The 60948-nt window shown below is 42.8% G+C and overlaps 1 protein-coding gene across 1 annotated transcript; it reads right to left on the bottom strand.

Annotated features, from left to right (window-relative positions):
• Window positions 1–935: 935 nt before the first annotated feature.
• Window positions 936–57806, bottom strand: Prkci (protein kinase C iota). Its single transcript, XM_038348083.1, has 18 exons — window positions 57528–57806; window positions 37836–37957; window positions 31124–31213; window positions 30025–30075; window positions 25714–25799; window positions 23957–24097; window positions 22807–22861; window positions 21552–21610; window positions 16681–16857; window positions 16179–16276; window positions 15622–15708; window positions 15222–15357; window positions 12742–12829; window positions 11256–11381; window positions 10253–10332; window positions 8107–8196; window positions 7531–7646; window positions 936–3774 (listed from the first exon to the last, which is right to left on the bottom strand). The coding sequence occupies exons 1-18, from the start codon at window positions 57626–57628 to the stop codon at window positions 3687–3689; spliced, it is 1791 nt and encodes a 596-aa protein (XP_038204011.1). The 5' UTR covers window positions 57629–57806; the 3' UTR covers window positions 936–3686.
• Window positions 57807–60948: the final 3142 nt, after the last annotated feature.

Raw genomic sequence — 60948 nt, 5'->3', positions numbered from 1 at the left:
CCCAGTGGCTCAATGTCTTATGCAAAATTCCCCTAAAACCCTAAGGTCCTCGCTGGACTGCCTGGAAATGTAGGCAGCACCGGGTGTTAGTGACGCCAGCTGACAATGTGACGCAGGGAACTAGTAAGTGTCTGATGATACTAAAAATATCATCACTAGTTACTTCACTAGTAACAAAGGTTACAATCAGGAAGAACACAAGGGAAGGGCTTCAATATACAGTTCCCTGCTTTCTGTTGATGAAGGCACTGAAGATGTAATTACCATGGAGAAAGGAGCGTTATAGTGAAGACTGTGTCCATGGGACACCAGCTATTATCCAGAGAGTGAAGTTCCAGCCGTCTGGAACACAGCAGGTCGGCTTGAAGCCTAACAGAGGAATGACCTGCTATTAATGTCTGGATGAGCTTTTACTCCGTGTTCAGCTGAACCCTTACTTTTCACACGGGAAGACCTACTGAGGAACAGGTGTAAAATGTACTAGAATCCTTTAATCACAATTACTAGAATGTTGTCTGAATTACAGAAATTCTGCAACAAATGTTGATAGTCTAGTTCTAAAACTTTTTTGTTTTAAAGATTTACTTATTTATTATGCATACAGTGTTCTGTCTGCATGCACCAGATCTCATTACAGATGGTTGTGAGCCACCAGTGGTTGCTGGGAATTGAACTCAGGATCTCTGGAAGTGCAGCCAGTGCTCTTAAGTGCTGAACCATCTCTCCAGGCCTGTTTTTGTTTTGTTTTGTTTGTTGGTATTGAGACAGGGTTTCTCTGTGTAACAGTCCTGACTGTCCTGGAACTCGCTCTGTAGACCAGCCTGGCCTCCAAGTCACAGAGATCCACCTGCCTCTGCCTCCCAAGAGCTAGGATTTAAGGGGGTGCCCACCATTTTTTTCCAATGTGGTACTTGTTAAAAATGGTCCACTCCTCATAGGTATTAAACATTTTATTTAAAGATTTTAATGTAAAAAAATTATACAAATACAGATTACATTAATAGTGAACAAGACAATATTCTACATGACAAAAATAAAAACAAATTTCTAAACTAAATGTACCGGCACTGAGGACACATGGAACTAGACATCCAATCCAGCTGCATGTGATAAAACGATCCGACCACAGTTCATGCAAAATAAATGATTTCTAAGATACCAAATGCCAATCACTCCACCCATTCACACCAAGTGGCCCCTGATGAGTATTTTGCGAGAACTTTTACATAATGTATAAAGAGTTGGCATGGCACTTAAGGACTGAAAACTAGAACTAAAAACATTTACAATAATTCTGTATAAAACACACACAGTAAATCTTATTAGTTAAAAAAAGATTTAAAAACAAAGACCACCATTAACAAGAGACCTCATGATAGAAAAATGCTTGCTCATCATTTGCACAGCATTGGCAGAAAACAGGTGAGTTTTACTGGGGATGAGGGCAGGGAAGGTATGTAACTTGGACTAGTTCACTTAATTTGTAGACAAATTTGGCGATAATTCACTGATTACCTTTCTTGAGCTGTTTCACCACAGGAAGTAGACTCATGCCCCATAAGAAATATTGTCACACACATAAAAAGAATACCTTGAAGAAAATGTTTTTCAAAATGAAACACGAAGTCCCCAAAGAGACCAAAGGTCCCAGTGATGTGCATTTCCAGACAAACTCTCAGTGACTGCTGTATATTCCCTGGTGCACAAGGGAGGGCACCCTTCAATGGTCATAAGTGTGCTGACACTCCAGAATTCTCTACCAGTTTATGATGCAATGCTGCCTCGCGACTTAAAATAAACCTAAGTATTGGGGAAGCACACTTCTCAAACACGAGACAAACATGGACATGCAGATAAACAGCTGCTTCCTGATGTGCATTCTACTGCATGTATTTGGCTGCCCCCCCATTTATTTATTGCAGGGGAGGGTGTGCATGTGCCATGGTGTACCAGCTTGTGGGAGTTTGTTCTTTCCTTTCACCATGTGGCATCACAGCCAGGCCATCAGGCTGGGCAGCAAGTCCTTTACCCGCTGAGTCATCTCACTGTCCCTTATTTGGCTCAATCAATGGAGGTTTCCAGTGCTCTCAGCCTGAAGTTATTTGAAGAAAAGAAAATGCATGACACAGACTTGGGAAAACTGACACTTCTAATGAAACATAGCATCCCCCAAAAGGATAATTTTTAAATACCTACATGTTTTAAATCATTATAAGCTCAACACTAGATAGCATCCCTAAAATTAAATTTTACTGATTTGACAATTGTACTTTATCTAGATTATTTTAAAGTTCTTTATATAAAAATATTTAAAATAAACAGCAGAATGATGTTAAATGGTACTTCTTTAAATAAAATGTTGCTAAATACTAATATTAATAAAAATATTGTGGAGAACTGAAGAACTCTGCCTCTGAAATGCATTCTATTATGCATTGTTTGTTACCTAAGACATAAACTCAGTAGGAATTAGAGCTGTGGTGTGTGAACACGCATGTTATAGTTACTCATGAAGACATAAACGCAGTAGGAATTAGAACTGTGGTGTGTGAACACGCATGTTATAGTTACTCATGTCACACAAAAACTACTGTTCTGGAATTTCATTGTAGACGCCATTAACTGGTCCTAAAAGTACAAACAATGTACTTTGGGGAAGGAATCAAAAGTAGTTAAGACATTCTACTTAGAAGATAAATTATTTTCCTGCACACTAAGTAATAAAATATATATGTATATATACACATTCTGCCTCCCCTGAACGAATGGAATGCTTTTCTAAGTTTGGGAAGAAGTGAGTACCTCCTCATTATTTAAACCAAATCTCAAAAGCTGACACTCCAGAATTCATTCCCAGTAAGAAATAAAACATTTCTATTATTCTGCTTTTTCCTTTGTATGTACTGAGCAACTGTCCATATGCTCTCTGGGTCCTTGAACTGCATGTGCTAGTTCTCTCTGAGAAGGCAAGCTCAAGAAAAAAAAATTAAACACAAAATAAGTGGGTGGTAGTGGGGCACACCTTTAATCCCAGCACTCGGGAAGCAAAGGCAGGTAGATCTCTGTGAGTTTGAGGCCAGCCTGGTCTACAGAGTGAGTTTTAGGACAGCCAAGGCTATACAGAGAAACCCTGTCTCAAAAGAACAAAAACAAAAAACAAACAACCCACAAAATAAATCATTGAGCCAATTTTTCACACAAAGCTAACTTATAATCCAATTCTTAATAAAACACGTCAATTGTGTATCAATTTGATAACCGTTCCTTTAAATATCAATAATTATCCAAACTAATGAGAAAATTTATAGGAGGATTCTTCAAGGAACTCTGAAACTAATAATACGAGATGTGCTGTGAGCTGCCCTCCACTACACAACAAGGCCTTCAATTGACTTCCCACAAATGACAACAACTGTGGGAGACTGATGATGTAATCCCACCCTGTGTCCCAACGCAACAGAGGCTCTGCTTGAGAAGCTGTGGTATTTCCTTGCTCATTATTCCGGAGAACAAGCGTAACTGAAGTCTGACACGACTGTCAGAAAGCTAGCTCTATGAATCCTATCATGTATAAGAGGATACTGAGAGATTCTGCAGGTAACAACATAAAATGCTAACGATGGCCAGGCTAACAGGCTGATCCATGCACTAGATGGCGGTAAGCAAAGGAACAGCTGAAAAGCAGGTCAGACACATTCTTCTGCAGACATCAGAAGAGGGTTGATATACTCAAAACCTTCAAATTCAGACTGATCAATCTTCCTCACGATGTCACTGTTGAAAGAAAAGTGAATTTATTTTCATCATAATTAAGATTTTTTAGCCTTTAAACAGTGAAATACAACTACAAAGAAAAAAACAGAGCTAAATGATTTTAATTGTGGAAAAAAACCAAATTCTTAGATTAATCACAAAGTGAGTTCTAGAACAATTAGGAAGAAAAGAAAGCCCACGAGGAAAACTAATAGCCCCACAAGCAGCAGCCTGAGAGCCAAGAGGGTTCAGAATCAGGCTGAGGACTTTTAAAACACAGAAATTATCACAATCCCAGTTATTTTAACTTTTACTCTGAACAGAACTCTTTTTAAAAAAATATTTATTTATTATGTATACAATATTCTGTCTGTGTGTATGCCTGCAGGCCAGAAGAGGGCACCAGATCCCATTACAGATGGTTGTGAGCCACCATGTGGTTGCTGGGAATTGAACTCAGGACCTTTGGAAGAGCAGGCAATGCTCTTAACCTCTGAGCCATCTCTCCAGCCCTGAATAGAACTCTTGATTAAGGTAAATAGGCAGGTCTAATTTAACATCCAGTTCAGCAATCACTTAGCCAGGCAGATGGTGAAGAGAAGGAAGTTAGCTAAAGGAAACGGCAAAAGAAACAAGTGCACCAAGAGACCTGGAGCAAAGGGAGAGGCTGCCGCTGTGTCACACTGGACACCTAGCTTAGTGCACAGCGAGAGCAAAACTATCCAACACTCCAGTACCTAAAGGGATGTGCCACACTGCCAAGCACAAAGGAGAGCCCCTCCTTGACGGAACAGCATACACTGCAAAGCTCTAAGAGAAAGCAGTATCTTCTCATTTTTTTGCGAGCACGCATGTGCACATACACGCAAGCACCCATGTTCTTGTGGCTGACAGCAGGTGGCTTCCCCAGTCACCCACCTTACTTTCTGAGCAGGCTCTCACTGGACCTGGAGCTCACTGATCTGGAAGGACGGTGAACCAGCTCCAGGTCCCCAGCATATCTGTATCCCGAGTACTAGGATCACAGATATGTGTCGACACACTTGCTGGAGATTTGAACTCAGGTTCACATGCTTGCATGGCAAGCACTTTCCCACTGAGCCATCTCCCAACCCCACTGTCTGCAATATTTCCCACAGTGTAAGCCGAGTCTTCTCTAACCACACGTGGAAAGGGAGGGCAATACCGAGCTGGAGAAATCGGCATTCACTACACTGCATGCAGAACTGGAAAGGAGGGCAAGTGTGCAGAAACGAAGAACGCACCAGAGCTGGAGCTGGGGACTAGAAGGGCACTAGGGGGAGGCGGCGCTGCATTTATGACTAACGAGGTTCCATGAAGGGATTTCACCTCCACTAGAGGAAGATTTCAACTGGTGAAAATGACAGAGGAAGAGAGACATGAGTCAGGAGAGAGAGAGACAGAGAGAGACAGAGAGAGAGAGAGAGAGAGAGAGAGAGAGAGAGAGAGAGAGAGAGAGAGAGAGAGAGAGAGAGAGAGAGAGAGAATGACACCCACTAGCAGGCAGTGGTGAATGACAGATTGCCCCAAACATCTTTTGTGTTTTAGTGCTAGGGCTAAAAAGTAAAGCAGGGACAGAGGTGGGGTGGGGGTGTGGACAGTTGTCACTTGAGAGGTTTCTGACTAGTCCATGAAGCACATTGGATAGGAAACACAGTAAAGGAGGAGGAATCAATGATCTGGGGGTACCACACTCTTGGTATAATGTGTGAGACTGGATCTTGGGTTACAGCAACAGGGTAAGAAAAGAAAGCTCAGATCCAAGTGCTACAGGAAGACACACAAAGCTGCCCCGGGTAGTACAGAATCTGCCGGCTGAAGGACATCAACAAGCACAACTGAATCTGGTCGACAGGAAGAGGTGGTGGTGCAAGAGGCACAGCACAGAAAGTGAGTTATCTGCGTTGTTTATCGGTCAGTCAGTGAGAAGTCAAACAGACGGACAGGCGCAGGAGCACCACAGAGCGGCAGCAAGACGCTCTGCAACCATCCTCGCTTCTTCTTCATAGGAACCTTATCAAGTGGACATGACCGTGGACGGCAGCGAGAAGCTCAGAAATCACCCTCACTATTCTTCACAGGATCGTTGTGAGGCAGACACCATGAGAAGGGACAGGATCCAAGAAGTCATGCAGTCCTACAGAAGGCTGCACGGCAGATGAGAGTAACAGGGACTTGAGCACCTCTCTTCTGGCTAACTCCCCTGTTCCTTCTAACACACAGTTCTGTCAGGAACATCCACCATTCAGGGCCAGCTGGAGTCTCCAAGGCACGAACTGAACACAGCAACAGAAGGTTGCCATGTACAGAGCCAGAGAACCCTGGTCTCCCTCGGGGAGGGGAGAAAGATGACAGACAACTATTCACAGAGACAAGCTGAACTAGGACGGCACTGCTCTGAGTGCCACACCTTCCCAGACACGGGGGAGTGGAGGACTAACCAAACGGAGCTCTGAACCTAGAAACTAAGATGTCACCTTGACCTGCCGAAGGCTAAGCCACAAGCTCATCTGCAAATGTCTACCAGTGCTGACCACCCTGACAGTCTGGTAGATACTGCTTATTCCTTACTAAGAGCAGCAACAAGCATCTCTTTAAATGTCTGAAGAGGAAAGAATGAAGCGACAAAATCGTGCTGTCTCATAGAAGGGCTCAGGTTGTGTATAAAGCAAAACTAGTGTCTTTAGGTAGGAGGGAAACTAAGGTGCTCAAGTAGTAAGAGCAGGGAATGGAGAGGGCAGACCAGATGGAGGGCGGCCTTCCAGGAGTGAGGTCTTTCCCAGCAGGAGGCAGAATAAGGGCCCAGAGGAGTGAGGCCCAGACCTGTGACACAGTCATCTGAGGTCACAGTCCTGAGACACAGTTGCCTGAGGTCACAGTCTTGAGACACAGTCGCCCAAAGAGGTCACAGTCCTGAGACACAGATGTCTGAGGTCACAGTCCTGAGACACAGTCGCCCAGAGAGGTCACAGTCCTGAGACACAGTCGCCCAGAGAGGTCACAGTCCTGAGACACAGTCGCCCAGAGAGGTCACAGTCCTGAGACACAGCAGCCAAGTCACCTCCACCAGCGGTGGAGACAGGTAAATTCTCACGGACAGAGTCAGGAAAAGTAGTCCCTGAGAGAAGGCTCTAACGAACAGCTGCTAAAAGTGTGCGGACCGAGATATAAGTGAAGTGAACACCAAGAGCAAAGGCCCCTTAGATTAGAAAATCTTTGGGGGGGGGGGAGGAGAGAGAGAGAGAGAGAGAGAGAGAGAGAGAGAGAGAGAGAGAGAGAGAGAGAGGAGAGAGAATCAAAACAATCTCTAATCACTTGAAGTCGTGTTTTGAAAGGAAGTGACAAACAAGTACTCTGACCCCTGCTGGCCACACGAGAGACTTGTATCATTTTTAAAAGGAATACCCAGAAACTCAGAAATGCTCATATCAGAATGGGGCAGTGCAGCCCACTGGTAAGTTCAGGCCTTGGCCAGTCAACCCCAGGTGCGATTCCCGACACCTGCGCACCTCTCCTCAACCTCTCTGAGCCTCGGTTTCTCATCTGTAACGATGACAATGCCCACTTCACAAGGCTGTTGTGAGAACTGGGATAATGCACACAGAGTAAGTAGCTATAACCACTGCTAGAGTTTTAAACAGCCCAGCAATTAAATTAAATTAAATATAAATTAGAGAGTATTTTCAACAATTAAATAGCTTTAAGATTTAGATTTCAAAAGAAGTTTAAAACATTTTAGTGTGTGGAATTACTTACTCATCATCTGGAGTGAGCTGGACTGGTTCATTTGTAAACTGGGAATCAAAGTTATCCAAGCCAAATTCTCCAGAAATGTTTGGTTTAAAGGGCGGCACCACCTGCTTCTGCTCCATCTGAAAGACAACCCCATGAAAGCTCAGGCCGCACCCAGAAGCACTGTGCCCCTGCAGTTCACTCTGCTCTCCCACGGCCACATCTTATTAATCTCATCATCGGTATGGGCCTTAATAATACTACAAACTGCCCCTGTACATTAATATTCTGTTCTGTTTCTAAAGCTTCTTGTTCAAACTTTTTTCAAGACAGGGCACTTCTCTGTGCAGCTCTGGAGCCTGTCCTAGAACTCACTCTGTAGGCCAGGCTGACTTTTGCCTCGCGAGTGCTGAGATTAAAGGCATGCGCCACCAAGTCCGGCTCTCTAAAGCTTTTTATAAGTACTATAGAGTAGTTTTAAGTTATTTAAACTACAACATCTTAGCTTTTCAATAACTCATTAGCATAATAAAAGTTGGCCCTTGGTTATAGTAAAACCCAAGCAACAACAACAACAACAACAACAAAAAAGGTACATACCATGTCCCAGTCCACATTTCGGAAGAACGGGTGTCCTTGGATGTCAGCAAATCCAGTTTGAGGGTGGCAGCCCAGTCGTTCCTTTGGGTCCTATGGCAGAAGCAGTGTTTCGAGGGCTAGATAAGTGAAATTCCTGTTTATGATGCCTTCGTTTGGAAATGTCTAACTAGTTCTAGAAAGCCCACTACCAAGTGAGCCATCTAGAGCGCAACAGGTAAGGGTTCTTCCTGGCTCTTCACCAACTTATCATGGCAGTGAGTGGGGAACTTGACAGCAGACATGGCGGTGAACACCTATAACCCCACTGAAGTATTTTCTTTAAATCGACCAGACACAAAAGAATTGGAATTCAGTACATTGTGAATGTAATCTTCACTTGATAATTGTTCTTGTTGTATACAGGCTTACTATGTTATGAAAAAAAGCAGGTGTTGGGGAATATTATTTTAAGGTGTGTTGCTTTTGTTTTATGCTGCATTTGTTTAACTCTGTGAAGCTGTGATTCTTTGCCTGTCTAAAACACTGATGGTCTAATAAAGAGCTGAACAGCCAATAGCGAGGCAGGAGCAAGGATAGGCGGGGTTGGCAGGCAGAGAGGATAAATAGGAGGAGAAACAGGAAGAGGAAGAGCAACGAGAAGAGAACAAGAGGAGGACATCAGGGGTCAGCCACTCAGCCAGCCTCTGAGTAAGAGAGAAAGTAAGATATTCACAAGTAGGAAAAAGGAAAAGCCCAGGGGCAAAAAGTAGCTGGGATAATTTAAGAAAATCTGGTAAGAAACAAGCCAAGCTAAGGCTGGGCATCCATAACTGAGAGTAAGTCTCCGTGTGTGATTTATTTGGGAGTTGGGTGGTGGGCGCCCCCAAAGCCTAAAGAGAGAGGTGGAGGCAAAAACGTCAGGAGTCCTAGGCCATCCTGCTGCACAGAACGCAGGTCAGCCTGGGCTAGCGAGACCGTGTTTCTAAGATGGTAGAGTACGACCATCACTCGCTAAGGAAGGAGTGTGAGGAAAACTAAGGGCAGCATTGCTAGCTCGTTCTCATGGGCCAGAGTTCAGTCATCACTGAGAACCCTCTGAATGTTATCACACTTAAATGTTTGGATCAGTGTTACAGCCCTATGCTCCACTACAGCAACAAACCCTAATGTCTATGACAATGACAGCAATTACCTGATCACTGGACTGAGATGGAGCTGGACCTCATAAAGCCTTGGCTTTTACTCTTACTGTGAATTGGAATGTTTTCTTTTTCATAAAAGGCATTTTATTTTATAGATTAGCATCTCTCAACTTTATTTCTCATTGTATGAAACATAAGCTTTCCAGTTTAAATCTTCCCTCAAAAAAAAAAAAAAAAAAAAAAAAACCCAGTTGTTAAGGAGTTCAGTGGTTAAGAGCACACTAGCTGCTCTTCCAGAGGATTTGGGTTGGATTCCCAGCACCCACACAAGCAGCTCACAATCAACTCTAACTCCAGTTCCAGGAGATGTAAATATATATGCAGGCAAAAATCACCAACACACACACACACACACACACACACACACACGCACGCACACACACACACACACGCACACACACACAGAGACAAATAGCCCTCTAAAATAAGTGCCATTTTCCAATTTTATTAAACTTTGTCATTATCTGCTCAAGGTGGCAAATATAACCCATTTTCTACCTTATTTATGTGAAATAAAATTTATGAATCCCAAATTCATAATCTTAGACCCTAAACTCCCACAAGTGATTGATGCTTACATTTTTAAGATGCCATTTCATTTCCTCTGAATTCTATCTAGATATTGGGTTCTTAATATGAAATGGGTAGAAAATACTACTGACCACACGCTCAAAAACTACATGGTGATAAATGGTGTTATGGATAGTGACACATAAAAACAGAACTGAAATGCAGCTATAGCTATTCCTACAGCCCCGTTTTTCCTCCACCAATATGATATTTATGTATCACTTACACTAAAAGCATCAAATCTAGAATCTGGCTGGGGGTAAATTATATTGGCCATGCAGCAAGGATGATCAGGTCAGGATTTGGAATAAACTCCACCCTAACTGCACTGCCTGTGCTTCCACTTACCAGGCTGACTCACACAGCAGGGAATGGAGGTCACACACGGTTCTTACCTTGTTGAGAAAACTCTTCAGCACACTTGCTGCTTTTACAGACAGAGAACGTGGTATGCGAATTTGCTTTTCCAAAATGACTAGGAAGATAAGAGTGACAGTAATTTTCAGCTTTTATGTGACTGGAACATTTACGTGTTTTCTTTAGACGCCAAGATATTTAAGGCATTTCAGCAGAAAACACATTATCTACATAACTGAAATTCTTCATATAGTTTCCTAATCCCTTAGCCCTCCTTCTCAGAGCTGGGGCCTCACCTGAACACTGCATTTACTATTTACAAGCATGTTTTATTTTTTATATCCTTGCTGTGCCTCAGTTTCTTCCTCTGTAAACAGGAATAGAAGCAACAACTGCTTCACAGGGTTCTTACAAGGTATAAAGTTAGTAAGGGAAAGTACTTGCATATGCAGCACAGAATTATTCCAGGAAATGTAAAATTATGCTCCACCCCCACCAGTGGTCCTGACGAGTTCCCGCTGCTCTACAGTTCCGAGCACTAAGCACTTCTCATCAGACTAAAGTCTCTGTCAAATGCACAGGCATGAAGCTGTAGCTCACTAACACTCAGTGTGTATTCTAACCACCAGTAAGGCCGGGGGCTTTGCATATTAACCACTTTGTGGTATGGAAGCCTGGGCTTGGCCCCCTGCTCCTGTTCAGCTTTCAGCCCTCCTCACTGTGGGCACTCCAGCCTTAACACCTCTGGGCTCTCTGATATCCTTACACCCTGCTTCTCTTGAGCTGGGGCACTAAGCCGGGGTTCACGTGCGGAAATTAGACTCTCCAGGCACAGACCCGCTTCAGTCTCTGCGGCGGACAAGCCAAGCGGCTGTGTTGGGAGTGCGGGAGGGAGCACTGCACACAGAACTACAGACTAGAGTGGGAATAGGAAGTCAGACGTGTATGTCCAATTATTCCCTTTCTTACTCAGAATAGTAATTTGAAAGCCTTAATTTTGCTCTACATTATTGAGACTCTTAACAAAATACTGTAAATTACCTTGGAATAGATAGTCCTCTGTATTTTGATCAGGATTATCGGAGCTCCCAACAATATCAAATGGAGACCTTCCAGCCATCATCTCAAACATGAGCACTCCAAGAGCCCACCAGTCAACACTGAAGCCTTTGGAAAGAAAATTCAAATAAATCTTCTCTGTATTCATGAAAAGCCAGCAATCAGAAATCTACTTTATCATGAAATGAAATGTAAATTCTAATTAGATTATAAATAGCCTGGTAGGCACTAAGAACTACAGAAAAACTGGTCCAACCTTAAAAGGAACATCTATATACGAATCCCTCTTCCCAAGCAGAGGGATGGTTATGGAATATGGGAAAGACTATAAATGCAGGAGGTGCTGGACCAATACAAGGAAACAACAGCTTCCAGACACATCAGCAGCTGCACACAGGAACTCACAGCAACTGGGATAGCATGCACAAGCCCTGTGCAAACTCTAGCCAGACCAAAGGCCAGCGTGGGAAGGGAGGAGCTGCAAGTGATAGCTGCTGGGGAGGGAGTCTCCTCTAAGAGAGTTGCTCCTTGTAAGTTGACCATGCTCCTGTGGGCAGTACACACTGGACATGAGCGAAAAAGGACACAAAGGTGGGTGGGAGGGGGTGGATTTGGGAGGAACAGGACAGGGTAGATACGATCAAAACGTATTGTATGAAATTCTCAAAGAACTAATAAAAATGATAAGTACAAATGTAAAATAAATAATGGAAGTTGGATGTGGTGGTGCACATTTTAATCCCAGCACTTGGCAGAGGCAGTCAGATTTCTATGAGTTCAAGGCTAGTCTGGTCTACATAGCAAGTTCCAGAAAAGCCAGGGTTATGGAGCCAGACCCTGACTCAGAAAAGGGGCGGGGTGGGAGTGGGGCAATGTATTGTCTGATCCTTGACTGCCCGACCTAGCCTTTAGCATCTTTTAGACTCCTAGGGGAAATATCCCAAGGGATCTTAACAATCTAAAAGTTCACAACACTGGCTTCACACAGTGGGCCATTCCTGGCTACTGTGATCTGGGTGTATTATTATTTAGACTGTTCTATGCACCAGTTCCCTCATTCCTGGCTACTGTGATCTAGGTATATTATTATTCAGACTGTTCTGTGCACCAGTTCCCTCATTCCTGGCTACTGTGATCTGGGTATATTATTTAAACCGTTCTGTGCATCAGTTCCCTCATTTATAAAATGAATCAATTATGCTAACCTCAGATTTCAAGGGAGCTTAGAGTTAATTATTTATAACAGTTCTTGCCACTGCTCAGTGTTTGTCACTAGTAAAATGTTATTTACAAACTCTTTTTGGCTCTGGTTTCAGAACCTGAGAGTCTTCATGTAGGTTAACAGAACCAAGAAACATTCATATTAATAGGATGAGTATTAAAATGCTATAATATATTATGTTGTAGTTTGTACCACATTAAACTACCAATATAGCAATAGCTAAAATACCACCTATTTATTTATTACCATAGTCTTCTCCTCTTAAAATTTCAGGAGCAATGTAATTGGGAGTTCCACAGAAAGTGCTGGTTGTATCTCCAGGCCGTAATCCTTCCTTTCATAGGGGAAAAAAGGAGAGAAAAAAAAAAAGAAAGATAAGATACTATTTTAAATTTACCTCTCTTGTACTTCATCTACTGTCTAAACTCACCATGTATATGCAATATATTAAACCTAAAAAATATCATTAAGAATAGTTATCTTAACATGAAAATCGGGACTGCTATTAAATAGAGTAAAAAAAACACACACCAGATGTTGCTAAAGTCAATTCAGCAAGAGGCAGGTGGGTCTCTGTGACTTCGAGGCCACCATGGTCAACAGAGTGAGTTCCAGGACAGCCAAGGTTACACAGAGAAACCCTGTTTCAAATAAAACAAAATAAAAACAACTTTTTAAAATAATATTTACTGGTCTGGAGAGATGGCTCAGAGGTTAAGAGCACTGGGTGCCCTTTCAGAGGTCCTGAGTTCAATTCCTAGCAACTACTCGATGGCTCACAACCATCTGTAATGAGATCTGGTGCTGCCTTCTGGTGTAAACGAACCACCCAACATGACTGCTGACATTACAGTGCTTGCTTCTGGTCACTGTTCCTGTGGAGCATGTCTTCTGCTTTGGTGAATAGTAAGGCACAATGCACAAACAAGCTAAGTAGAGAAAACACTCTTAGCTAAATGGAACAACTATGAAGAACTATAACAAATATAAATTTCTGTTTACCTACTAACATATTTTTTAAAAAAAGAATAAAAATGAACAAGTTAGGAAAATTTCATTGTCTTCAATCATAAGAGTCTAACATTCCTATATCACAAAATACAGGCTACATACCAATAACTAATAAACAGAGAAAAATTTAGATTAAAAACTAAAACTAAAAAGAAAAAACAAGCATGGTGGCAGGCGTTATCCCCGCACTTGGAAGACTGAAGCAGGAGAACTATTAATTCAGGGACAACCTCAGCTACATAAGTTTTGAGACCTTGTCTCAAAAGAACAAAGCAGAAGCAAATCCACAAAACAAAACCCACCCAAACAAATAAACAGAAAATAAAAACCAATAACCATATATGTTACATATACCCATATACGCAGTATAAATATGGTCAAATCAAATATGTTTGAGGGCAAAGGGAAGGACAGTCTTTGCAGGGCTGAGGAGATGGGGGTAAAATCTTGTGAGACAGTCCAGGTCTGCCTTGAACACATGACCATCCTGCTTCAGCCCTGCAGAGGTGAGTCATGCCTTGGTCTCCGTGTGCTATATTCAAACAGTGACTCCAAAAAAAAAAAAAAAAAGAAGAAGAAAGAAACCACTGTTCTAATTTGCCCATGTTTTCATCTGCTCCTGAAACTCACAAGAATCCACTATTATTGTGGTTATTTATCCATTTATTTTGGTTTTTTGAGACAAGGTTTCTCTGTGTAGCCCTGATGCCCTGGAACTTACTCTGTAGACCATACTGGGCCTTGAACTCAGAGATCAGTCTGCCTCTGTCTCTCCAGTGCTGGGATTAAAGGTGTGCCACCATCGCCTGGTGTGATTTAAAAACCAAAACAAAACAAAACAGAGAGAAACCACTCTAGGAGAAAAATGGCAGAGCAAAGGGTCTCCTAAACAGAGGTGAAGGATGCACAGGAGAGCACTGACTAAACCTTCTCACTGTCTACAAATGAACATTTACATAACAGAATCAATGAAGGTGTGCCATAGGAAAGTGTCTTGAGTTGTACACATTGTGTGAAGGCCTTATTTTCTAATATAAGATGTACAGATGTAACATTAAATCCTCAATACCACTCGAGTGTTTTACTACTGTGAGAACATGGAATTCTGCTCTGGTGGCACCTCCTCCAGGCGGATAAACACAGTGCATACACTCACACACCAGAGATGCTTTGTTGGAGGAGCATTAATAAGTAGAACAGTTCTCTAGACATTTTGTGGCAAAAGACCAGATTTGTAAATGAAACGCTGTTGCCAAAAGAATAAACCACCAATAAATAGACATAATCTGAGACAAAGGAAAATGCTTATTTGATTTTGTTCTTACTTTATATCAGAGATTTGAAATTTAAATATAAAAATAGACTCCTAAGGAAAATTTGCAAGTAGGTTCAGGGTCTACTAAATGATAAACAATTGGAAGATGAGATGCAAATACTGGGTTAACATGAGGATTGCAGGTAATTTTTATTTCCAAAGTTTCTTTAAAAGTGTATCAGCTTTCAAGACAAAAAAGTTATAATCAATTAAAAATATTTAACCCTGTATATAACACACATATCACAAAAGACATGGAATTCTGAGAATGGCCAAATGGTCAGGGAGTACACTCATCTTCAGCTAGAATTCCAAAACATCCTAAACAAGGCAGTGATCACTTCCCATCTGAACACGGTTCCTCAGCTGACAGTCACGAGCTGCCCAAGGGTTCTCTCACCTTACACATGCCATAGTCAGTCAGTTTAATGTGTCCTTCAGAGTCCAGCAGCACATTGTCCAGCTTCAGATCTCTATAGATTATTCCTCGCTCATGAAGATAATTCAGTGCTAGACTGATTTCTGCAGAGTAAAACCTTAAATTGAAGAGAACATACACATATGATTTTCCTACGACTGGTCACTGCTTGAAAAAGCCTAAAAATACAGTGAACACAAACAGATTTTAATATGTGACAGGTATACTATAATTTGTTATGTAAACTAACCTAGTTCAGCCTCCTCATGACTTACACAGAATGAACTAGCAACAAGATAACTTGTTTATATATTGTTTTCAACTAGTAGACACAAGGTCAGGCAGTCCTGAGGCACAAATCCAACTCAAACAAAAAACTTACCTGGCATGTTCTTCAGGAAGCTTTCTTTGTCGCTGCATATGAAACATTAGATCCCCTCCATTTACATACTCTATAACAAAAAACAACCTGAAACAGAGGCAGAACCACAGCCAAATGAGTCGTACAGTTGTGGCATTTCCAATAGAACAGCAATCACACAGCATAAGGGACTGATTGAGTCCTCGCTAAGAACTTAGTGAGAACAAGAGGCACGGACACAAGAAAGAGCCCAGCAAGGCACAACTACACGGACTCCACTCTAGAGTGTCTGCTTGGAGTAAGGAGCTACTGACTAGGTGAGTTATGTCTACATGTCACGTGAGGTAAAGGAGACATCACGTCCTAAGCTGTGAATGTGCAGGGCACTAGAGGGCTGGCTGTCTACTATCTACCACTGTGTCTTAAGAGCCCCTTCTCTCCCTGTTTCTTTTCTGTTTTTCTATTAGTGACTGGTGTTAGACTGGTATTGCTGATTGTCGCAGGTAGTTCTCAGTGCTCCTACGGGAATTATAGGAAACAGATGAAGCCCAGGAACATTCTGTCCACTTTAAGCTCACCTGCTTTCTGTCTGGAAGCAAGAATGCAGTCCAACAAGAAAAGGGTGATTGGACGCCTGCTCAAAAACATGCTTCTCCGTCTGCACCCAGTCAATGTCCTGTTTAAAACACCAAAGAAATCTGTCAAATGAAATGACCAAAACTATGATAAATTTGTTCTTAGCAAGCCAATCATCACAAATGTTAACTAATTCGACTAAATATCAAAATTACTCACTGTCATGAAACAAAAGTTATACAAAGAGAAAATACAGTAACAAAACGTCCAGTATTATGAAATAGTCTTGAACACTCAGAAAGCTCAAGTACTTCCCGTGATAATACGCCTTGACGTTATTTTTACCCAAGGCATGTTCTTAGAGAAGCAGACCATAATAGCGACGCACAATGCTGAAGTAGTGTGCTTTTGTTATGTCTGTGTGGTACTCTGGATTAAACCAGGGCTTCGTGCATGCTAGGGTTTGTCTAGAAGCAGAAAAAACAGAAACATCACCATGCTTACCTCATCATCATTGACGAGCTCCTTTTTCACGACTTTCATTGCATAAATGCGATCTGTTTTTTTTAATCGAACCAACAGTACTTTGGCATAACTTCCTCTCCCTATAACGCGAAGCAAATCAAAATCCTGGAGACCTAAACTTGATGATGCTTTACCACTTTCCCTGGTGTTCGTCGCCTGTTGAGAACATTTATACAACAAAGTTTTACCTGGAAATATTTTGCTCAATACTTTCTACTTCTAACAAACTGTTCTAACTATAATGATTTTAAAGTATTTTCTTAACATTAAATATTTACGTTCTTAACTCTTTTCTTATATATTCTAAAACATTTGATCTTTGAGAGGCAGGATGAGCTCGTGAGTGAAGAAGTGCTGAGAACAGAGCTGATCTGAGGAACACTAAAGGATGTCTTGAGAAGGAAGGACCTGACAAGTTCTAAGCACAGTGTCATGGAGACACATGAATTAAACATGACACGGAGAAGAGATGACAAGGAGGATAACACATGTGGACAGGATAACACTGGCAGCTGTGTGTATTGTTTGGTTTTCTAAACAGAATTTAAGTTAAAATAGAACATCAAGATATGAGTCAGCCGGGCGGTGGTGGCGCACGCCTTTAATCCCAGCACTCAGGAGGTAGATGCAGGTGGATCTCCATGAGTTCAAGGCTAGCCTGGTCTATAAGAGCTAGTTCCAGGATAGGCTCCAAAGCTACAGAGAAACCCTGTCTTGAAAAACCAAAAAGACAGAAGAGTCTGTAAGGGAATGGTAGACACTAGTAAATGTAGCCTGGGCTGTGAGAGGGCACTCCAAGGTGTAGGAGACGCTACAGGCAGGAAAGGAACATGAAGCAGTACACATAGCAGCAGATTTGATATTAAAGGGATGGCAAAGTAACCCTTTCAATTCATTTAAAACTAGAAATTTAAACATCCATCAATTTATGCAGATCATCAAAGATAATTTTTAACACGATACCTGCATAACCAAAAGAACACCTTAGGGACCATGCCCCATAAGAATAAAGCGGGAGCCAGGGGTTGGGGCACACAACTTTAATCCCAGCACTTGGGAGGCAGTCAGATCTCTTTGAGTTCAAGGTCAGCCTAGTCTATAGAAGGAGTTCCAGGACAGGCTCCAAAGCTACAAGAGAGAAACCCTATCTCAAAAAAACAAAAACCACCACAAAAACTAAAAAAACAAAAAAAAGATAAAGCAGGAATCCTATGGTAAAAAATATCAAGAAAAGAAAAGGCAGATAGGAGAAGGAAAGGAGGGAGGGAGAGGAGAAAGAAATGAAAGCTCCAGATCAGCATCCTCCGGGCTCTGCACTGAGTGCACACACCCACACATACATGTAATTAAAAACAATAAAAACAACAGTTTAAAAAGAATGGTCATGAGGATGGAGAAGAGGATCACTGTTCTTCCAGAGGATCCTGGTTCCATTCCCAGCACCCACATGGAAGCCCACAGCTGTCTGCAACTCCAGCGCCAGGGCATCGGATGCCGTCTTCTGAACTCCACAGGCACCAGGCACACATGTGGTACAGACATATATGAAAGCAAAATATTGATACACATAAAATAAACATATCTAAAAAATATTTTTTAAAAGTTCACATTTAAAAACTAGAAATAATAATAATAATTAGACTTTGTAATACTAGATTCTCCATTATTGAAAATACCAATTTAGTTCTTTTTTTTTTTTGTTTTTTTTTGTTTTTTTTTGTTTTTCGAGACAGGGTTTCTCTGCAGCTTTTTTAGAGCCTGTCCTGGAACTAGCTCTTGTAGACCAGGCTGGTCTCAAACTCACAGAGATCCGCCTGCCTCTGCCTCCCGAGTGCTGGGATTAAAGGCGTGCGCCACCACCGCCCGGCTACCAATTTAGTTCTTTAAGAAGAAAAAATATCAGGTAGAAAAGGCCAGACACTAGAAATAGAAAACAAAGTGGGTAAATGTGGGGAAATCTAAATAAAGAATGCTGCTTTAAAACCCCCCACACACATCAAAAAAAATGAAAATATGGCAAAAATATCACTGAAGACAGGAAGAGAGAAGACTGAACTTCAAGTACTAAGTTTACTTTAGAGGGCATCTTTAAAGTATCAACAGCTTGTGTTGAATCTTAAGGCTACAGGATAGCTATATAAACCAGCAATAGGATGAAAGCTTAAAACAGGTTTACAAACCATCCATCGCCACGGTCTCCATCATCTCCACCCTCTCCACCATCCATCTCCCTCATCTCCACCGTCCATCTCCCTCATCTCCACCATCCATCTCCACCATCTCCACCTCCCTCCACCGTCCATCTCCACCATCTCCACCGTCTCCACCGTCTCCATCATCTCCACCCTCTCCACCATCCATCTCCCTCATCTCCACCGTCCATCTCCCTCATCTCCACCATCCATCTCCACCATCTCCACCATCTCCACCCTCTCCACCTCCCTCCACCGTCCATCTCCACCGTCTCCACCATCTCCACCGTCCATCTCCACCATCTCCACCATCTCCACCCTCTCCACTCAAAGGACTGGCTTACTAGAGACTGACCAGACACAGTGTGGACAAGAACGAGCGGCAACCATAACTCTCACACTGGAAGCCTGTGGCCACCACCTCTTTCCCTGGCTTGTACATAGTCTTCAGCACGTCTACTACTTATGCACCAAAGTTGTTGTTTACTTACATAATTAATTATTTACCAAGTACTGGGGAGTGAAATTTTTGTTTTATGTAGTACTAAGGACTGAACCCAGGACCTCATGTATGCTAGGTAAATGTTCGACCTCTCAAACTTCTCCAACCCTTTTTTCAGTTTTTATTTGAAACAGGTCTTCATGGCTTTCACCAGCTGGGTCAGTGGCCAAAGCCCCTTATTGTTTCAACCTAACGTCACACTTCCAGCTGAGAGGGAAAATTGAAGTGGGACAGATAAATGGAAATGATAAAAATAACTGAAGTACTGCTCCGTGAAACATACATCTGTGTTACACGGAAGAAGTCAAAGATACATGCATTTTGTAGGAGTCTGTTTCTAGAGCTGGAACAAGAGCAAACAAAGGGGTACAGACAATGGCTATTTTTAGGGGAGGGGGGAGGAGGAGACAGAATTGCCCTGATCAGAAGCTGCAAGACAGGCCTCTGGAGTGGTGGTGCATCTTTCTTCCGAGAGGTCATCCTATAGTGCTCACTGTGTCAAAAACTCATCTAGCTACATCTCATCGTCTGAGCGTTAGCTACACGTATTGAAAAGGTGTAACCACCAAAGCAGTAAGAATAATGATGATAATGATAAAATGCTAACACATTTCTAAAAACAAAAAAAAGGAGTAAAGACCACCAAAGAGCAGATTAAAGAAATCTGAGCAATACACGGGCCCGGAAGAGCAGAGGACACACTCTTTAGTGTTAGGGTTTTCTTCCTCAATCAGCCTACAACAAAACAAGGAAGACCTGGTCACAGTGGCAGAGTTGGTTACAAATGTTAACAACCGTGGCAATGGAGAAGCAAACATGCAGCCTTACAAACAAAGCTGAAACAAAGACTAGTGCAGAGAATACAGAGTGGAGACGGGGTGCAGCGGGCAGGGCAGGAGCACCAGTGATCCCCATCTGCCAGGGGTTCTAGGACAGCCTGGGCAACAGGAGAACTTGACTCAAAAGAACAAAAGAAAACAAGCAAAAGGTAATTGACTAAATCAGAAAGAGTCTAAGATGCCGTACTAAAAATACGGGATCAACAGATTTACTTCAACATTCTGCTGGAGTAAAGCAAGTGAGCAGACAAAACCACCCACTGTGTGTTCACAACAACTGAACTGAGTAGTGCATATGGGAGGGGCTTTGCTACAATGTTCTGTCTGCTACTTCTCTATCAAATTTCCATAGTAAGAAGTTGGACGATAACAGTCATCAAGCACTAAAAAGTGAAAAGAAGAAAATGTAAGGACTAATTTTCCCTGACCAGACGCACATTTCAAAACCAGAGATTTAGACACTATTCACACAACTAAAGGGCTGCTTCCAAGACAACAGACTGGGAACAGGTAACACGTGACATTCTTTTTCACCAAAAGCTTTTCTAAACCTGGACTTGAGAAACAGCTCAGCAGTTAAGGGCACTTGCTGCTCTTGCAGCAGGTCCAAGTTCAGCACCCACATCAGGCAGCTCCCAGCAGCCTGTAACTACTGCTCCAATCAACCTGACACACCCTTGGGCATCCATGACCACCTGCACATATGTGGCATTTTCTTACACAAATACATACAAAAATAAATATTAAAACCCAATAAACTGTCTAATAGAGAGAGAAAAAAAGAAAACACTAGCCAGATGGCTTAGCAGGTGAAATAGAAAGTGTTTGCTACCCAGGCCTAGCAACCTAAGTGGGGTTCCCAGAAGCCATATGCAGGTATTAAGAGTATCAGCTCTACTTCTACATGCATACGGCAGCATGCCCATCCCATTCCTACACATCACACACACAATAATAACAATAATATTTTTAAATAGCAATTAAGACATTTAATCATGTACACTTTAAGCAGTTAGTCCAGAAAACAGAAGAGTCTGCAGTATGTTTCAAATAATATTATCAAGTACTAAATGCTATTCCTATGTATATTGTACTTTTTGCATATGCTATATTAAAGTGAAAATAAATTTTCAAGTTATTTCATAGTTAAAGTTACTTAAAGATTTAAATAAAAACAGAACTCTAAAATCATTAAACATCGCCCTTGGCTGACTGTTCCTGTCTAGCGTGTAAGCACCTCCACGGGTTACATTTCTAAGAGATCACGTCTTTCTAAGAAGCCAATGATGCTGTATACAGTAGTACAAATGATCTTACCTCCTTTTCTTCACCAACTTGGTCCAAACTTTCATGACTTGAAGGATTATATGGAATTACTAAAAATTCAAAACCAAATATTGAAAAAGAAGAAAAATAATCAATTATGAATTTGACTTAAAATTTTTCTTGATGGTTTTTCTTAGTTTTTACATATGACTAAGTAATTAGTGAAAACTTAATATTTGTTAAGAGTAGTGAAGGGGCTGGAGAGACGGCTCAGCGGCCAAGAGCACTGGCCAGAGGTCCTGAGTCTGATTCCCAGCACCCACATGGTGGCTCACAACCATCTACAGTGGGATCTGATGTCCTCTTGTGGTATAAAGTCATACATGCAAATAGAGCACTCATACACATAAAACAAATAAATCTTTAAAAATAAGGTAAAGAAAGATCATTTAAAAAGAAAGAGTAGCGAAGGCAGAGAGGAAGCACCAGTTGGCAGTCAAGCCCTGCTTTTTCTCTTCTTTATGAGTCATTTGTTCTCTACAGAGGACTATAAATCCCACTGAAATGCTCTACACCTGCAAACAGAGATGGCAGGCCTATAACCTTCATCTTAGAAAGGCTGGACTCTCACAGAGATGAAGACCTGACACGGCCGGGCTTCTGCTCCTCACACTGCTGGGGGTTGGAGAAGCAACAGCCTCAGCTCAGGCTGTTCAAGCTTCTTTCTTTTAGCTTCAGCATTTCCCGGATATGCACTTAACTAGCCCCACAGTCAGTTTGCTATGCTCTGCCTCTATATTTCCAGAGGAAGGATTTGAAGAAAACCAAGTTGCTTCAACAGTCAACATGGCTCCAAACTCAGCTTTGTATTTTCTCACTATGAAAACAAACTAGGCTTACTGAATTTAAAGGATTCTCTAAAGAAATTATTTGAACTAAGAAAGTCATTTGTTAGCTTACACAGTTGTTTTTTCAAATGCTAAATATGTACATTAAAATACTGTGACAAATTTTACAACCACAAAATACGCTTATGTGGTTTTACTGTGTTTTTAAACTTAGGCTTTAAAAAGCTGCCACATGACTGTGGCCAGGGGGCTCCTGGGGGCAGAAGGCTGGAGGTGGGCAATGTAGGAGAAAACAGGGAAGGAGAAGCAACAGAAGGTTTATTTGAAAATGCTATCATGAAATCTAATACACTGTATGCTAACTCAGAAAAAAAAAAAAAAACACATTATGTCTAATGTGAGAAATTAGACTTAAAAAAGCCCCCCCCAGAGCAGTCTCTAGCCACTACTGCCCTTACCTGTCTGTGCGTGGTCTGGGTGCATGGATGACTGGTCCATTGGCATCATTGGTTCCTACAAACATTTCCAAAGACACAGTAACATAGAAGATTCTTTTCAAACCCCCAAACCTCTATAAACCTAGAAATGACAGTATCTCAATGGGATGTATCATACTAAAACTTACATTATTAAATACTTTAAATGACTAAAAACTAATTGTTTCTCCTGCAATAAAATTCAGGAGAAATTTATATTTCTAGGAAAATACAGGTGGAAGGAAGGAGGAACCAGGGAATTTAAAAAGTATGGAAGAAACATCAATCAAGAACAGTTCGAGGGGGCTGGAGAGATGGCTCAGAGGTTAAGAGCATTGCCTGCTCTTCCAAAGGTCCTGAGTTCAATTCCCGGCAACCACATGGTGGCTCACAACCATCTGTAATGGGTTATGGTCCCCTCTTCTGGCCTGCAGGCATATATTGTATACAGAATAAATAAATAAATATTTTTAAAAAAGAAAGGATCCTTTTAAACAAAAGAACAGTTTGAATCTTAATTCAGAATGAAAAATTATAACTTTCATGAGACAACCAAAAATGTGACTACTTGATGGAGGAGTGTCTATGTGCTACTTTCATTGGTTAATAAAGAAACTGCCTTGGCCCTTTAATAGGACAGAAAATTAGGTAGGCGGAGTAGACAGAACAGAATTCTGGGAGAAGGCAGACGCTTCAGGCAGTCGCCGTAGTCAGTCGCCATGTCTCTCCTGAGTTGGATGCAGGTTATGATCTCTCCTGGTAAGCGACCACCTCGTGGTGCTACACAGATTACTAAATATGGGTTAAAGCAAAATATGAGAATTAGCCAAGAAGAGGCTGAAACTAATGGGCCAGGCAGTGTTTAAATGAATACAGTTTCCATGTAACTATTTCAGGTGTAAAGCTAGCCGGGTGGCGGGACGCAGCCCCGCCGCTCCCATCACTACAACTACTGCCTAGACGGCATTTGATAACGGTTCCTCTAAGACTTGCAAAGTTTACAGATCGTAAGTGGAATGTAAAGGACTCCTGCACACTGTGTCTTCTGAGATGCAGTTCTGTGACACCTTCCTGCTTTAACCTGTTAAATGAAGCACGGTACACACATAACAAACAATTCTCTAAGCCTTACCGGTGGCAAGGAATGCCGCCCACACTCAATTGTGACAAGCTTGTGGCACTTCTTATGAACCAACAGTTTGCAATTGATGCACTTATATCCTTGTCGTCCAAGTCCCCAGATTCTGTCTGTGCAGATGGCACAGTGAGCACGCTGCAAAGAGTAAGTTCAAGAATATTTGATCACAGTCAGTGGTGGTGCACACCTTTAATTCCAGCACTCAGCATGCAGAAGCAAGTGGATCACAAGAAGTTACAGGCCTGCCTGGCCTATGTAGAGAGTTCTAGGACAGTCAGAGCTACAAAACCTATCTCAAACAAAACAAAACAACCCCAAAAGAACAAAACCATACCATAGCTATTTCCCAACAGCTTGTTCATTACACCTTCAATCCCAGAATTCATGAGGCAGAGGCATACTGATCTGTAAGTTCAAAGCCAGCTTGGTCTACATAGTGTGTGCCAGCCAAGGCTACATACTAAGACTCTGTCTCAAAAAAAGCCAAACAAACAAACAACCCCAAGATATTTAAAAACCGCTGGTTTTCCTTCTAACTGAATTCCCTCATCATGCATCAGTTGTCAGCCTACAGCAAAATCAGATGAAACAAAATTTTTTCACATAATTTTTTTTCAAAGGCTACTGAAGATCAGTGAAAAATAAAGAGAAGACAGTCAGTCATGAATAGACCACCATGTTGCTTTCTGATATCAAATTCAAGAAATTTTCATCTTCACAAAAATTTCACAGTAATGAACACAGGGAAAGTGGCTAATAAGCCCACAGTCTTCCTAATTATGCAGAGGGCAAACCCAGCTTTCCTAGAGAACTTGGGCCTTGGTGACGCCAGGGCCACTGGCAAGAAGAGTTTGGGGATCTCAGGAATTCATCTCTATTGACATTGATGAATTGAGGACATGATGTTAATTGTAGAAATGAAATCCATAAATGTATAGTCATCAAAAGAAGTTAAACCAGGCACTCCCACACTTAGGCAGACAGAAGGGATTGCCAGGGTTCTTGGTTAACTTCAGCTATACCGAGTACCAGGCCAACTATAGCAACACAGTTAGAACCTGTGTCAAAAAAGGGGTGGGGGTGTTTCTAAACATAGGCTTATGCCAACAGACTGCTTGCTCTCAAACCCCAGCCTTGTACTTACTGGCTAAAAAGCTGAGATAAGACTTAACTTCATTTTTCTCATCTATAAAATGGAAATACAGTACCTATTTCACAGGGCTGAGTAAGGATTTAGTGAGTCAGCACAAGGAGAGCACTCGGGAAATTGCCTCATATATGTGAAAGCTAGCCAAGGCCTTGCTACTACTACTGTTTGCTAAACAGTGAATTAAAGTGCTTATACAATAAACTTTGATAATTTCTGCCTGCTTTGAATTATATTTAAACATAATTTTCTTACAACTTTAAAAACCCATGTTTTTTTTCAGACTCATTTGGAAATAAGATGCAAACATTAGAAGTTTAACCTAAGACGAATGGCATTCATTCATCTAATCAGGACCTTCTGAAAGAGCCGGAACCATTCTCAGAGCGGCAGGCTGTGAGTGAAGCAGAGAAGCGGGCAGTGAAGGAAGTGCTATTCTAGCCAGAGGCACAGCCCTGCGGTAGAGGGCGGCAGATCTTGCTGCTTACTTCTTTTAAAAGGACTAACAAGATTTAATAACAAACTATCTTTCTCTCATAGGGAGAAAAATAAATAAATAAAAATACATGTCTCAAAGTATTAGAATCCAACAAAACAAGTTTACCCTGTTGAAACGTTTGGCTTGAAAAGTGTGGCCATTTGCACAATAAAGCTTTCTCCACCGGCGGGCCCCTCTGCGGTAGATGGATTCTGAAGAGAGAGTGAAAGTTTAAAGAGCAAGTTTGAATAAAAGCCACTTAATTAAATTCGTGATACTTACCACAGTAACACAAACTAGAACTGAAATGTAGAATGGGCTAGCTACAGAGCTGGCTGCAAACACACAGAGGCCCGACACTGGAATAATTAGTACTATTTTCTTTTCAAGAGATTCCCACCTAACATCTGAGAGAAACTGAGCCTCTGGACAAGTAAAGGAGTAAATGTTTGCATCCTTTACCTGATTCACAAGGTACTACTTACTCTTTTGTTATATCTAATGTCTTCTCGACAAATACAAACAAAGACAGAGAGTCTTTCTGTCCCCTCAGAATGATTCGGAAAATGCAGCGTCTGAAACTAACACATTCACTCTACTTATCCATAACACAATGTAACCACTGCATCTTAGAGAATGAGCTCAGTAGAAAGTGCAGATACAAACTTTCTTTCTTAACTGTTCCAAAACTGTCTTTCAAAGCTGTCATGTCCTACTCAGGAACAAATCACGATTCAGGCATTGCATTTGGTTTCTTTGGTTTGGCTGGTTGGTTGGTTTCCATCTAACAATACTCGAAACCATGCACTCTGCTTTACTCTTCACGTCTTAGGCAGTATTTTTGTGTTCCACACCCTAGGTTGCAGAGTCTGCCTTTCCGCGATCAGAGTTAGTGCTAATACTTTGAGCAAATGCAAGGCGGTGGTGGCACACAACCTTTAGTTCCAGCACTGGAGACAGAGGCAGGCGGATCTCTATGAGTTCAAGGCAGCCTGGTCTACAAGAACTAGTTCCATGACAGCCAGGACTGTTACACAGAAAAACCCTGTCTTGAAAAACCAAAATAAACCTTTGGGCAAAAATCCTCTAGAGATGCCTTTAAAGAGAAGAGGGGCCAGAGGAACGTCTCTGCCGTTGAGCGGACCTCACTGCTCTGACAGGACTAGAGTTCAGTTCCCAACACCTCGTCAAAGCAGCTCACAACTGCCTGTAACCCCAATATGGCAGCGTGAGCACACAGGGCTGGGGATCAGATGCTTTCTGCTTCTCAGGCATCTGCACTGGTATGTGCACACACACAATTAAAATAAAATAATAAGAGTGTTGATCTTTTCTTATAGCATGCCATCAGAGGCACACAAACATCAGATACCTTCACCAAGAGTGACTCCCCATCTCTTCTACACTGGAAAGTTACATCCTCTTCATGAAAGTTAATCTGTAAGTGATACTTTTATATAACTCCATCTACAACTAACTTTTATCCTTTTTGGTCTGTTTTTGGTACAATACTGGGTGTTGAACCCAGGACCTCACATGTGTTACATAAACATTCTACCACAGTCACGGGTCTGGCCCACTCCAAAGGTTTTATATAATTGCTATTATCCTTTTTTAATTTTTAAAAACATTTGTCAGTGTTTGGCTTGCATGTATGTATGTGTATGTATGTATACCATGTGCTTGCCTAGTATTCTGGAGGTGAGATGGGGGTTGGATTCTCTGGAGCCGGAGTTACAGATATTTGTGAGCTACCACACGGGTACCAGGAACTGAACCCAGGTCCTCTCAAAGAGCCATGTCTCCAGCTCACACAAACACCTTTTTTTCTTTTGGTTTTTTTCGAAACAAGGTTCTCTATGTAATAGCCCTGACAATCCTGGAAACTCCTCAGACCAGGTTGGCCTCAAACTCACAAAGGTCCTCCTGCCTCTGCCTCCTGAGTGCTGGGACTGAAGGTATGTGCCACCACTATTGCTAAAACACATAGGGAGACAGATTAATCTAATCCATTTGTAATTTTGGCAATCCCTCACTATGACATGCACTGTCTAGTAGTCACTGTAGTCCATTAGACATTGTACTGTCTACTGGTGGTATTTATCAGTGCTAGTTAACAGGAAGAAACATTTCTAAACTACTTTAAAGCAGATGTAGCACTGAATTCACTATTTCAAGTTAAAGTAGAAAGCACCCGCTATAATGTTCTTAGAAGTCTCTTTCTCTGCTTGCAGAGCCAGGGATGCAGCCAGGGCCTTGCACACTAGTGGAGCCTTGCAGCATGACACCTGACACTAAACACACGTGTTTTTGTTTGTACCTACATTATCTAGTGAGGACCAGCACATGTTAAACTTACCAGACACTCTTAGGAATTAGATTATATACTCTAAATTTAAATATTTTACTGCTGTCTAAGAACTTAAAGGGCCAAGAGACTAGTCATGGTTATCACTTTTCCCCTGTAGTTTAACATTTATTTGACTGGGGAAAGGTGGCGCCAGACCTCCACCACTACTTTGAAAAGGTCAATGAGTGTGCAGTGTAACGGGAAGCCTAGAAACTGCATTTTACCCAGAAAGCATGCCATATACCTACAGTATTTCCATAGGCACAGAGCCCTGCACAGGGTGTGCCGGTGTCAACTATGTTAACAGTGGCTCTAGGATCTCTCCAGAGCTCTGCAAAAACAGTCAACATGGCTTTAACTCTCCCTCCACTAGAACCCCAGCAAGAAGTGAGCTGAAATCAAACCTGGGTTTTCACCGCCACCTGGGTGTTCTGCCCATTCCTTCTATTTTCCCATCTTCCTATGTAACACATTACACCTACTTAATCTTATAGCTCTTTGTTTTCCCTGTTCACTGAAGAGCACTAAATCATAAAATCAGAAGCTTAGACTTAGAAATTTCACATAATTCTGATATTTTATTCATGTTTTAGTACATAAAGCTTGCCTAAAGACCAGAAGGGCAAAGCTAAGCCACTAGATGTCAGGCAGTGGTGGCACAGACCTTTAATCCCAAGAATTGGGAGACAGAGGCAGATGGATCTCTGTGAATTCAAGGCCACCCTGGGCTACACAAGTCAATGCAGAAACAAACCCAGGTGGTGTCGCCTCACATCTTTAATCCCAGTACTAGGGAGGTGTACTATATTTTAATCCTAGCACTAGAGGGAACATAAAATGGGAGGAGAGAGAGAGGCTAATTCTGCTTAGTCTGCGGTCGCCTAGCACTGGTACAGGTAAGACTTCTCTAGTGGCTTGGCTGCTTTGCTTTTCTGGTTTTTGGATTGAACCCCAATATCTATCTCTGGGTTTTATCACTTGTGTTGCATAATTCAAAGCAAAACATTCATTACTTTTCTTTCTGAAGTCATGTTTATGTGCAGAAACCATAAAAGAAAATGAGATTCTATAACAATTCCTAACAATGTGACATCTACAGAGGTATCTAGAAGTGAAATGCCAAGTCGCTTATTCTCACATTATACAGCAAGCCTAAGCAAACAAACGTAACGGTGGGTCACTGGACTCGAAAGTCGCCTATGTGTGCGCACAAACAAGTACAGTGGCAAACAGACTATGTTAAACACCGTCAAATCTGAACAAGTGATTTGTAGGTATCCTTTTTTCCAAGATGTTTTGAAATTTCCAGATTTGAAAATATTCAAAATTAAAAAAACACGAAGCCACATGACTTAATTTGTGTTTTTATATGCACAACAGCCAATTATGTAAGATGTAGCTAGATGAAGTCCATTTGGCAAAGGCACAGCTTAGGCAGTTGCTAATATATTCTAAATTAGACTGAAGAAACAGAGTAAGTCAAACAAATTAAAAGTTCTATTTCTTAAGGCAGGCATGGTGGCACACATCTTTAATCCTAGCACTTAGGAGGCATGGGCAGGTGAACCTCTCAGTAAAGGCCTGGTGTAGGAGGTCCTTCTGTCTGTGTGTTGCTTTCACTGGTTAATAAAGAAGCTGCCTTGGCCTGTTGATAAGGCAGAATTTAGGTAGGTGGGGAAGACGGAACTGAATTCTGGGAGGAAGAAAGTAGAGTCAGGGAGACACCATGGATCCGCAGCCGGAGATAGACGTGCTGAATCTTTGCCGGTAAGCCACTGTCACGTCATGATATACAGATTAATAGAAATGGGTTAAATCAAGATATGAGAGTTAGCCAATAAGAGGCTAGATCTAATGGGCCAAGCAGTGATTTAATTAATACAATTTCTGTGTGGTTATTTCAGGGCTAAGCTAGCCGGGTGACAGGGACAAATAAGCTGCCTTCCGGTTTCAGAGGCCAGCCTGGTCTACAAAGCAAGTTCCAAGACAGTCAGAAACCTTGTCCAGAAAAACAAAACAGAAAGTTCTGTTCCTTTTTACTGTGAATTATTCAAATTTCAAGTGTACAGAGTAATAAAAACACTCACTGTCTTCTCCTGGGCAAGGCATTCCAGGACGTTCTGGTACACAAGGAAATACTGAAAGAAAATTAAAATTAGTTAACAGCATATTTACAAAATACAAACTATACAGAATTAAAATTAATCCAAAATTCAAAGTGACTTGAGTTACCCAAGGTAGAATTCCAACACATGGCCAAAATTAGTCTACTGAAGGCGCTCACTTTTACCAAGCCTATCCATAAACCAACTGTCTGTGAAAACAAGTCTGTCTGTAAGTGACACAGTGGAAGCTCGATGTGCTAACTCCTGACCCTTGTGAAGAATCACTTTTTCTTCTTTTGGGCCTTAAAGAAGCTAACTACTACTTTTTAACATCCTTTTTGTAGAAAACTTTGTTTCAACAAAGAATTAAATGACAAAAATCAAAGTTTTTAAAAGATGTGTACTCAATTTAGGAATGAATTAATATCAGAAATAGTATCAAAATCCCCCAAATATTAGCTTATATTCCAGACTATATATTTACAAATATACCATATAAAGCATACAATTCTCATTATAATGAGAAACATCTTTTTAACTAACTGTACTCTGGTGAATTACGGCCATAATTAAGTTAAGAGCACCCAGAATAGGAAACTGTGCTAGAGGCAAGTACTCTACAACTGAGTTAACTCTCACTGTGTATCCCGGGCTGCCCTGGACCACAAGATCCTCCTGCCTCTACCTACCTGGATAACTGACTGTTTCTCTAACATTTTAAACTAAAAAAGGGTAGTCCCTGCCCGGCACACACATGTGCACGCACACACACGTGCACACACACACACACTCACACAGAGACTTCTAAAGCCAGACAGGAACTGTTGTAAGTTGTAAAACAATGGGAGATCACATTTTAATATCCTGGAAGACTATATCCAGATAATACATTTCTCCTACACTCTAGGAAGCAGGCTCATTTTACTTGCTCTAGCACAGGAAAAAGAAGCTGGAGGACAATTACATAGGGAAGAGGCCACACATAATAAATGATACCTAGATTGTCTTTAAAGAGTCAATAAAAAAAAAACAGTTATGTTTAAGTTACAGCTTTGGGAGAGTCAGAAGATGGCTCTCTTACCATGGATCAATAGCTCAGAGTCCTTGTTCAGCTCATAGAGCCTGAAAGCTTCTTCTAATTCCAGCTGAGAAGACACTGTGCACGGATCTCCTAAAACGCAAAGGAAAACTCAATCTTCACCCCCTGAGTTGGATAACGGCAAGCAAATTCTATAAACAGTAATGGAAGGAGCGTTGACGAGGACAGATGTTTAGACACTTCCTTAAACCTCCATTCTCTGACATAGATGACATCACATCCAGTTCCAGCTGCAGAGAATCAAACACAGGGCCCAGACACCACATTTCCTACATATAAAAACCACTCTGAGCGAGGCGGTGGTGGCACATGCCTTTAATCCCAGCACTCGGGAGGCAGAGGCAGGCGGATCTCTGTGGTTCAAGGCCAGCCTGGTCTACAAGAGCAGTTCCAGGAAAGGCTACAAAAATACAGAAAAGCCTGTCTTAAAAAACCACTCTGTTCTGTATGAATGTGCATGTGTGTCACGTGCACGCACACAAATATACATACACAGTAGCAAATCTACTCTGACTACCTTCAGGCTGGCATGGCTCACTTAGAGGGGTACGTTTAGGAGACAGTCTGTTGCCTCTTCCTTCTCCTGAGTAGTGTGGACGGAGCCCAGGACCAGGCCTGGCAAGTACTCTAACACAGAGGTATAGGGCCAGCCCCACCTCTGTTTTGTTCTGTTTGGGGATAGGGTCTCAATAAATTACTCAGGCTGGCCTCAAACACATAATCCTCCTGCCTCAGTCTCTCAAGTGCTGGGATTACAGGTCTATACCACCAGGTCTGATACTAGTTTCCTTAGAAGAGGAGTAAAAGCAGCTCCACGGCCATACTGTGGCTGGTTGGGATCTTTCTCTAAGGAGTGACTTTGTCAAAGATTTTCTTTCACATTACAACATTGCTCAATTAAGTCACAGGAAAGAAAACACTAAAGCACTCTGGACTAAGATAGTCCAGTTTGAGCCATTTTAAAAAAAACTTTTTTAGATTGATTTATTTGATTAAGCATTTTGCTTGCATAATGTATGCGCACCACCATAATGTATGTAATGCTTGTGGCATTCAGAAGGCATCAGATTTCCTGGAACTGGAGTTCCAACAGTTGTAAGACACCTGTGGGTGCTGCGAACTGAACCTGGGTCCTTCGCAAGAGCAGCAAGGGCTCTGAGCTGCTGAACCATTTCAGCAGCCCCCACTTTTGCACACATATAAACAATGCATCCAGATAGTGTTCACTACACTGCACTTTCCAAGGGGTCCCCAACTCTTCCTCCATTCTTTCCAGGTACCCCAACAGATCCCTATTCCCTTTTATGTCTTCTTTTTTAGTTAGTACCTTATGAGCATTGCCTGCTGGAATGATGACTGATCTCACTGACTAACTCTTGTGTACATAATCGTAGCTTTAGTGAGCCTAAAGACAGCACTCCACAGCACCCCTCCCCATCCTGTGTCTCTCACATTCTTCGCACCCCTATTCTGAGATGCCCCTCCTCTGCCACGTTCCCTGAACCTTTGGTGAGAAGGATGTCACAGATGTCCTACTTAGGGATGGACACCCGCTTGAGTTACTCTTAAATGTTCAGAGCTGAATTTTAGTAACACGGACAAAGAGGAAGAAACACCTCTCCTGACTAACCAAAGTGCTGAGTCACTCCTGGAGTCAAGAGGTGACGTACATACACCGTGTAGACATTCCTCAATGAACAAGTCACTTAGAGCAAAGCTGGGGCCGGAACTGGATCCGCCCCCTGCTGTGGTTAAAAGAAACATTCCCCGTGCTAGATGCCATTGATTCTGCCTAATCTTCAATCACTCAGTTTACAATGAGAGCAAAGTGAAGTCATTTCCTTTCCACACTATCTCAAAGAAAACAGTGTCTCTATTCTTTTCTTCAACTCAGCTGCTGAAGCCTTAATCCCTTTATCTTTTCTGGGCATTTATAACATTAGCCCTGATAACTCACAGAGCCATGAAAATTAAGTTTTCAACCCACCAACTTGTAAGGCAGTGTTACACAGAAATAGTTAACCAAACCAGAAACTGGTACAAAAGGAACAGAATTTCATGGCATTTTCCCTCTAATGATAGGCAGAAGCGGGCAGTCATGGCTGTTTGTGGCGCCCGAGAACAGAGAAAACAGTGTGGAAGGTGAACAAGCTGAGTGAACAACGTGTGGCATCGCTGTCACTGAAGGCAACATAGAAAATATTCCTAAAAACGGTGGCTGAAATAAATCATAATAACTACATAGAGGGTTCAAAGTATCAAAAGGCTTCTTTCTTTTTTTCTAAAGTATTCATTTTTATTTTATGTGCGTAGGTGTTCTGCCTGCGTGTGCATCTGTGTGAGAGTGTCAGATGCGCTGGAACTGGAGTCACAGACAGACGTGAGCTGCCATGTGGGTGCTGGGAACTGAACCTGGGTCCTCTGGAAGAGCACCCAGTGCCCTCAACTACTAAGCCATCCCCCAAAATGGTTTCTTTCAACCGCCTACGTAGATATGGATACAGAGAAATGTCAAGAACGGAATAATTTTTGATGAAACTTGGATTTCAAAAGTATCTAAAAGAAAAACCTTTCCCTGCCAAGTCTTGCTCAGTTTGAAAACTGCCCCTCTCCTCCATTTCAATCTATAAGTCATAAAAATAAGAAACACACTAACAGCAAAGATCAGATGCATGGGGCTTTTAGTGAACACCAAGACTTTGTAGAAAATGATGTGTATGGGGCCGGGTAAGTGCGTTTGTAGGGCAGTTGATGGCAGAGGCTGCTGGATCCCTGAGGGGCTGCAGTTACGGGCCGTCATGAACGCCCCCATGGGTGCTGCACTTGGTCCTCTGTGGAAGCAGTTTTTACTCGTAACTGCTTAGCCATCTCTACACCAGGATCTTAGCTAAGCATAAGAGCCTCTCAAACCTCAGAAGCATGTAGATGGGCTCTTGTCTAAAAGAGATTTATGTGGGTATGGCTGTTACCTAATGGGGCAGTTTTAACTTTATCATAGAAGGTCTACAATGCTCAAATGAACATGTGATTTCAACTCTGCAGGAGAAAGTCTAAGCAAGTTACTGAACTACAAATGCCATGGCCTAGGAAAAGAGAAGGAGGACTCAGAGCAATGTCAGTCCTGAAGACCAACCACTTCCAGAAAACAGCGACGAGTTTCCCTATGGAACGGTCGTATATGCTGTTCTAACTCAGAGTCTCCCTTCTTTGTGACAGGAGTAGGTACTGGACTTCTCTTGTCTCTAGTTTATTATTCAGCCAATAGTCCACAGGTCTTCAGAACTAGCAGAGAGGCAATCAAGGAACCTAAACCACGGGTGGACAAGACAAAGAATGAGAAGAGCATGTTTGGACTATGAACCTTTTAATCATAATGGATTAGGCTCTGGGTGGTTTGGAGAGTGTATTAGCACTTCTGTAAAACCATAAGGAAGCAGGAAAGTAAGTCATCACGGATAATACATTCAGTCTCTTTTGTTTGTCTTGAACTGAGTGTGCCTGGGTGTCACATGTGACCTTTTTCTGACCATGTTTGATAGTAAAGCATTCTATATAAGTCATTATGAAACAAAGATGACCAGGAAAGCTACTTTTCAGAGCTAACTCTATCACCAAATCTAAATTTATAGAATAAACACAAATACATGCTTAGTATTTGCTTACTGCAGTTGACTTTGAGAGAATTAAGAGATTAATAAAACCTACATATTAATCGTTATGTTGTTCTTGTTTTCAATACACCTACTTTTTTTCACCTACAAAAATAAACAAATAATCATTAGGCTCTAAAAACAGTTGTTAGATATGAAATACCCAACTATTTATAAAATAATCTGACAAGACGCAGAACACAAAACAGGTCACATATTCATTATATTTAAATCCATATTCCACTTTCTGACTCCCATTGGCTCATGGCCATATCATAATGCAAAATACATTTAGTCCAACTTCAAAACTCCCATAATCTAACATGGTCAACACTGTTTAAAGTCCAAAGTTCAAAGTCTCTTTTGAGACTCAAGGCAATCTCTTAACTATAACTCTCTGGGAAACAAATTATTCCAACATGTGATATATATTACCATTCAAAAAGGGAAGAATCAGGACACAGGAAATACTGAAAACTATAAATCTTTAGTGACTCTGTCCTTCCAGCTTTGTTGCCTGCAAGATACACATCTCTCTTGGGCTGGTTCCACTCCCTGTGATCTCCTTGGGAGAGAACCCATGGCTCCAGTACTTATAACATCATGGGGTCTCCAATACAATCCAGGCTTCCCTTTCAGAACTTCACACAATGGCATCTCAGGGTTTCCATGCCACACTCCCCTTGCCACACGCCAGGCCTCAGTGGCTCTCCTTCACCGTGGAGGAAGGTTCTGTACACCTTTCCTCACGTATTTCTCATGACTCTATTTGGAAGCCTGGTCCTTGCCTTGAATCACCTTTGCAGAAACTTTCCTTGTAGCCTCTTAAGAGCAGAAAATTCAGCCGGGCAGTAGTGGTGCATGCCTTTGATCCCAGCACATAGGAGACAGGCAGGCAGATCTCTGTGAATTCGAAGCCAGCCTGGTCCACAGAGTGAGTTCCTGGACAGCCAGGGCTACACAAAGAAACCCTGTCTAGAAAAGTAAAAGCAAAAAAAGGGCAGAAAATTCCTCAGGCCCTTTCTTTTCACAAGTAGGAAGCTTAGCTGGGTAGGGTCTTGCCCTGGTCCCCTTGGCCTGTGCGGACCAGGCCTCTCCTTAATCCCCTTATCTCTCAGCACAAGCCTCAACTCCAACATTCAATTTCCTCCCTCTCTTTTTTCTCTTCATACTGTAGTTTTGTATTTCTTTTTGTCCCACTTGCTATTTTTCACTGTAGACCTGCATAAGAGTGATTACTAATAATGACATGACAGTTAATATCATGTCCTGAAATCTCCTCCAAGAAATTTTCTTTGCAATTTAACCTCAGGCAAAGTCTTAGGACTACAGTGTGAAATATTCCTTTACACTGTGGACATATGTCCCTGTGACTTGTCTAATAAAGAAACCAACTGGCCCACAGCAGGACAAGATAAGGTTAGGGGGAGAGTCAAACAGAATACTGGGAAGAAGGGCGGAGTCAGGAGCTGTGAGAGGTGCAGAGGAAGCAGGAGATAAACATGCTGTGTTGAAAGAAGGCACCACCACATAACAGAGGGTAGATAAGAAATACGAGCTAATTTAAGAGTCAGCTAGCAACAAGCCTGAGCTACTAGCCAAGCATTTATAATTAATATTAAGTCTCTGTGTAGATTATTTGGGAACTGGTGGGCAGGAAAGAAACTTCCCACTACACCACAGCAGAAGCCACATTCTTTTGCCAAAATATCACAAGAATGGTCTCTAGCCTAGTTTTTAATATTGTTTCTCTGAATGCTGGGCCTATATAATCCATATCGCTCTCAGCAATACTGTTTGCAAGATCCTACCAGGAGGCCTATTTAACCCAGCCTACAACATGCAAATGTAGCTTTTCTAGACCAAAATCCCAGTCTTTTAAAAACAGGTCAGGCCTGTCACAGCCACAGTACCATTCCTAGAGGACCGGGCTTCTATTCCCAGTAACCACACGCTGGCCAACAGCACTCTGTAATTCCAGGTCCAGGGGACCCAAGGCCCTCTTCTGGCCTGTTCAGACACTGGACACACATGATGCAGAGAGACACATGTAAGCAAAACACCTACTCACAATGAACACACACACAAAGGAAAGGCATAATACTGCATCTCATAATCATATATTCCGTCAGTTAAAAATAAAAAATGTAAAACTATGCAGAGAACTAAAACAAAACAAAGTAAAATAAAAATCCTATCTACCATTCCCTGTTCTATGTAAGAACATATGGCAGTAATGGTTACACAATTACTAGTCACCTAAAATGTTTTACTACTAAAGGTGATAGCTCACATAAGAAGACCAAAGAAGGGGGTCACTGCAAGTTCCATATCAGCCAGGGTCACATAACAAGACCTGCCTTTATTTAAAAAAGAAAGAAAAAGTCAGTTTAGGGGCTGGAGAGGTGGCTCAACAGTTAAAAGCACTTGTTGCTTGTTGTTCCTGTAGAAGTTTAGTTCCCGGCACCACAACCTCCTGCAGCCAGTTCCCCCAGGGGGATCAGATGCCCTCTTCTGGTCTCCTTAGGCACCAGGCACACATGTAGGCAGTGGAAGGTGAGAAGCCTGAATTCAATCAATGTCTTCGAACGGAGGCAGCTGCCCATTCTATCATTCTATCAGCCCTGGTCCTAACAGAACCCTGCCTAACACTGCAATGAGCCTCCTGAGTGTGAGGACAAGCAAAGTCTATCGGGTACAAGTCACTAACATTGCCCCGAAGTAAAATGTTCACAGTCACTATGACTGCTCCGACATTTTCTTTACGGTACATTCAGTTAAGAACAGGTAAACTCTTATATTAAAATATAAGACATTTATATTCAAAATTAAGTTAAAATGTCACACCAATAAAACATTTGCCTTACTTCATTTTGGAGAGGGAAAGGCAAAAGACTGTGTACTTTGATTTAAATCTTCTATCTTAATCTAAGTACTCAAGCGTGGCATGAAATTTCTACTTATCTTTCCCTCTTGACTTTCTTGGGACTCTATCTAAAAGCAAATGCGCACACAGGTGCCCCCCACCCCGCCCCGTCACTCACCTTCCTCGTCTATCCACTTCATGGTGAACGGCTGTTCACTGTCAAAAGAACACATATCTCGAACCTCACTGCAGAGTCCCTCGAAGGAGATGGAGGGCTCAAAGTGTGTTATCATAATGTCCCTGAAAAAGAGAAAGTTTCATGTTTAAAGCCATACTGGTCTACATGTGACTGAATACCTGATGACAGACTAGTTATTCTGTGTGTACATGAAAAATTAAAACATTAATGAAATAAAATTGCAATATAAAAAACAATGGATTTATAGGAGACCTTAACTCAGTGTCCTGTCACAGAAAGCTGCGCTCACTGCTCCGCCACTTCCACGAGGCCGTGCACTCCACAACCACGCTCCACAGGCATTTGCCTTGTGCTCATCTAAACTCTACTTCAAACCCCATCCCCAGATTTCCCTACCCCCAAAAGTCTACCATTCATTTAGAGACTGTCCTTCAGTTACCCTGGCTCCCTTAGCCTTGACTTACACAAATAACCCACCATAAACCTGTCAATCATTCTTTGTACAGTATGAGTTCTACATTTCTTATCTCATTTTCAGCTTTTCCCCAAAAAACCTGTTTTCCAAAAATAGCTTTAAGCTAACTTCCTTTAATATAGGCAATCTTCCTCCCCAATTACAGGAATACACTTTTAATAAAAGTATTAATAAATATATAAAAATAGTAAACAATACCTATTATTGCATTACTATATTAGCACTAGATGAACCATTTAAATCCAATAAGCAGCTAATCACTTAACTTTACAGTTGTTGAGTGTTTTCTAGTAGAGGCCTGGTGTTCCCCCTCTAGGCAGCCTCTCCACAGCGGCTACTTCACACAGCACTCTGTGCTGGACTAGCTTTAAGGTTTTTATAAAATAAACACACTTCATGACTTCCTGCTGCAAATCCAGTGCGTCTACTATGCAGAGTCAGAGTTAATGTCCCTAGGTAGACGGGATGGTTAGCTTGGCTGTGGATGTGGGCAGAGAGGACTGAGGACCAGTCTAGCTTAGGCTGGTCTGTGCCTGGAGGGATTTCCTTGGCTGAACTAACTGAGGAGGTGGGACAGATTGTGAAGCAGAGGGCTGGAAGGAGCCCTTTCTCCCCTGGGTTGCTCTATCAGGGTATTGTATCATAGCAGCAGGGCTGCCCATGGCGAGATAAGCATGTGCTTCTAGTCTACCCTATGTCCCAATCAGAGTACAATTAAACCAACCTGGTGAAAGCGAATGCAGAGACATTTCTTCATGATATCCCTGAGGGCAATACAGGACAGGATGAAAACCTGTCAAAACTTAGCTCTGACTTCAACATAGGGAAGGATAGATAATTCTAGAGCCAAATATCAGTGCCATGACCACGAAACACAGACTGAAGTTACCCCAAATCCCATGTTCAACATGGTAACATTTTCATGAAGTTAAATCAAATCCACACTTCAAACACACTGGTGGGTCATCAGAGAGCTGACTCCCAGCAAAGCCAGACATCTCTGCTATCAGCCTAGATGCTCGCTGATGACACTCTTACTTAGCTTTCGGCATGAATGTCAGCGGCCAGTCAATACCTCTCAAAACGTTTCTTTCGTTAAGACACCAGGATGTTAGGTCAGACAGAGATGGGCAAGGAGTGGTTATTTAGGGAGCTAAAAGCAGCCCAAGATAAGCTCTTCTAGGGTTTGGACCTGCAACATGACAACCTCTCCAGTCACCCAAGCCCTCACCAGGGGATCAGGCTTGTAGAAGGTTTGGGGGAAGGTACTGTTCTTTCCAGGAACTTTAACTCCAACAGTAGAGAAAAGGAAATGACAACAAAGAAGAGCTGTGACTAGACTGGGTAGCAGAAATACAGAACACAAAGGATCTTTTTAAATTATTAACACAGCAGCCACTAGCTATCTGCCAAAAGAAGTGACAGCTACAGTTAGCTAGAGAAGGAAGCAGAGAGCAAGGCAGACCCAGAAATCGAGCGGCCTCTCAGGCCTGCCAGCATCAGAGAAGCTTCCTCCTGGGGCAGATGGGAACAAATACAGAGACCCACAGCCAGACACTAGGCAGAGAGTGGCAGACCTTGGAACACTAATTCATAAAGGGGATGTCTCCATCAAATCCCTCCCCTTAGGACTCAGGGAACTAAGGACATGGAGGCAAAGAGTGTAAGAGAAAGAGGGGAAGGAAGGCATCAAGAAACTAAGGCCTTCTAGACACAACAGGGCCGGCACACATACAAACTCAGAGAGTGTGGCAGCACACAGGGCCTGCACAGGTCTGCACCAGATGGGGTCCTAGAGCTGAAAGAAGTGGACACACTGCCCCCACCCTAACCTAGAAGCAAGCTCTGATTGCCACTTGCAAACCAAAAATTAGTTTTCTCCAGGGGAGTCTCACTGGGCAACTACTCTTAGGGTAGACCCCACACTAATAGATAGTGAGCACAAAACTAACAAGTCAGAGAGTTTTTGTTTTTTAGCTTACAGGTCCTTTGTGTACATATTATGGCTTCTGGTTTGGGGTTTTATGGGATCCTTGTGTCTTCCAACATGTGTGTCTCTGTATCTATGCATTTCTTCAGCATTTTCTTTGGCTCTTTTTCATATTTGTTTTACCATATTTGATTTGTTTTTTATTTATCTTACTATATTTTATTATTATCTACTTTTTAGATGTCTGTCTTCTTCTCTTTTTCTTTCTTTTTCTTTTTTGGTTTTTCAAGACAGAGTCTCTCTGTGTAGTTTTGGAGCCTGTTCTGGAACTTGCTCTGTAGATCAGAACTGGCCTCGAACTCAGCGATTCACCTGCCTCTGCCTCGTAAGTGCTGGGATTAAAAGTGTGTGCCACAACCACCTGGCTAGGTGTTTATTTTCTAAAGAGAGACAGAAAGGGTGTGGATCTGGATGGGAACTAGGGAGGAACTGGGAGGAGTGGAAACCATAATCAAACTATACTGTATGAAAGAAAATCTATTTTCAAGCAAAGAAAAATAGATGATTTTTTCATATACATTTTAGTAACTCCTCTCCCCCAACACCTCCCACATCCTCCCCACCTAACTTCACATTTTTTCTTTCCAAAACAATAAAAAAACCCAAAAATCAAATCAAAACAAAACAAAATAAAAAAAACTATTAAGATGAAATATCAAAACAAAAAGAGTCCATCTCATTTGGCCAGCTACTCCGGGGCACGGGGCCTGCCCTGGAGTGTGGCTGACAGACCCCATGGTGATGCTCCATTGGAGAAAACTAATTTTCCCTTTCCCAAAAGTTATCAGCTGTAAATAGCTTCTTCATTGGGGTGGAACTTTGCATCCACTTCCCCTCCTCAGTGCTAAGATTTTGTGTACTCTGTCAGTCCTGCTATGTCTGGAAGACACAATTTCCTTGGATTCACCCTCTTTGTCTGGTCCTTGAAGGGAGGAATTTGATAAAGACATCCCATTTTGGAACTGAGTGTTCCAAAGTCTCTTGCTCTCTGCATTTTGACATAAGACATTCTCGGTGATATTCATCTGGCCTCTTCCTCCTCCCTTCCTCCCACACCACCTCTGAAACTTAGTTCACGCTCTATGCTTTGCTCATTATCTCTATACACATATCTTCTGTGTTACAACTGTCACATTTAAGACTCTAGACCTTGCTCTAACTTCTTTTTTCAACTTGATCATACTGTTCCAATACACATAACTACAACAGACACTAGTTTACTCAGAATCCTACATTATAGTCTAATCCTGACAGCTGATAAGAAGCATTATCAACATCACAAATATGTCAACCACACAATGTCTTATAAGTCTAAATCTGTCTTACATTCTTTTTACTTAACTCATATTTTGATAAAATATCTACAACTAAGTAAAAAAACAATTAAAAGCTAAACTTCTTGGATGCATATTCATATTGGCTCTTTGTTTGTTTTTAGAGACAGGGTTTCTCTGTGTAACAGTCCTAGCTGTCCTGGCACTCACTCTGTAGACCAGACCAGCCTCAAACTCACAGAGTTCAAGCCTGTCTCTGCTTCCGAGTGCTGGGTTTAAAGGTGTGTGCCACCACCACCTGGCTTCATACTCCTAAACTCAAGTATCTTGAATGTACTGTAGTAATGTAGGAAATGATAAAAGTTTCTATAAAAAATCATTTTCTATCAAATACACTTTTGACAATGGAATATATTTTTTTATTATAAACATTCACAAAACACCTTGTCTTGTTTCTTTATGATGGGGTCTCACAAAGTGGCCCTGGCTGTCCTGGAACTTGCTCCATAAAATACTCTGCTTCCTGAGTGCTAGGATTAAAGATGTGGGCCACCATATCCAACAATACGCACATATGTTTAAGCAACCACATCTTTTTTTTTTGTTTTTTTTGTTTTTTGTTTTCGAGACAGGGTTTCTCTGTGGCTTTCGAGCCTGTCCTGGAACTAGCTCTTGTAGACCAGGCTGGCCTCGAACTCAGAGATCCACCTGCCTCTGCCTCCCGAGTGCTGGGATTAAAGGCGTGCGCCACCACCGCCCAGCTAAGCAACCACATCTTATTCAAACTTTGTAATTATCAATCTAAATATTAAGGCCCACCTGACAGATTTTGAAAGACAAAAAAAAACACAGGATCACGACAGTATATGGCAGTAGCAAAAGAACTCATCTTCAAATCTTAATCTAAAAAATCCTGTAGTTGATGCTGTGCTCTGAGCTGCTCTCCTCAGCATCCAGCACCACCACCACCACCCCCACTCAGTACTGGAGAAGATGATTTTTGCTGCCACCATTAGACCATCCGTTATTAGCCCCTTCAAAAATCTGACTCCTTGCCTGCAGACACAGACGCACCCCATTTTCCAACAACCGTAGGGAATATAAAGGCCTTAGATGCGCCAGCTTATCCTGTAAGGGTCTGGAATGCCGACATTTCAGTTCCAACTTCAGGGCAGCCTGACTGTTTTTCTACCTAAGCCTGTGCTCTGGCTTGACTGTGTCCCTCTAAGACTCTTGGTGTAACTTGATCTCTATTTATTAGTCACTGTGGTGGCAGGAGGAAGAGGGGCCATGCTGGGCATGGTGGTGCCTGCTTTTAATCTCACTAAGTAGAGGCAGGTGGAATTTCTTTGAGTTCAAGGCCAGTAATAATAAATATATAATAAATTTATATATTTTATATTATATATAATAAATTTATGTTTATTATTATATAATTTATATAATAAATTCTAAGCAAGCCAGAGCTACATAGTGAGACCTTATCTTGTCAAAAATAAAAGATAAAAAAAGAAGAAAGAAAAAAAAAGAAAAACGAATGAACAGAAAAAAAGAGAAGTGGGCCTCCAGTAACAGTGATTAAGTTATGTAGGGTTTTGTGGCCCCTTTCTACGTTCTGGCCCTTCCACCAATGTTGAGGGTCGTTGCCTTCGTTGGAGAACAGAGTGAAACGGAGCCATGCTGACTAAAGAAATCAGACCTTTAACTAGACACCAAATCTGTTTGTAGACTATGCTATCTATAATTCACAGAGCCTCCTCCCTTCTCTTCCGTAACTGTTACTTCTGAATAAACCTCACCCATTCTCATACTCTGAACTGTGGCTTCCCACAGCAGAAGCCAGACAATGTATATCTTGGTTCTTTCAGTCTGATTTAATAAATTCTACACATGAGATAGCTCACACACAAGAGGAATGAATTTATGTCCATCTGTCCATCCTGGAGACAGAAGTCCAAGATGAAGGTACCGTTGGTTTACTGCCTGCTCGGCCCCAATTTCTGTTCCAAAGATTTGAAACTTCTAGTTGTGCCCTTAGAAAGGGCTAGTCTAGGGTCACTTCACAAAAGTACTAATCCCATTCACCAGAGGCAATGTAACTCCCAGCAGACCCCCACATTTTATCTTTTGAGTCAATTTCAACATATGAATCGGGGGGGGGGGCACAAATATTCAGACCATAGCAGCATATTACCCTTAAATCTCCACCAATAACTTTTACAGCTGATAAGCAGGATACAAAACTAACACATATAAATCAGTAGCTTCCTATATACAAATGACAAACTGACTAAGAAAGAAATCTAGGAAGCAACACCTTCCACGACAGCCTCAAAACACACCTGCACTCCTGTATTCACAGCGGCATTGTTCATGACAACCAAGAGGTGGGAGGAACACAAGCATCCATCCAGATGAATGGATAAGTGTTATATAACATACAATGGCTATTCTTCAGACAAAAAGCTATCCATATTAGACACCACAATCACTGAAAACATCATCAAATGAAAAATAAACAAGTCAAGCACACACACAGTTCTAGAGATTTCTGAAACTTTACTTTTCATGAGTGAAAAAAAAAGCAGAACCTTAAAACTAAAACTTATTTTTTTGGCTTTGAAAAGTCTCCCTATATAACCCAGGCTGGCTTTGAATTCTTTAATCTCCTGCCTTAGCCTCCCAAGTCAGAGGATTATGTCTAGGGTTCATGACACCCGGGGAAATATCTGTGTAATATTTAAAAAGCCAAAGTACATATTTCCTTAAGAGACTAAGTGTAGGGGAGGTTTATTAACTACCATTCCTTAAGTTCCAGGAGCTAAAGCATTTAGGGAGCGTTTGTGCAAGCAAACACTTTTCTCCTTGGGAAAGCACCCTGTTCACAACACTCCACAATGAACAGATCCCAATTACAATAACAAAGTGAAACTGAGCTGCAGATGAGCACATGGCATCCAGAAGGGGGAAAACAAAATATCCACACACGATTTTTCTGGTTTTACTCTGTTGTTAGCATAAATCACTTAATGGATGGTCAACAGATTGGTGTTTTACCAGAGTCCCTAAGTGGCAAATTTAGGTAGTTTTACTTAATTTTTAAAGGAAAAAAAAGGGGGCATCATTAATTTTATTAGTTATCTCCAGAAGACAACTGTTTAGGAATCCAGTGATCTTATTTTCTTGAAATATAAAATGTAAAACCTCCTCAAGACTGATTTTAAAAGTAAAGTCAAGAAGAAGCAACACTGAGTTCTGCTACTTAAACATAAACTTTTCTTCTGAACTGCACGGATTATCTAAAAAATGCCTTATTTGAACTTTATTTAACTTAGAGCAATGGCCTGGGCAGGATTGCCAACAGATGCCAGAACCACTGGACAAAGAGTTTAGAGGCAGAGAAGAGGCTTGTAATCTCACAGCTATTGTTCAAGAAGCCATCAATGCCTTTCAATGAAGACAGCAGACTAGAGGAGATGACTCAGATAAGACCCAAGTTCAAATCCTCAGACCCACCTAAAGCAGGTCATGCTAACACACATCTTTAATCTCAGTGCACCTATAGCAGGACAGGACAAGAGATGGAAATCACCTGTGTACACAGAAGTGATTGAGATATCCTGTCTCTCTAGGCACAGAGATGCACACCCCTTTAATCCCAGCACTCGGGAAGCAGAGGCAGGTGGATCTTGTGAGTTCAAAACCAACCTGGTCTACATAGTGAGTTCCAGTACAGCTACACACAAACATGTACACACACACACACACACACACACACACAAAACAGAAATTTAAAAAAAAAATAGTAAGAGGGGTGGCAAGATAGCTCAGTAGTTATAAGCACTTGGTGCTCTCGCAGAAGACCCAGATCAGTTCCTAGCACCCACCCATTTGGAGGCTTACAGCTAACCATAACTCTAGCTCCAGGGGATCTGATAATGCCCTCTTCGGACCTCTGTGGGTACAAGGCACACATGTGGTGTACTTACATAATACACGCAGGCAAAACACTCATACACACAAAATAAAAATAAGTAAGTTTAAAAAAAGACTATAGCCAGGTGGTGGTGGCGCACATCTTTAATCCCAGCACTTGGGAAGCAGAGGCAGAATCTCTGTGAGTTCGAGGCCAGCCTGGTCTACAAGAGCTAGTTCCAGGACAGGCTCCAAAGCTACAGAGAAACCCTGTCTCATCCATAAATAAATCAATAAAATTTAAAATTAAAAAATTAAAGAAAAAGACTAGAAGCTACCTCCATACTGAGTTAAGAGGACTGTTCCAGCATCGAGGGAAGAGGCTCTTCCCCCTCAGAGGGGCACAGCACAGCGGGAGGGCATGGCGAGGAGTGCCACTGCAGCAGGACCGGCGGACCAGCCTCAAGACCGGTGCAGGGTCATCTGCACACGTGTGCAGTCACCTTCTCACTCTACAGTGCAGTCTACGTGATTGACAGGGCAAGGAGAGATGCCATCTCAAGAGGGAATTTGCTGATTGATACTGAGTTACCCTGGGGACCTAGACCAGAGAACGGGAACAATCATAGTCAGAGAGCCTGGATTTAACCTGCCACAACCCAGGACTCAGCTGTGGAGAGCAGGAAGCTGGATGCTGGCTGACAAGCTAAAAAGTGCAGGCAGCAGGTGGCTCTGCTGAGGCACAGCTCCACTCTGAATGCAGGTTTCATCAACTGAGAAAGATGCTGGAGCCCACAGGCCGAGTCAAAGACCCAAAACAAGCAAATGAAAGTTGAAGCCGGGTGGTGGTGGCGCAAGCCTTTAATCCCAGCACTCGGGAGGCAGAGGCAGGCGGATCTCTGTGAGTTCGAGACCAGCCTGGTCTACAAGAGCTAGTTCCAGGACAGGCTCCAAAGCTACAGAGAAACCCTGTCTCGAAAAACCAAAAAAAAAAAAAAAAAAAAAAAAAAAGAAAGTTGAAAGCAAGTGGGTGCAACTATTCCGAAACCAGAGAAAGTAGACTTCAAAGCAAAATTAAAGACAAACAAGGGCACTACCTATTAGTAAAAGGAATAATCATCAAAAGGATGAAGCAAGCCTGGGTATGCTGCTGACCAGCGTGCACCAAGCCTTGAGTGGAGAGATGACTCCACCCTAAGAGCTGTGCTCTCTTTCTCAGCACCCACACCAGTGACTCATTGAGTCACAGGACGTGACACCATCCTTTTCTGGCCTCCCCTTGGATGACAGGCACACACAAGGTGTGTGTATACACACAACACAGGCAGAACACTCATACACATAAAACTTTAAAGCATAGTTTTTAAAGCCCTAGATTTGGTACCTAATACCACATAAACCCAGGCATGGTGTGTGAGCCTGTAACCCTAATGCTGGGGAGGCAGAGGCAGGAGGATCAGAGTCAAGGTCACCTTCAGTGAAAACAGGTTTCCAGGTCACCCTGGGATACCTGAAATTCTATTAAAATAACTAAGTAGGTACATAAGAATATGTAAAAATTGTAAGCACATATGCACTAAATCCGCTCCCCCCCCCAAAAAACAAAACCAAAAACCACTATTGGGCATAAAAGGTCCCACAAGTCTTGATATAATAACAGATGGTGACTAACTGAATCTCATCTTTAGAGAGTTCATCCAAACTACGAACCAATAATAAACCAGTTAAACTAGACTACAGAACACACGGTCTTCACAGATATACAGAATAGCCTGTCCAACAGAAAAGAAACATATTCTCAGTGGTCTGTGCACCTTCCCTAACACGGACCACAATCTAGACCACAGCAGGTCTTAGAAAAGGCAAAAGTATTTATCTTTTCACATCATAATGGAAGAAAGCAGAAGTCAGTAGCAAGAGAAACTACAGAAACTACTCCATTACTTGTAGACTGAACAATATACTCTTATATGACCAGTGAGATACTGAGGAAATCTAGGTGATGTTTAAAAATTCCTAGAATTGCCAGGCGGTGGTGGTGGCCTTTAATCTCAGCACTCAGGAGGCAGAGGTGGGCCAACCTCGAGTTCGAGGCCAGTCTGGTCTACATCTACAAGAGCTAGTTCCAGAACAGGCTCTAAAGCTTCAGAGAAACCCTGTCTCGGGGGAAAAAAAATTCTAGAATCAAATGAAAACGAAAGCACTTTCCAGGACATCCAGGAAACCCAAGGCAGTCAGTAGCCATGAGTACTCATTAAAATCAGAACACGTGGCCCTACAGCAGGATGATCTGTGCTGATAGCCAAGGTGTCTGGGACCCCACCTGGGGCCATGCTAGTGTCTGAGGGCCGCCCTGCAGTCGGGGTGGCATCCGGACTCAGGCTGCTGCTGAGGGCCATGTCTGGGTCCATGGTCCTATCACAGCCAGGTCTGTGTTGAGTCACAGATGCCTGGGCTCTGGTCTGCCACCAAGGGACATCTGAGTGGACTACACTGCCACCCATGGCCAGGGTGCCAACTAGGACCAAACTACAACCAGGGGCCATGCCTGGCTCCATGGCCCTATCACAGCCAGGGTTTATTGCGATGCCAGCGGCTCCTGCTATCACCGAAGGCTGCACACATGCCCAGAACACCAGAGGCCATATTGGGACCTGAGGGTCATGTTGCCACAGGGGTCATACAGATCGGAATAAACTACACTGTCACCTGGGGCCATGGTGGCATCCATGCCCAGTGGATCTGTGGGCCTGCAGTGCCGGGGTCTGTGCTAATATCCATAGTTCCTGGTACCAATGAAGGCCATGCAGATGCACGAGGTCTAGGTTGTCACCTGGGGCCACCTTGCCAATCTGAGGGGCCTGTGCAGTCACCCTGGGCCATAGTGACATCTGGGCTCAAGAAGTTGCTGAGGACTATCTTACCACAGCTGGAGTCTATGTCGATGTCCATGGCCTGGGGTACCACGATACACCACTGCTCATTGTTCCCACAGGGGCACATGTGATCCAGGGTTGAACCATGTGTTGGACCATGTATTGAACCGTGAGTCAAAATATAAGGGCCTTGCTGAGCTGGTCCCACCCCTCACTGGCCCAGGGAGAGCTGACCCTGTCCCTCACAGGCCCTGGGATAATGGACTCCAATTACTCTGACATGAGAAAGCTGGGAGAGCTACTGCCCCCCCCAACCCTCACCCCACACTTGGGAAAGCTGTTCCTGCCCCTCACCATGGGCGAGGGAGAGCTGGCCATGCCCCTAATCGGAGTCACCCCCACACTTGGGAAAGCTGTTCCTTCCCCTCACCATGGGCCCGGGAAACAGGAGGATATAAGGGTTCGCTGATAACCCAGTCTTGCCAGCATGGCAAGCTCCAGGTTCAGTAAGACCCTTTACTTGAGATGGAGAACAGCCAGTGAAGATCCTTGATGCTGTCAGCTCCATGTGCGCACGCATAGATGAGCACACCCTCACACACATACGCTTACACATACACCGTGCACACAAATAAATAAAAAGGGGCTGCATATGACAAACCACTAAAGGGGAAAACTGAGAGTATTTTCTCTAAAATTAAGAACATGACAAGTATGCCCATTCTCTCTGCTCCTACTCGGTAATATTCAATCTTTTAAGCTAGAGCCATAAGAGGAAAAAACATGACACAAACAGGAAAGCAGAAAGTCAAAACCATACATTACACATTATAGTGTTTCTACTGTAAGTAGTAGGACTTTAGCTTTTCTATATACCAGTGAACTTGAGCAGAAATAACTTGGGAGATAAAAGAAATCCCATTCACAGTGGCTTCCAAACAAACAAACAAACAAACAAATAAATAAATAAATGATACTAAAAATAATTTTAACCAAGGAAGTGAATGAGTTCTCCAGCAAAGACTAAGGCACTGGAGATGGTGTGAGGACAATGGAAAGACCTTCCATTCATGGGCTGGCAGAATTAATAATGAGAAGATAGCCAGTCATCTTCTCATTATTAATCCTGCCAGCCCATGAATGGCTGATTATTACCAAAAATAATCTACAGATTCAACAGAATTCCCATCAAATTCCAGTAACATTTCTTCACACAACTAGAAATAACAATCCTGAAATTCATATGGAAACACAAAATTCCCCAAATAGCCAAAGCAATCCTAGGCAGAAAGAGTGACGATGGAGGTATCACAGTGCCCAATCTCTAAGTTATATACTACAGAGTCACAGTAACCAAAACAGACAGGCAGATCAGCAGAACACAATAAAGACAAGTTCATACAGCAATTGCCACCCAATTCTTGACCAAAGTGTCAAAATCACACATTAGAAAAAGGATAGATAGCCTCTTTAACAAATGGTTCTGGGCCTAAGGCTCAAGAACACCACAGAAGAGGAGACGGAGAGATTCTAAGGTCCAGAGGATCAGGAACTGCTGTGAAACTGCTTCCTAGAAATGACAGGGACGCTAAACCCGTTACAGCTCAGATAATATGGCTGTCCAAACAAGTCCTAGAGAAGGACACCACCAACTAACGTGGAAGAGTGATATCTTGCCTGAATCCACCCTAGACAAAGAACTGCAGGCAACTAAGGACGGCTGAGAGAGGTGAAATTAAGTTTTCCCAAGGATGAACCCCTAATTGGTCATCCAAAACAAAGCAGTCAGTCCTGAAACCATATTCATACGAATAACACTAAACAGATTCAGCATGTTCTATTTATATGTTTATGTATTTATATACACACATATCTGTATATGCATGTGTGCATATGAGTATGTGTGTGTGCAACAGTAACAAAGAAAATAGATCACGGATTTGAGAAGGAGCAAGAGGTGAGGAAAACAGTAGTGGTTGGAGGGAGTAAAGAGAAGGGGGTAACGATGTAACTATAGTTTAATTTAAAAATAAAATTTTAAAAATGGTGCTGGGAAAATTGGATTTCTACATTTAGTATACAGTAATATATAGTATACAGTAGAAAACTAAAGTAAGATCCCTATCTGTAATTCTGCATAAAAATCAATTGAAAATGGGGCCAGTGAGATGGTTCAATGTAAAAGAGCTTGCTGTAAAGCCTAGGGCCTAATTTCGATCCTCAGAACCCACATGGTAAAGAGAACCAACTCCTAAAAGTTGTCCGCTGACCTCCACACATCCATTATATAGCATGTGTGCCCCCCCATGTGCTGCACAAACAAAAAATAAATGTAACCATTTTAAATTAAATCAAAATGACTCAAATTCCTTAACAGCAGACTTGAAACTCTGAAAATGCTACAGAAAAGGACTTCAAAATATAGGAAATGCAAGGACTTTCTGAAACAGATACCCGTAACACAGGAATAATCCCAAGAATGATAGGCAGGGATGCATGAAATTAAAGACCTACTCTTTAGCAAAGGAACAATCACCAGAGTAAAAACAACCCTCGAAATGGGGGGAAATACAGCTTTGCTGTTTGTTGACAACACATTGGGCAGGAGAGTAATATCCAGAGTATGTAACAACATAAAATAAACTTCAAGAAAATCACCCCATCAGTAAAAGGGCTAATGAACTGAACGGACAGTTCTCAGAAGAAATCAAAATGACCAATAAGTTCATGGAAAGTATACAGCATGCTCAGCCATCAGGAAAATGAAAACTATTTTGAGATCTCAGACATCTCAGTTAGCACGGCCACCATCGAGAAAACAAGCAGCATGGCTCGGAGGTGAAGAACACATGTTGATTTTCCAGAGGTCCTGATCAGTATCCACAAGGCGGCTCACAGCCATCCTAAACTCCAGTTCCAGGGGATCTGACAACCTCTTCTGACCTCCATGGGCTCATCCAGGCAAAACACTACCACACATAAAATAAAAATAAATTATCCAGCATCCAAAAGGCAGAGGAAGGTGGATCTCTGTGAGTTCAAAGCCAGCCTGGTCTTCAGAGTGAGTTCCAGGACAGCCAGGGCTACAAAAAGAAACAGTGTCTCAAAAACAAAAACAAAAACAAAAAACCCCCCAAAAAACAAAAAACCGAAACAAAACAACAACAAATTCGTTTTAAAAAAAAAAAGGAACAACAAACACTGTCAGGGTGTGGGGAAAGAAGACTTACACATAGCTAGTGGGACTGCCAACTGCTCTGTCGATGGATGCAATGGTTTAAATAGAACTGACCTCCATGGGCTCACATATTTAAGTATGCTGTCATTAGGAGTGGCACTACTTGACAGGGGTATCAATGTGTGCTCCTCCAAAACTCAAAAGTGAACCACCTATGAGCACAGTGTCACACCCTGTAATTCCAGTTGCCAGGGAAGTTGAGGCAAGAGAATTACTACACCAGTCATGGCAACACAGCAAGACTCCAATTAAAATAATAATAATAAAAAAGGATACAATAAGCCCGCAATGTCCCTCACAGGCTCGCTGTCTGAATGTTTAGCACATACATGCAAGCACTATTTTGCTGGAAACACTGAAGGTGAGGCCCTGCCAAGAAGTAGGTTACACAGCGAGGCCTGTGTGACAGTTCATCACCTCCAGTCTTGCTCTCTGCTTCTTGGTCCACTGTAAAGTCAGCAGCTGCCCTCTGCCTTGAGCATCTGCCACCATGATGTCATACTTGCACGCATGGGGCCAAGAATGACGAGCTGAACCCTTTGAGACCATGGGCTGAACAACTTCTTCCTTAAGGTACTCCCGTCAGATTATTTTGGTCACAGCAATGCAAAATAAGAGGAAACAAAGCTTTCATTTGTGAAAGAACTTCTTGGTAAAATACAAAATATTCAACCAAAACAAAAACCGTGGGAATAGAAGATTAAATAAATAAGACTTACCAACGCACATCAAACTATATTCTGTAATAATCAAGTTGAGTTATGTCCTAAACAGATCTCTCCCCAAATCAATGGCGGAGAATTCAGTTATCTGTGCACATTACGAGAAATGCAGTAACAGTTACTTCAAACCAGCAGTGAAAGAAAGACCTCTTACAAAAAATGCTAGTAGAATTTTAAAACCTAAGTTGTATCCGAAAACTACTGATGAGTATACCCCAAAATAAAGTACTGAGAAGGTGACTGCTTAAAAAACCTGCACAAGCAAAACTGTAGACCACCTGTAAACAAGAAAGGCATCTACTTAAGGCAACAAACCAGGAAGGCACATATAAAGGAGGAAAAAGATTTAATTACACAAAATGAAAAATCTACAGATAAACGAAAAACTGAGAAATGCCTGGCAACTTTACTAAATAAAATGCCAATGCCCCATCAACAAATCAGAAGGAAAAACAGGTTGGAAAACCAGCTAAGTTTGGTGAAATGGTTGCACAGTATGCATGAGAGCCTGGGAGCACCAGCTCGGCATAAAACCGGGGTGTGGTGGCACACACCTGTTTTTCCATCTCGAGAGAGAGATGCAGGAAAACCAGAAGATCCGTCACACTCTCCTAAAGAGTAAGCTATATGCCAAGTGGGGACCCTGTGAAAGAACAGAAAGGGACCAAGGGAAGGGAGAGAGGGAGGGAAAGGAGAGAGACCACACAGGAAAATGTGTTACCAAACACCTTGTAATCCCAGCATGTGGGTGTCACAGCCTGGAGGATGGAAAGTCCAAGACCAGCCTGGGTTACCAGTGAGTTTGAGGCCAGCCAACTGCCCAGACTATCAAGAAGGGGAGAAGGGAAAGAGGGAAGCATGTCTCCCTCTGGGGAGAATTTTCTAAACAGTTGCTTCCTTCTGTTTCTTCTTCAGCCCTTCAGTGGTGCACGTGCTTCTCGGGCCTCACCAATTCCCCCAGGTCCCCAGCGCCAACAAGCCACTTATCTCAGTGCCACCAGACTCAAAATGTCCGAGGGTTCTTCTCTCTTTGGCCAAGCTCTGGGTCAGCTGCCCCATGGATCTGGCTCCCACTCCACCATTCCCACCTCTTTCGTTTTTTGAGACAGGGTCTTATATGGTCCAAGCTATGACTATGTTGCCAAGGATGAATCTGACAAGTCTTTCCCAAGTCTCCTGCTTCTATCTCCTAAATACCAGGATTACAGGCAGGCACAACCACACTTGGTTTAATGTAGTGCTTGGATCAAACCCAGGTCTTTGTGCACCCAGGGCAAGAACTCCACCAGCTGAACAACATCCTTAGCTTCAATGCCCACAAGTACACAGCTAAAATAATTTTGCGATATTCTTAAAAACAAGACCTGACGGGGCTTGTTCACTGTAAGGGGAAAAAATGCAAACAGCTCTACATTCCAAATGTGCAGAGTCAATCCTGAGCTGTGGACATAACTCAGTAGGAGGGCGGCTGCAAGATCGGGTATGATCCCCTGAACTGCCAAAAACAGTTGGCGTGCACTGAAGGAACAATGGCTCATAAACAACAACAATGGCTTAAAGAGGCTTTCTACTCCAGTACACACACAGTGTAAACAATGAGCAGCCCAGAGCTACCTGGTTAAATTCTCTCCCACAAGTACCTTTACATAAGGATCAGCACACAATGGCAGTCTATCACTAACCAAAAAAACCTGTTTCTCTTCCTCCAACAGCACTATGTAACAACTGAAAAGGGCCACAACAAGAGTTTCCATGTTGGGGGAAAAGGGGTGCAGACCACGAGACAGGCACTCTTAGTTGGTCTCCAGTTAAACCAGATTGTCAGTGCTTTTAAAAACCAGAAAAATTTACTTTAAAAACTAGAAAAAATTCAAATTGCATGCTTCTTCTGAGAGGAAACACTTTCCCCCCAAAATCAAGGTTAACAGACTAAGTACACCACGTGCACACTTGAAAGGAGAGGGTTATTCACCCGCTGAACACATTCGAAGGTTCAGCCTTCACTGGGAAGTAGCCCTGTTAGGAGGAATACTGCCTTTCGAAAAAGCTAATGAAAAAACAGTTTTCTTCGGGGGTAGTTTTTGTTGCTGAGACAAAATCCCGTGTAACCCAGGCTGGTCCCAAATGCAGTATGCAGCAAGGACAACCCCACTCTTCTCATCCTCCTACATCCACCTCTTAAGTGGTGGGGTTCCAATGTCCCACACAGCAGGTTATGCAGCTGGGGATGCACCCGATGGCCTCGCGCACACTAGGAAAGCACCGCACCAACCGGGTAGTACACCCCAGCCCAAAAAACATTTCTCAAATGCAAGGCCTCCTTTATTTCCTGATATAAGGGAAGGGGAGTCCACTTCTAAACATGTATGGGATTTGTTGTCAACTTATTTATTAACTATCCTTGCTAGTGATTCATTTTTGTCTCATCAACGTTAATAAGCAGCTGGCTGGAATAATAATCACCCGTTTAGATTATTGTTAATAAACATATAATCTTAATGGCTGACTCAGAGAACAGAAAGTGGTACAGTTTAGAGCACTGAGGTTGTCCTTAGAGGAGGCTCGGAGGACATTTCTGTTGACTACGAAGCACTAATGGCATGTAGCTATTTGTGTCTTTCCTCAGTAAAACTTCTTAAATTTTAAAAGATATTAGTTAGAATGTCTTCAAGAAATTTTAAACAGAAAAATCATATATGCATGCTTTCTTGTTTTCTTTTTTAAATAATTGAAGCAATAACTAAGAAACCCCTACAGAACACCCATATTTCTAGAGTGCAGCACACTGATTCCTTTCCAAAGAAATACTGGACAGTATTTACATGACATACCTATTTGCACCTGTCAAACTATTAAAAATATGGGGAAAATGAAAAAGCATTAATCCCTTCCTCTTTCACTGAGTCACTGTGGCTAAGTATAGTAAGTACAAAACTAAAAACAATAGCCAAACAACCGAAATCTGAGATACACAGGAGACAGGAGGTATACTGTATAGAAAATTATATACACTCTAATTTTCATCTTTCAGTGGAAGTAATCAACAAATGCTATCTAAAGATGATACCTCAAAAAACATAAATGCAACTTTCCGGCAATTTATTTCTATTTATGTACACATGTGTCACATGTATGGGGGTGCCACAGTGGCCAGAACAGGGTAGTGGGTCCAATGGAACTAGAGTTACAGAAAATTGAGAGCCACCTGATAAAGGTACTTCACACCCAGAACTGGAGAAATGGCTCAGCGTTTAAGAGCGCTGGCTACCATTCCAGAGGATCAGGGTTCAATTCCCAGCACTCACATGGCAGTTCACAAGTATCTCTAACTCCAGCTTCAGGGGATCTGACACTGTCGCACCAATGAACATAGAATTAAATAAATTATTTAAAAAAAATAAACAAAAAGGCACTTCAAACCCAATTTGGGTCCTCTGGAAGAACAGCAAGTGCTCTTAGTGGCTGAGCCAGCTCTCCAGACCCATAAATGCAACTTTTAGAACAATAAATACAACCTTCAGAAGAACCACAAATTAACCATCAACAGTAGAGCCCATGGAGACAGAGAGGGAAAGCCATACTTTATTGTGCACCTGTACACAACGTGTGCTTTCCTATTATGAGCATGGATTCATATCGACTCTAGTTTGCTACCCTATCAATAATCAGACAATTCCTTTAAAATCCACTGCATTCCACCCTCTTCACCTAATAGCCATGGGCTGCCAACTTTGAAAATAGAACACACGTTAAAGGAATGGTTCTCAACCTGTGGGTCACAACCCCTTTGAAGGCTACAGGACCCTTTCAGAGGGTTTATATAAGACCATCAGAAAACACAGATGTTTACATTACAATGCATAACAATAGAAAAATTAAAGTTGAGAAGGAGCAATGAAAATAATTGTATGGTTGGGGATCACCACATGAGGAACTGTAATAAAGGGCCACAGCATTAGGAAGGATGAGAACCAGTGTTCTCAAGTAAAAATCTCTCTCAAATTATCAGAAAGTTGTATGGTTTGTTCTTGGGGGGGGGGGGGGCTGTGGTTCTTTCAGTCTTGCAAAGTTTGTTCATGGCTGACCATAAACCAAAATGACTAAAGCAGTTATTATGGCAACTAAAGTCAAAACCTCTGTTAACCCATGCTCTAAGACAAACAACAATGTCTACTGTAAGGTCCTACAAATAAGTCCTGAAGTCAGTCGACCTTGCCGAGGCTGAATGATACCAAGCCTAAGGCCTTCCATGAAAGCAGCAAGATATGTGGAGCTCCAGTTCTCTTTGAAATGAAGAGAGAGCAACCTGAAGGTCTGCTCTCCTCACTGACTCTCAGGAATGAATGTACAGGCACGCACAGCACTTTGAACCATGTGGTATTTGAAATTTTCAAAAGCAATTTAGTTCTGCCTAGACAAGCAGCTGGGCTTTCCGTGAATCCCTACTCTCCAGTCTCCACGTCCACGCTAACCTTTCACCTCACCAGTGCTCCGAAATGATCTCAAGGAAAGGAAGAGCTTTACAAGACATGCTAGAAAATTATTTGACACAGTGATCTCAGAACTGGATTACCTCCGGCAGCCACGTTAGTTTGAACGTTTGGTAATCAAGTGAGTAACGATCACAGGATTTAAAGCTCCGTCTTCTCGCCTTTCGATATCTCGCCCTAACTAAGCGCTTCCGAAATGTGGACCGGCATATTTGCCACTTAATTCTGACCGTATCTAGGGAGTCGGTGCACATCCTTTAAAAAAGCATCGACTTCAGTATATCTCCTATAAGTTTATCTCCTATACTGGCTGAATGACCGTAGTCCAGACTCACTTCATGAACTCCCTCACTGCGAAGGACAGATACAAATCTGATTTCAAAAATCGGAGGCTTCAGGCCTGTCGGTAATGGGAAGAGCCAGCTAACTGGAGCAATCCAAGCTTCCGAGCAGCTGGTGAATCCTCAATCCACCCAGTCCCGACACAGTTGCAAATCTCCCGGTCAGCTGATTTGTTCTCCCCTCCGGTAGCACCGACTCTTCTCCGTCGACTCCTTGGCGACCTACACTCATTGGTCGCGGGTGCCACCAACCGCGCCCCTCGCCGCCCCCGGGATCGCTCGAGCCCCATCGCTAAGACCCTTGCCGCCAACCTCGGCCGAGGCCGCCCACGCCCCGCGCGGCCACTCACCCGCGGTAGTAGGCTTTCACCCGGACCTGGTGGGAATGGTCCCCGCCGCCGCCGCCCGCGACTGTGTGGGACATAGTGCTGCTGTCCCTCTGGGTCGGCATCTCCTCACTCCCCCGCCTCGCCGCCGGAGGCCGAGGGGGCCGGGGCAGTGCCGGACGCCGCGAGGGACTTGGCCGCCCGAGCCTGTCGGGAAGCCGTGGCCGCCCTCCTGGCCGACCTGCCCGCTTAGCCCGCGGCGCTGAGCAAAGAGGCGCCTCGCCGCCACAGCCCGCACCCCGACGCTCCTCCCGCCGCGCTGCACAACACGCCTCCCGCCGCGGCTCCTCCCACCACGCTCGCTCCGGAGGCCACATTCCGCGGCAGGGCGGGCGCCGGAGCTGCGGAGCCGGGCGAGCTCATCCTCACGGGGGAGGGAACGGGATCCGCCGGCCTACCGCCAGACGCTCTCAAATGGGAGAGAGCTTGGAATTCCACTATAAATTCTAAAATGAAGCTTTTAAGCGGAAATGTCCCTATTGGAAAAAACTATAAGGCATATTCGCTCAAGGTTGATCCTCCCATTCTTGTACTTGGTCGCGTCCGCGGCTAGTCGGCTATGCTTCCTGGATGATTTGCTGCGTGGGTTTCTGGGATTTGGAGTCCCGGTGGGATTCTGGGACTTGTTTCTTAAGTATAGGGAGCCGCGTTTTTTCTGTTATCTCGTGCTTCCCGAGATTGTAGGCATGCAAGTTCTAAAAACAGCTTGAGTATCTGAGGGCACTGGAACCATGGCTTCTTCGCAGCTTGAATTCTGTTTTCTGGTCATTTCTCCTTGCCAATTTCATTGATCACTAAAATTAAACAGTGCCGTTTGGGGGAATAAGATTTAATAACCTACTCAGAGCATTTTTTTTAATCGAAAGAGGGTTTCTCTGTAGCTTTGGAGCCTGTCCTGTAACTCGCTCTATAGACCAGGCTGGCCTCGACCTCACAGAGATCACTTGCCTCTGCCTCTCGATTGCTGGGATAAAAGGCACGTGCCCCCATCGCTGGGCAAGAAAATCTTGAATATAGTCACATCATCTTCACATGCCCTCCAGGAGGGCAACCATGCCATCTGGATGCATGTTTTCAGCAATAAAAAAAATGGTGGTTACTGAAATCAGCAAGGATGTGCTTAATCTGTTCGGCAGCTCCTTTGAGTGATTTCGTGTAATCTTTGCTGTGATTTTTGTCGCCTCTTTGGTAGAGCTGTTTCTTCTAAGCGATGGTTCATGACATCAACGCGGGTGACTACTGAGCTTTCTGTGCCTTCGCCCTCCTCTTCGGCAGAAGCATTTCTGTCAATGAGTGAGTCACAGACGCTACCCTCTGTTCTGCTGACCATCTGGTCCGCCACCTCCAGTCACTCCTTGTCTGCACTTTGCCACATCTTGTACATGTCAGAGAACGGCTCATCACGGCTGATGAGATCCCGGTAGATGATCATGACGGTGGGTAGCTGGTGACAGGGCGTTAGCCTGGCAGCACAGAGAGCACGATGCAGTGTGAGTGGGCAGAAAAGGCCGACTTGGGTGCTCCCCAAACCCATATCTGTAGTAACTTTTAAAACAAGGAAATGAAGCTGGATATGGTGGCACATATCTGCAATTATAGCACCTGTGAGTGGAGGCAACTAATCAATAGTTCAAGGCCATCCTCAGCTACACAGTGAGTCCCAGGACACATAAGGAGGCCATATGGACCATGGACACCACAGCATGTACCCCCGCTGTAGCTCGAACCACAGTTACCAACATGTTCTCCCGGAGCAGCATGGACCATAGACATCTTTGGAGGAGGCCCGATCCAGAAAATGAACCATTCTACATCTCAGACATCCTGTCGTTGCTCAGAGCTAGGGTAATGGTGCCCAAGTGAGCTCCAAGCTGCTGCGCACCCTGAGTGTCCCACTTGGCAACAATGTGCTCTCCAGTCCACCTTGGCCTCCTCCCACAGCCGTCACTGCCATTGCATCTCTAGTTCCACCGCACATGTGCATTCCATTCCCCTTCTTTCCCTCTTCTCCATCGCATATTTGTTTATGGAAGTGGCATTGCAAACTGCAGTGTGTCACACAGTATATTTTTTTGGCCAAACAAATTTACCTGCAAATAGTCATTGCAACGAGTCATCAGTAAGGTTCAGGGTTTCTGAATACTGGTCTATCACTAGGACTCATCTTGGCTATCCTGCTATTGCCCAGAGTCAGGGTGATCTTGGCTAGGCAGGGTGACTGACCTGGGTAGGATCCTTGCAAACTCCAGGCTATTGCACACCCTGTCCTTGGTGCCCTGCCCTGAGGCTTACAGAGCACCAAGGCTGCCAGCCTCTCGGAGGCCCTGTGCCATACCCTTTACCACAGAGTTTCTAGTTTCAACATTCTGTACCAAGTGTCCAGCTCTGCTTCATCATCTTTCCTCCGTTTTCTTGAGCCCACTTTTTAAAAGCATCTTCCCATAAGCCCTGCCTTTTTTAGTTGTAGAGATGCTCTGGACTCTGCAGACTCCTCCTCCTAGGAAGCAACTCTTCTTGGAGTCTCTGGTCTCCCAGGCCCTCAGGGCTGCTCCTCAGCCCCACCATGAATTGGGCAGAGGCTACCTTCCTCTTGGATCTGCCCTCTTCCCTTTAACATAGAAGTTTAAACTCATGACTTGAGATTACTCTTGATTTCCTAGTATACATAATCATAACAACGGGGATATTTTGAACACTTCTTCAACTGTACCCATACATTTTGGGTTATTTTAATTTTCATCCATCTCACAGGACTTCCTCGTTTTCTTGTGATTTCTTCCTTTTCAGAGAGCGTCGCTTAACCTTCACTTTTGGGACGGTGACCAATTTCCCTCTGACGCTGGTGTCTACTACTGTGGTCAAAGGACATGCCTTTAGTTGTTTCAGTCGGCTCTGCTTTCTGGCAGCTTGTTCAATAGGTAGCACTGAGGTCTATCTGGGAGAAGATTCCGTGGACTTGAGAAGAATGTGCAGTCAGCTGTTGAAAGGTAGACTTTTCTACACTCCCAGCCCACACTAGTGGTTATTTATAATGCCCTGGGGCAAATGTTCTACCGTGTTCCTTATGATCTCTTCGTTTCTCCCCTCCCCTTCAAGGGTTTCGCTATGCATTCCATGCTGATCCTCACACCTCAGCCTCCCAAATGCTAGTAGTACAGACATGAGACACCGGGATTACTTTTTATTTATTCGGAGTTTTCCCTGTGGTTGTGGGGAGAAGTCTGACAGTGGTTTTATATGTAATGCAGTTGAAAATAGATCATGTAATATACAAAGAGTTAAACGGAACACAGAGATGTAATTTTCAGTAACAAACCACTGGAAAATATTGAGAAGATTGAGGTAACTTTTTTGTTGTTGTTGTTGTTAACCTCTTTAATTGAAG

The sequence above is a fragment of the Arvicola amphibius genome, chromosome 11 (genome assembly GCF_903992535.2).
Source record: "Arvicola amphibius chromosome 11, mArvAmp1.2, whole genome shotgun sequence".
NCBI lineage: Eukaryota > Metazoa > Chordata > Mammalia > Rodentia > Cricetidae > Arvicola > Arvicola amphibius.
Note: the sequence above shows the minus strand (reverse complement) of the source record. Positions and strands in the feature narration are given on the sequence as shown.

Coding starts and splice junctions, on each gene's coding strand:
- Prkci (XM_038348083.1), bottom strand. CDS start 57,628: ATGCCGACCCAGAGGGACAGCAGCACTATGTCCCACACAGTCGCGGGC. Junction 30,076..31,123: donor CTCTGAGCTATTGATCCATG/GTAAGAGAGCCA, acceptor ATTTTCTTTCAG/TATTTCCTTGTGTACCAGAA. Junction 24,098..25,713: donor AAGCCAAACGTTTCAACAGG/GTAAACTTGTTT, acceptor TACTCTTTGCAG/CGTGCTCACTGTGCCATCTG.